Source organism: Tenrec ecaudatus, chromosome 10, assembly GCF_050624435.1.
Source record: "Tenrec ecaudatus isolate mTenEca1 chromosome 10, mTenEca1.hap1, whole genome shotgun sequence".
In the NCBI taxonomy this organism is placed as follows: domain Eukaryota; kingdom Metazoa; phylum Chordata; class Mammalia; order Afrosoricida; family Tenrecidae; genus Tenrec; species Tenrec ecaudatus.
The window spans coordinates 111,502,629-111,563,576 of record NC_134539.1 but is presented as its reverse complement, the minus strand read 5'-3'; the positions used below and the strand labels follow the sequence as shown (position 1 = coordinate 111,563,576).

The 60,948-nt window shown below is 43.0% G+C and overlaps 1 protein-coding gene across 2 annotated transcripts; it reads left to right on the top strand.

The window, feature by feature from the left end:
* The first annotated feature begins 8,441 nt into the window (after positions 1 to 8,441).
* GOSR1 (golgi SNAP receptor complex member 1) lies at positions 8,442 to 52,557 on the top strand. 2 transcript variants are annotated; one of them, XM_075561259.1, is made up of 9 exons: positions 8,442 to 8,552; positions 11,427 to 11,541; positions 15,742 to 15,829; positions 18,505 to 18,612; positions 23,291 to 23,382; positions 29,966 to 30,040; positions 41,064 to 41,093; positions 47,802 to 47,884; positions 50,637 to 52,557. In XM_075561259.1, exons 1-9 carry the CDS (start codon positions 8,522 to 8,524, stop codon positions 50,759 to 50,761), a joined length of 747 nt encoding a protein of 248 aa, XP_075417374.1. In that variant the 5' UTR covers positions 8,442 to 8,521; the 3' UTR covers positions 50,762 to 52,557. The 2 variants fall into 2 exon arrangements, with proteins under 2 accessions (XP_075417374.1, XP_075417373.1); XM_075561258.1 differs by having other exon boundaries at positions 11,427 to 11,547.
* Positions 52,558 to 60,948: the final 8,391 nt, after the last annotated feature.

Here is a 60,948-nt window from a genome sequence, read left to right as displayed (position 1 = left end):
TTTAACACTGAAAAGGGGAACCAGACAAGGATGTCCCTTGTCCCCAGTCTTATTTAACATCATACTGGAGGTTTTAGCTAACAGCATAAGGCAAAGAAAAGACATAAAAGGTATTTGTTTGGGGAAGGAAGAAGTGAAGGTATCGCAGATTATATGTATTTGCAGATGATATGATTTTATATGTGGAAATTCCAAAAGTTCCACAAGGGGAGAACTGGAAGCAATAGAGGAGTTTGGCAGAGTGACAGGATACAATGTCAACAAACAGAAGTCCATCGGACTGTTATACACACTGGATAAGACCACAGAAGAGGAGATAAAAAACGTGGTACCCTTCACAATAGCCAAATACAAATTGAAATATCTAGGGATATACCTGACTAAAAAACCCCAAAAGATCTATACGGGGAAAACTACAGAACACTATTGTAAGAAACCAAGAGTCACCTCAACAAATGGAAGAATATCCCATGCTCATGGATTGGAAGACTCAATATAGTAAAGATGTCAGTTCTGCCAAAGGCACTATATAAATTTAATCCAATCCCGATACAATTACCCTCATCTTTCTTCAAAGAAATGGAAAACTGATTACCAACTTCATATGGAGAGGAAAGAATCCCAGAATTAGCAGATAACTCCTCAAGAAGAAGGACACCATGGGAGGGCTTGCTTTACCTGACTTTGGCACATACTATGCAGCCACAGCTGTCAAAACTGCATGGTATTGGTATAATGACATACTCAGACCAATGGAAAAGAACTGAAAACCCAGAAATAAAATCATCAGCATACAGACAACTGATCTTTGATAAGGGCCCCAAAAATATCAAATGGGAAGCAGATGCCCTCTCTAACAAGTGGTGTTGGAAAACTGGATATTTACCTGCAGTAAAATGAAGCAAGTTCCTTATCTCACTCCATGCACAAGAATAAACTGAAGGTGGATCACAGACCTTGAAATAGAACCCCAAACTATTAGGGCCATCAATGAGGGAATTGGGACCAACCTGAGAACTTTGGCAGAGGGAATGCATAGGCTATCGGAAATAGGCAAGGACACAAACACAGAGGAGGAACAAATTGACAAATGGGATGTACTGAAGATAAACACCTGTGTACATAGACAAAGGCCTTATTACTAAAATCTACAATACTCTGCTAGCTTCCAAAAAGAAAAGAAAACGAATTTCCCACTGAAGAAGTGGGTAAAGGACCTGAAGAAAAGATAATTTTCACAGGGACAGAAATCCTAATGGCCAACAAACACATGAGAAAATGGTCCCGATCTTTAGCCATAACAGAAATGCAAATTAAAACAACAATGAGATATCACCTAACACCCTAAAAGATAGCTCAATTCAAAATATCAGAAAGCAACAAGTGTTAGAAGTGCTGAGGGGAGAACGGAACTCTCATCCACTGCTGATGGACCTGTAGGTATGTACAGCCACTATGGAAATAGATCTGGTGATATCTAAAACAGATGGAAATCAAGCTACCACACAACCCAGCAATCCCCTCTACTGGGCATATACCCAAGAGGCAAAAAACAAACCACAGCCAGACATCTGTGCTCCAATGTTCATTGTGGCACAGTTTGCAACTGCAAGGAGTTGGAAACAACCCAAATTTTCATCAACTGGCTAGTGGATTAAAAAAACTGTAGTACATACATACATTGGAGTACTACACATTGCTAAAAAGAAGTGATGAACATATGAAGCACATCATTGCATGGAAGAACTGGAGGAAATCATGCTAAGCGAAGTTAGCCAAGCACAAAAGGACAAGAACAACATGAGTCCACCGAGGTAAGCTTTAAAAAAAAAAACAGCAAAAGGGGCATATGGAAAAAGATACTGAATACAAACATTCCTGGAATGAGGAGACCAGGTAGTATGGCAGGGGCTAGACCAAATCTAGGGATACATATGGTAGTAAACTAAAAAGGAAAATAATTAAAAAGAAGAAATGGGTAGCTGGGGAACAGGACACTAACTCACCCAAGGGAAGGGTATTGTTTATATCTCCACAGGGAAAGAGGGACCAGAGTTCAACCGGGTGCTCCAAGAGGTGAATGTAACATGCCAGCATGAAGTAGAGAACCAGTGGAGAGGTCTGAGGGGCTGGCCACAACCCCAACTATGTGGACATCTGCCTCACCCCCAGAAGAATTTATTTCAGAGGACAGCACTGCAGCTCAGGGAGAGGGACATGTCTGATCAGAGCACATGGGAGAAAATGAAGGGGGATGAAGAGAGAGTGGAGCACATTCTGGCCATCCAAGTCTTGATGACGATTTACCCACTCACAACAGTCAGTCCACAGAGAAGACCACATGGCTGGCCCCACTATGCGACACAACATCCCTCACTGACCCATAGCCTTACAGGGAAGAACACTGGAAACACAGTGTGGGAATTCTGCCCGATCTGATCCCACCACACCAAGGCAAAACACTAAGGGCATGCAAGAGAACAGCAAGGGAAACAGAGCAAGGAAGTCCCCAGGAAATACCAAAAATAGACTTTGGGCCAGGGCTTGGCACACCATCAGACTTGAGCAGAAAACACTCCCAAAGGGCCAAGAAATAGTCCCTGAACTAACTACAAGCTTTTCTTTTTTGTTGTTGTGTTGTGGGGTTTTTTTTGTCATTGGCTTTTTGTTGTGGATATTGTTTTGTTTTCTTTTGTTGATTCGTTTTGCTCTGTCTTGTTTTATGCATATTATTATCTCAGCAGGTATGTCTAAATAAGATAGGCTGGATGAACAATCTGGAGTAGAAAACAATGGGACCGATGGTTAGGGAGGGACATGGGAGAGGGAGAGGTGGGGGGAAATGAAGTGGTGTCAACAATCCCAGGGACAAGGGAACAACAAGTGATCCAAATCAGCGGTGAAGAGGGAGTAGGAGGCCTGGTAAGGCGTGATCAAGGGCAATGTAACAGAGGAATTACTGAAACCCAAATGAAGGCCGAGTATGATAGTGGGACAAGAGGAAAGTAAAAGGAAATAGAGGAAAGAGCTAGGAGGCAAAGGGAATTTATAGAGGTCTAAATAAAGGCATGTACATATATAAATATATATGAGGATGGAGAAATAGATCTCTCTGCATATATTTATAGGTTTAGTATTAAGGTAGCAGATGGCCATTGGGCCTCCACTCAAGTACTCTCTCAATGCAAGAATACTTAGTCTTATTAAACTGGCATTCCATGATGCTCACTTTCCAGACCCAATCACTGAAGACAAAGTGGGTGCATAAGCAAATGTGGTGAAGAAAGCTGATGGAGCCCGGCTATCAAAAGATACAGTGTCTGGTGTCTTAAAGACTTGAAGGTAAACAAGTGGCCATCTAGCTCAAAAACAACACCAGATGCACGAGATGCCAAAGGTATCAGTTATCAGGCATCAAAGAACAAAAAATCATACCATTGTGAATGAAGGGGAATGCGGAGTGGGAACTCAAAGCCCATCTGTAGGCAACTGGACATCCCTTTATGGAAGGTGGTCGGGAGGAGACAAGCCAGTCAGGGTACAGTGTAGCAACAATGAAACATACAACTTTCCTGTAGTTCTTAAATGCTTCCTCCCCCAATATCATGATCCCAATTCTACCTTACAAATTTGGCTAGATCAGAGGATCTACACTGGTACAGATAGGAACTGGAAACAGAGGGAATCCAGGACAGATGATCCCTTCAGGACCAGTTCTGATGGCGGTGATACTAGAAGGGTGGAGGGAGGGTAGTGTAGAAAGGGGGAGCCTATTACAAGGATCTACATATAACCTCCTCCCTGGAGAACGGACAACAGAAAAGTGGGTGAAGGGAGACATCAGACAGTGTAATATATGACAAAATAATAATTTATAAATTTAAAGGGTTCATGAGGGAGGGGGAGCAGGAAGGGAGGGGAAAAATGAGAAGGTGATGCCAGGGGCTTAAGTGGAGAGCAAATGTTTTGAGAATGATGAGGGCAATGAATGTACAAATGTGCTTTACACATGAATGGATGTATGGATTGCGATGAGTTGTATGAGCCCCAATAAAGTGATTTTTAAAAAAAGGAAAGAGAAAGTGATGGCAGGGCATGAGGCAAAAGGAAACAGAGGCAAGCTCTGGGAAGCAAAGGCATAGATAGGGAGATTAACAGAGGCGTGCACTTATGTAACTGCATTAATCCATAACAATAGTGGTACTGGCATATGTACATATATTTATAAGACAATATACTGAACCTGCAGAAGGGCCTTGGGCCTAGGCTCATACCTTCCCTCAAAACAAGAACACTTTGTTCTAACAAATTGGCATTCTATAATGCTCACAACTCCACCCCCCTATAGGATTACTGAAGACAAATTTAGTGAATAAGCAGATGTGGTGAAGACAGAGGATGGTGCCCGTCTATTAAAAGATATAAGGTCTGGGGTCTTAAAGGCTTGAAGTTAAACATGCGGCCATCCAACAGTGAAGCAACAAGGCCACATCGTAGAAGCACACCAGCTGGTGCAATCATGAGGTGTTGAGACCAGGTAACAGGAATCAGAAAACTCACAACAAACAGTAAACAAATAAAACTGCATTGGTGAGAATGGAGGAGGGTTGAAGTGTAGACTGAAAGCCCATCTATGGACAGTAGAACATCCCCCACAGAGTGGTCGCAGGGAGGGGTTGAGTCAATCAGGGTGCAGTAGAGCAAAAATGGGTTATGCAATATACCTCTGATCCCCTGAAGTCTCCTCACCACCACCACCCCTCCTTTGGCTATCATGATCCAGTGCCACTTCCCAATCTAGACTAGATGGGAGCATGTACATAAGTATAGGCAAGAGATAAAACTCAAAACATATGGAACCCAGGAACAGGAGTCAGAATAGAGGTAAGAAAAGGATAAGGGGAAGAGGTGGAGAAGGAAGGGGCCAGCGATCACAATGAATCGCACATAACCACATACCCCTATCCTGGGGCAAAAACTGCAGAAACCAGATGGGGAGGGAGACAGTGGTTGGTGTGAGATTTTAAAATAATTAACAATCTATAATCTATCAAGGAGCCACCAGGGGTGGGGGACGGGGAGGAGGGAGGGCATAAAAAAGGAGCTGATCCCAAGGGCTCAATGGAAAGTAAATGTCTAGAAAAGAATGACCGAATATATGTACAAATATGTCAGATACAATTGATGTATGGATTGTAACAAGAGTTATGAGTCCCCAATACGATTATTTAAAAAAAAGAAAAAAAAATCAAAGTGGAATGTGGCCACAGTTAAAAGAGAATTCTGAAAAACAGACTCTCATCCACCTTCTTGGCTGACCTACAAGCAGTTGTTTTCCAAACTAACACTGAAAACCACACTCTGGGTCTCCGAATTTAGCCAACGGGCTATAAGGTCACTGCCTGTGTTTTCCCTGGTCACATTCTATGTTATGACAGTTAATTAATTGGACAACAGTCTCAAAACATTGCAGCACAAAGTAACACAATGTGTGAGTCTGGGTATATTAGAGAAACAAATCCACAGAAACTCATATCTGTATAAGAGAGAGTTTTATATAAAGGGTTAAGTGTACATTCAGAAAGCATCCCAACCTAGTGCTGTCCAAGCCTGCAAATCCAACATTAGCCCGTACGTCTAACACCAATCTACAAAGTCCTCCTCAATCTCACAAAATACATGCAATGATGCTGACTGCAGGAGGAAAGCCGAGTCAGTGAGCATGTAAGCATCTCAGTGCGGGCAGGGGTCTCCACATGGCTGCTCCAGCACCCAGGGCTGCATCAGAATAGGTCCATGTGGCTTCTCCTCAGGGATGTCTTGCAGGAAGTGAGCCTTGCCAGGTGAAGTAGGGAACTGGCTAAGGCACATGCACTCAACCATCAGAAAGCAAGAGACCAGAGTACTAGAAAGGTGAGGCTCACCGAGCCATTTCTCTCTCTGCCCCCATGTGTTTATCAGCCAGTTTGGCACAATAAACCTTAACTATCTCACACATGTAAGCTGTTCCACTTGGGTCATCCCCTCCTAAAATGACCAAAAATGGTTTCAAAGACCACTGATTTTCTAAAAAAATTTTGCCACTCAAATGCCAGTGTCTATTGCTTGAGTAGACTAGAGGTCTAAATCTGATCTTTAAAAGAGGCATTCCATCTTACTAGGGGACAACTCATGTTTAAAATGGAAGGGGAACTGCAGAACTACTTCCCCCAGCTACCTCCCCCACCCCCAACCCATGATCCACCCCCAAAACTCGTGCAACTTCAGGCTGCAACACCAGCAGTGAATCAGTGTGTTTTCAGCACCCCATCCCCCCTTTATGTGCAAACAAAATGACATAGAGCTCCCCGAAAATAGAAATGAGCTCCATTAAACATGGAAATGAAGCCCTGTTTTCCAGACATTCTCTGAGCCACAAAAAACCTAGGCATACAAACCAGAAACAGACCAAACTGCAAGAGGACAGTCAAAAGTGTTTGCAAACATCACAGAGAGAAAATGGACAAAGTTCTAAATATTCCTAGGCAAGAAAACACCCAATAAGAATTGATAAGACTTTATAAAGTTTCTGAAAGCACAGAAATATATGTTTAAAAAATTTCAGGGGCCCATGGGAATTCACGGTTAAAATCACCCCTTTCTCTTTCCTTGACACACACACCACCCTGCCCAGAGAGGTCCCTCCAGGAAAGACAGTGTTGGATCCTGCTGCCTGCACCCAAACCCACTGGCATCGAGTTGATTCCAACTCACAGTGACCCTGTAGGATCAAGTAGAACTGCCCCTTTGGGTTTCTGAGACTTGAAATTTTTCACAGAAACAGACAGCCTCCTCTCTGTCCCTGAGAGCAGCTGGTAAGTTCAAATCACTGACCCTGTGGTTAGCAGTTCAAAGTGCAGTCACTATGTCTTCGAAAACCCAAACTCACTGCCATCAAATTCATGTCAAATCCTATAGTGACCTTATAGGAAAGGCCGGAACTGCCCCTGTGAGTTTCCGAGACTGTCACTCTATGGCAATAGAAAGCCTCATCTTTCTCCTCCGGTTGCTGGTGGTTTCAAACTACTGACCTTGTGGTTAGCAGCCCAGTATGTAGCCCAGTATGCTACCAGAGATCCTTCTGGTGATCAAAGAAACCTCAAATTCAAATATAGTTAGTACAGACACATGTATTAAGTCTTAAACAGGACAAAAACCATTTGTGTGGAAGAGGGTGGAAATCATCAGGAGGTCACCATGGTGCCTGAGGAGTCACGGAGACCTGGAGAATGATGTGGAGAACAAAGGCAACTGGGAAAATCATGAGGGGTGTCAGGACAATACAGCACAGTTGCCAAAGGGGGAAAGAGGCCTTGAGGGGAAAGGTACACTAACCAGTGCAGAGAAAAAAGCTTACAAGATTGATTCAGGACCCTCCGACCAAGGCAGTCAGGGGGTGTGACTGCTGACTATGTGTCCCAAGAATGTGTGCCTGGGGTGTGCCTATAAAAAGGTACTAAGCAGGCTTGGGCCCAGAAACGCGCGCACACACACACACACATCAATCAAAACGAAAACACCAACTCACGGCCTGATCAAGTAAATTCCAACTCATAGCAACTCTGTAGGACAACGTAGAAAACTGCCCCCTTGGACCTTCCAAGAAGGTAACCCTTTATGAGAACAGAAAGTCTCATTTTTCTCCCACAGAGCAGCTTGTAGTTTTGAACTGCTAACCTTGCGGTCAGCAGCCCAACTCATAACCACTGGACCACTAACATGCCTTGTGTCAATCAAGGACTGAGTCAAGGAACTTCAGGTACCAATAGCTGCTCTGGAAAGATCACATCTTTGAAAACCCTGCGGGAGCCGTTAGCCTACTGCGCACCCAAATGGTTCGAATCGACTAGTTCGAATCTCACCAACAGCAACCACAACAGGACTGCACACGAGGTCAAGCATCGTCTGATACGGTGCCAGGGCATGAGGCTCCTTCCCAATGGGCTCAAGCACAGAACTGTGAGGATGGCGCAGGGCCGCTCGGGGTTTCCTTCTGTCCTTCCTGTTGGGTGAGTGAAGGGAAAGCGGCCTGGCGCAATCGGGAGAGAAAGGGAAACCGGCCGACCACAGTAGGGAGGCGGGCACCGGCTTCTGGCACCGAGGATGGAGTCCAGAGGGAGGTCCTCCTTATTAGAGAAGGCCAGCGAAGTTTGAAGACGTTCCACCTACGAATAACGCTCCTCTCAGTCACCTCAGTATCTTCTGGGAAAGACGACTAGCTGCGTTAACGTCGAGGATCAGGGCTTGCGCGCCAATGAGAGGCACGAGCAAGACCAAACGCACCCGTGGCTAACGCTCGGGTTCCACGCCTCCCGGCTGGTCCAAAGCGGCAGGAGAACAGCTTGCCCGCCAGGGGGCGGTGTCTGGGAAACTCGCCTATCCCATCAGCCCCGGCACCCGGGGCGGAAGCACGCGTGGAGGCGCCTCTCTGGGGTCCGCCTCGTCTCGACTCTCCTCTCCCGACTGACGTTGGACAACAAAGATGGCGGCGGGAAGCAGCAATTACTGGGAAGGTGAGCGGGAGGCCTCGGAGGGGGTCCCGCCGAGGGGCCGAGAGGTTGGAGCGGGGACGGGTCTCGGAGGAGGTGCCCGAGAAAGAGCTGGGTCTCCGAGCGGCGTGCGGGGCGGGTCTCGGGGCGCGCCGGGGGCCTGGGAGTGGGGGGACGTGAAGGTTCTGGGGCAGCGGGCTGGCCTCCGCGGCAGGTCCTGGCCCGGCCGCCTCAGCGCGACCGGAGGCTGGCTTTGGGCGGGGAACGCGGAGAGAGGGCGAAAAGGAAGCGCTCTCTGAAAGGCTGAAGGAGAACTGGGCTGAGGGATCAGCGGGACTACTGAGGAAACGGGTGCTGGGCGCGAGTGGGTGCCCGGCGCTGAGACTGGTGCCTCGGGGAGAGAGAAGTCGCCGCTGGAAAACTGCGGGGGAAAGAGCACAACGCCGGGAAGGGGCCACCGTCAGCCCGCACCGCACCGTGAGAGGAGTCCGAGCGTCGTGGCTCTGATTGGGCCCCTCGGCTGCTTCGGGCTGGGGCTTCGAGGCTTGGGTGTCGAACCGTGTTTGAAGGCAGAGGAAATGCATTTCCCGTCTGCCCTGGAGTCTAGACTCGGATTTCTTTTTTTCAGAGAGAGAGGAAGTTGGGACAACCCGTGTGATTTAACGAGGGCGTTTAATGCCCAAGAGTGGGCTCGTGGAAACTCCTCCTGGGCCTCAGTGCTGAGGAGAGTTTTCAGCTTTTGCATGCCACTCTCCTGGCAACATGAAAATCCCTCCCCGAATCATTTTCCCATTTGGGCCTATTGCTCCCCGGTGACACCCTGGGAAAACACCACGGGTGTGTGTGTACTTGTGTGTACCTGTGCCTACATAATGAGGGGCCTGCACACAGTTCTGGGAAATGGAATGCAAAGGTAATGCGTTTTTCCACAAGTTTTTGGAAGCCCCTGTGTATTTTCACTGGATGATCTCCACCCGAGAGGACAGTAAGGGAAGCATGTTTAGAATTCATTTAAAACACATATTGAAATGCACTTTTGAAAAGTATCAGCTACACAACACTTTGGAATTAGTCATTTCAGATTGGATAGAAGTGGCTCCTAGATTCTTTAATCAGTAGAAGATGGTGTTTTGAAGCAGCCTTCTGAAATTACCCACTGCCTTCCATTTTAACTCATAGTAATCTCAGAGGACAGAGTGGTCATGCTCCCGGGAGCAGCGGTTCTCAACCTGTGGGTCGCAACCCCTTTGGGGGGTGAATGACCCTTTCACAGTGGTGGCCCGAATCACAATAGCAAAATGACAGTTATGAAGTATGGATTGTGGTAAGAGTTGTATGAGCCCCCAATAAAATGATTTAAAAAAAAGAAAAGAATGTTATGGTTGGGGGTCACCACAACAGGAGGAACTTGTATTAAAGGGTCACGGCACCGCTGAGGTTTTGAGACTATAACATCTTTAAAGGGGCAGACGGCCTCGTGCTTGTCCCACGGAGTGGCTGGTGGCTTTGAAACACTGGCATTCCTTATTGAAAGCCTAATTGTGACCGCTGCTGTCATGATTAAGGCTGTTAGGTTCCATTGAGTCAGTTCTGACCCATAGCAACCCAGTTCCTAATGATCCGTGGGGAAACCCCTGGAGGTTTGGGTTTAAAGGCAAAGCTGAGGATCATAGGTTAGAAACTCACTGCCATTGTCAATGTTGGCTCATCGCAACCCCTTGTGGGTTTCTAAGACTAACTGTTTCACGAGTAGAAAGTCCTCTCTTTCTCCCATGAGCTGCTGGTGGCTTTGGACGGCAGACCATGTCCAATGCTTTATACACCACCAGGGTAGATTACAGATACACCTCAGCTAGCTGAACTGGGATTTGATCTGTGGATAAAAATGTGCCCCTGCGTTTTACTTGTAGTGGTAAAAAAACCAAACCCACTGCCATCGGATAGATTCTAACTCATAGCGACCCTAAAGGGTGTCCGAGGCTGTTAAGTCTTTATGGGAGCAGACAGGCCTGAGTGGGTTGGAACCTCTGCCACCTCCAAGACTCCTTTTCCAACGTACTGAAATACTCTTTGTATTCCATGTTTCTCAAGATAAGATCTTTACTGCCATTCTGCCATGTAGTCAGTCCTTTTTGGTTTAGCCATGAATGGAAGCAGTCGTATCTAGATGTGCGTTTCCTCGCACTCAAGCCCTTAGAAGTCAAACTAGGTATCAATTTCTCCCCCTGCTTTGCTTCCCTTCTTAAAAGGGTATATGTGCTTATTCCCATCATATCACATTTGACCTGATCAGTAGCACAGTATTTATTGTTTCAGCTTCTCCTTTAGTAATTATGTTGAAAGGGAATTTAAAAGTCTTTTTCATGGATCATTTTTAAAAATTTTATGCTCAATCAGTAAGTCCTTTTACTGTTAACAGATTCATTAGCCTAATAAATCTTTGGAATGTAGATAGAAAAACCTTATCAAACAGTGATGCTTTCTTAGCTGGTGAATTGATGTCGTACTAGCTAGACTGGAAACTATGTTCAGTTCCTTTGTCATTTGTACTTAGGGTTTCCCCTCAATTACAGAATTGTCTTTATTGCTGTAGAAGTAATTATAGGAATGCTGGGATAGCATCTCATTACTGTAAAGCTAGCTGTTTTTTAAATAGAGCTGAAATCGATCTCCCACAGTTTATTCCCCCCCCCTACCCCCCAGTCTGAAGTTTAAATAAAGGGCTTGCTTGCTTCCCTGGATATTTGCTTTCTTCCTTTTTAACACTTTTATTTATGGAAGAATTAGATCAATAGCTGATCATTTTTATAGTTTGTTTTCTACAGAGTATTGTGATGTTACATGTGTACTGGTGGAGTTTTTGTGTTTAATCATTTGCTTTTATACTTTTTATTAAAGATCTCAGGAAACAGGCCCGACAGTTGGAAAATGAACTTGACCTGAAACTAGTTTCCTTTAGTAAATTGTGTACAAGTTACAGTCACTCCGGTTCCCGAGATGGAAGACGCGACAGGTATAGGTACTACCAGATTCTCTCTTTTGCCTTAAATGATAATAGTGTTTTTAAAGCATTCAAAAATAAGATAGAATTTATGACCCCTGTAATTTGGTCTGTTTGGTGAATTTGGTGTTTCTTTTGTAATCATTGATTTTTTTAAAGTGACCTATTAAAATCTTAATTTTGGGGGGTTAGCATTTATTCAGGATCCCTGGGCAAGAATTATGACATTGCCAACAGAATAATGCTAGGTGTGAACAGTGAGTTTGTATCAGAAATAAGAGTTTCTAGTGAGCCAGTGTAAGAAAATTTGGCCCCATTGTATTCTTAGGGAAAATCCCATTCTGTTTCAGATTGAGAAATGGAAATGAGGAACTACTCAAATGCAGTGTATGTGTAACTACTATTCTGTGCTTTAGACTAAATGTAAGGCCACATATATGCCCGCTACTAGTAACAAAGTTACTTTTTATTCTGGTGTTCTTTTGAGAAACAAGCTTATTACTATACTGGACATGTAGAAAATGCATTCTTTTTGAATGGCATTCTTTAGGTCATCCACTTGTTTACAAAAAATAAATGCTTGAAAAGATAGAATAGGGAGGGAGAGTGGGGGCGGGGGAAATAAGCTGATACCAAGAGCTCAAGAAGAAAGAATATGTTTTGAAAATGATGGTGGCAACATATGTACAAATATGCTTGACACAATGGGTGTATGTATGGTTTGTGATAAGAGCTGTATGAGCCCCAATAAAATGATTTTAAAAGGGATGAAAAGATAGAATAATATAATGAACCCTATGTAAGTAACATCCTCCCTTATTACCGCTTCATTTGACGGCCTGGTATGTCCCTCTGGTAGCTTCTCCCTTCTTGTCTCCCTATATTCACTTTATTTTTACTACATGTATACTACATGTAGTACTATACTATATGTGTGTGTATACTATATGTGTGTGTATACTATACTATGTGTGTGTATACTATATGTGTGTATTCCTAACTAACTTTTTATATGCTACTATAGTTATTTTTTCAACTTGCTTTTTGTTCAGCACTATCTGGAAGTCAGCTATGGGTATGCTTAACTTTGATATATTCATTTGCTGCTTATCCCCCTCACTACCATAGTGATCCTGTACGGTGGAGTAGAACTGCCCGTTTTCAAAGGCTATGAGTTCTTTATGGGAGCAGACCACCTCATCTTATTCCTGCAGAACAGCTGGTGGGTTCGAACTGCTGACCTCTCAGTTAGCAGCCCAATGTGTAACCACTATGCCACATTCTATGACTCTATCAGAATTTGCCCATTCTGTAGATGGGCATTCCTTCTAATTTTTTGCTTATCACCCATCAGGCACTAAGAGCTTACATGTGTGGTCCTGGCACATTTTTTCACAGAATGTTTCTATCAGGAGTAGAATGGCTAGTAAAGTGTTTTTAGTTTTTGTCCACTCTTTTATTTTCGATATTTTTTCAAGGATTGATGGTATTCTACAGCTAATAGTAAAAATAACATCTGCACTTGAATTTGAACTAAGGCCCATACTGTGAAACTTAGTATATTGTGCATATTCCAGCAGAGGCTCTGATGGTTTTGACCTCTTGGGTTGTAAGTCGGATGCTTTACCCACTGCACCACCAGCACCCCTTGGACTCTAGCCCCCAAACCAAACCAAACCACTGCCATCGAGTCCATTGTAACACGTAGCCCAAATAGGATTTCTGAGACCATCGATCTTTATTGGAGCAGGCAGCCTCATCTTTCCCATGGAGTGGCTGGTGGGTTTGAACTGTTGGCCTGCCAATTAAGCAGCCCAATGCCAAACCCACACCACCACCAGGGGCTTTAAAATTTTTTTTTAAACTCTTATTATTCCTTTTTTTTTTTCTTAAAATTTTTTTTTAAAAAAATCATTTTATTGGGGCTCATACAACTCTTATCACAATCCATACATACATCAATCGAGTAAAGCACCCTTATACATTCGTTGCCCTTGTCATTCTCAAAATTCGCCTTCCACTTGGGTTCCTGGAATCAGCTGTTTCCTTTTTTTCCCCTCCCCCTCCCCTATGAACCCTTATAGTTTATAAATTATTATTTTATCTTAACTCTATTATTCCTGTTAATAACAGCAAAATAGTTGTTGTAAAGGTCCGAGGGCCAACATATTGCTAAAGTGGCCTGAAGAAAGTTATTGGCATGCCGGGTGGATATGACTGTGGTGTCGTCCTTTGAGCTCATCTTTACTTAGCAAGTAAAGCAAAAGAGGAATGGTTTTGACTTTGTTTTTATTTTTCTATCAATAAGCATATTTTATGATTAGAAATAATTTTTCCTGAATCTTAAGCCTCCCACTTGGCTACTGCCAATGAGTGTACAATATTTGCTCCACTTTTTTTAGTTTCTATATTTCAAGAACTTCAAAGTCTTGGAATCACCACACACATTTAATAAAATGAATTAAATTGAACTGAAAACTAGTATTATGGAGAGCGACTTTTTGGCCATTTCCCTGGCTTCATATATTCTTATGGGGTGTCTGGTGAATGTGGGAATAACTAGCAGTAGAAATGATGACTCATTCACTCATTCAGCAGTTACTTAATGTGCATTTGTTTTCGGTGACCAAGACACTGCCATCCCTCCTTACAGATCTGATAGACTGTTGGCGCATTGTTATTTCTCATGTGTCTCGGAGAGGAATTTGTTGTAGTCATAGAGGGGGCATTTTTACCTGCTCATTTTGGAAGAGAACCAGAGAGCCAATATTAAAGATCGACATATTTGCATACCAAGTTTTAAGGAAAATAAATTAGAATGATTCAAAAAGAAATAAGGATTTGGCTCTATTAGAGCTAAAAATTAAAATCCTTTTTGGTTATTATGCTACTTGTTACTATTGTGTGGGAATGTTTGTGAAGAAAGGAACTGAAGCAGGGCTCTTTTTTCCATAATGAACTGATGGTTTACTCTATTTTATCTACCGCACGCAAGGATCGCAGAGGACAGTACACAGTCCCCTATGAGCCTGGAGAGCACTTAGAGCCTGGGCACTTAGCTGTGCCCTGAATAGTGCGGGTCAGCACTGAGCTGCTTGTTTGATCATAGGAGTGGGGTGCAGAAAGTTCATGGAAAAATTTCCATTATCTTTCTATTCCATTTTTCAACGAATTTTCTCAAGTTTCCTTGTTTGAGTATGGTCACCTGGAGAGGGATAAAGGTCATCCCCACCTGAAGAGTGATGAAGGATAGTGGGGGCTTTTTTTGGTTGTTTTGTTTTCAGAAAAAGGCAAAAGAAATCTTCAGGACATACAGTTTTAGAATTTGAATCTGACACAAAATGTCACTTGTATCCAGTTAGGATTTTATTACTTAGATTTTAAAAGACAGTTGAACACATTTTTGCAAAACAAGACAGTCATAGTTTCGGTGGACATGTAGAGGGCTGCTACTAAGATGTTCCTGGTAGGCAGGCCTGGACGTTTACATTAGACTTAAAGCCAGCTATTGATTTTTCAGTTACTACTTTTCCAAACTAGGTATCAGCTGCACCTCAGCTTGCTTGCTTTTTTAAAAAAAAAAGTCTTTTCTCAGAGTCAAACAAGTATGGAGTCAATTTCAGGTATAAGGAACCATGCTTGCTTTGGAGGGAATTTTTTTAAATCTCATTATTCACAAACTCCATAACCTAATACACTTATGGCTCCCTTATATATTCTGCTTCATAGTTCTGTAGTTTTCATTCACAGTTTATTTTTTTAAGTCGTCAATTGCGCACTGCCATAACTTCCATTATTTTCTATCATTTTGTAAACAATCCAAGCACTTTTAATTTCTGTATGTTACTGAGATCAGATGTACTTTGACCTTGGGAAGAATCTTATATTTGGTTATATTTTATACTGTGTAATACAGATTTAAAGAACTTATAAGGAAAATTTCTTACAGGAAAATTTCTATAAAACTTAAAAATTAAATGATTAGGGCAAAGAATGTACAGATGTGCTTTATACAATTGATGTATGTATATGTGTGGACTGTGATAAGAGTTGTATGAGCCCCTAATAAATTGTTTTAAAAAAAACTTAAAAATTATAAAGAAAGAGAATGACTATTCCACTTGACTTCTTCAAGAAGTGTTGCCTTATTTAAATATGTGTTAAAGGATTTGAATTAACTAATATATTCCTTTTACATGAACTTCTTTTCAGTTCTGACACAACACCCCTTTTAAATGGATCAAGTCAAGATAGAATGTTTGAAACAATGGCGATTGAGATTGAACAACTCTTGGCAAGGGTGAGCACTCTCTTACATGACCATTTTGTTGTGACTGCTTGTTAGAGGCCCTGTGACGTGGTAGTGGCACATTGTGCTGCAACGTGCACGTCCGAAAGCCCCAGCCACTCCTCAGGAGAAAGAGGAGACTTTCTGCTCCTGCAAACACGCAGTCTTGCAGACCCAGGGGCAGTTCGACCCTGTCCTACAGGGTTGCTGTGAGTCAGAATGGACTTCATGGCAGTGAGTTTGCTTTTTGTTCTAATACTGTCAGAGTCCTAGTAGTAGTACAGTGATGATGCATGGGCTGCTGACTGCAAAGTTAGCAGTTTGAAGCCACCACCCACTCTGAGGGAGAAAGATGAGGCTTTCTACTCCCATAAAGAGTTACTGTCTTAGAAACACAATGGAGCAGTTCTCTTTTGTCCTATATAGTCACTGTGAGTCAGAATCAACTTGATGGCAGTGAGTTTGTTTGTTTTTGGTATACTTACTAAAGAGTATAACATTGGACTATATTGATATTAATTCTCAGCTCACTGCCATCAAGTTGATTTTAACTCAGGGATCCTATAGGATAGACTAGAAATTCCTCTCTGAGTTTCCAAGACTTTACGTCTTAATGGGAACAGACAGCCTCATCTTTTTCCCTTGGAGCAACTGGTGGGTTTGAATCACTGACTTTTCAGTAGCAGCTCAGTGTGTAGTCTACTACACCTCCAGAGCTCCTCAAACATGGTTATTGAAATCATCTGTTTATTAATGTTGTATAATAATAGTCATTTTTGAAGACAGGTCTCAGCTGCGCTTCTGTTCTCAGACACACAAGGGAAAAGGAATACCAGTCCACTTTTCAGGATTAGCCACGGAAACTTCAGGAATAGCAGTGGACGTGTGTGACACCGCGCTGGCAGAGGCGCCTCAGTTTATATGGATGACGTTAATGAAAACAAGACTCTGCGGGGAGATGGGGGAACTGACACCAAGAGCTCGAGCAGAAAGAAAATGTTTGGGAAATGATGATGGCAACACATGTACAACTGTGCTTGACACAATGGATGAATGCATGGATTCTGATACCTGTTAGAGCCCCAAATAAAATGATTTTTTTTTTTAAAGAAAAAAGGCTCCAGGAATTGACAGAATACCAGTTGAATTGTTTCAGCCACACTGGCAGCATTGTCTGTGTCAGGAGATTTGGAAGACTGCTGCCTGGCCAATGTACTGGAGGAAATCTCTGTTTGTGTCCATTCCAAAGAACAGTGACCCAACAGATGTGGAAATCATCGAGAAATATTAAAATCACTTAGAAGGAAAATTTTGAAGATTATTCAAAATCAGTTGTAGCATTACACTGCCCAAACTCAGCTAGATTCAGAAGAGGGTGTGGCACAGTTCTGATGTCAGATGGATCTTGGCTGAAAGCAGAGGACACCAGAAGGATATTTGTGTTCTATTGGTTATACAAAGGCATTTGACTGTTTGCATCATAACACTAGATAATGCTACCAAAAAAATGGGAGTTCCAGGACACTTCATCGTGCTCTTGTAGACCACTACAGAGGCAGTAGTTTCAATGGAGCAAGGGGGTACTGCACGGTTAAAAATCAATAGAAGTTGTATTCTTTCACCACACTTAGTGTGTATGCTGAGCAAATCGCAGAACTGGGCTATGTGAAGAAGAATGAGCCATCAGGATTGGGGAGGGCTCATTAACAGCCTGCAGTACGCAGGTGACACACCATTGTTTGCTGGAAACGAGAGCCTGAGGCACTTGCTGATGAAGATCACAGACTCCAGCCTTCTGTATGGATTATAACTCAGTATAAAGCAAGCAAGATTCATCAGGTAGACCATGTGGTTTCTCCAGTTAGAAGAGAGGCGCTGTCAAGGGTTTCATTTTACGTTGTCTTCTATCAACACTCTTGGGACTAAGAGTCACGAAAGGAAATGATGCCTTGCAACGGGCAAATTTGGTAGACCAGACCTCTTTATTTTATTATTATCATTTTCCCACAGTTTTATTGGCACATAGTTTACATGTTATGCAATTTATTAGTCCAAGAAGACCTCTTTAAAGTGTTGAGAAGGAACGATGTCACTTTGAAGCCTAAGGTGTAGCTGACCCAAGCCAAGGTATTTTCAGTGGCCTTATGCCGGTGAAAGCTGGGCAAGCCCACAGAAGAAATGATGCATTCGAATGGGTTGTAGGCAAAGACCTGAGAATACCAGGGACTGGGAGAAGACGAACACATCTGCCTTGAAGAATGGACAGCCTTAAGAGCAGGGATGACAGGAGGCCTCCTGTCAGGTACTTGGCTCATGCTCTCAGGAGGGCTCAGTCTCTGGGAAGGGCTCTCGGTGGTGAAGTAGGGTCAGCAGAGCAAGACGCAGACCCTTCATGAGATGGATTGACACAGTGCCTGCAACAATAAGCTCAGAGGTAACAGGTGTGAGGCTGGTGCAGGGCTGGGCAGCATTTTGTTGAGTTGTCCATAGGCCACCATGAGGCAGAACCACCTCCACGGCCCCTCGCAGCAGCAGCCAGAGGGATATTTAAGCCTTTATGGATAATTTGGGAGACATGATGAATCCTTTCCGGTTCTCTCTCTGCTTGGGATCTTTTATGCTTCCAGCAAAAGGCAAATAATTTGCTTTTAACTACTATGCTTCCTAATTTTTTAAACTTTTTTTAGCTTACAGGAGTAAATGATAAAATGGCAGAGTATACCAACAGTGCAGGTGTCCCCTCTTTGAATGCTGCACTAATGCATACCTTACAGCGACATAGAGACATACTGCAGGTATGTATTGGGTTTAAGATGTTTACATTGTCACAGGAGAGCTGGCTTGTTTATTTAGTTGCTTGTTCTGGTGGTGTAGTGGTGATCCACATGGGCGGCAGGGGGAAACCACCAGCAGCTCCATGGGGGAAAGACTGGGCTTTCCACTCCAGTAAACAATTACAGTCTCGGAAACCCGCAGGAGGTCACTATGAGTCAGCATTGAATTTGGTTTCTTTTTATTTTGCTTATTGTGTACCCACCCTTAGAACTGGGACAGAAACTACTTAGAAATGGTAAAAGTATGGTAAACTATGTTTCTATGAGGAAAGAAAATCAGGCATGAGCTATCCAAATTCACGTATTTAGAGGAAATTCTATAAATGTTAGTTTTCTTTTTCCTGACCCATCCCAGGCACTTTTTCTCTCACCTTACCCAGGTTTTTCCACCTTCCTGACTCTTTATTCCCCACAGCCTGGGCAGAATCCCGACCCTTTCCACCTGCTCTGTCCCCATACCCGGGCATTCTTGTGATTCTTCCCACCCCCTTACTTCCCATATAGGACATCTTGTCTCTTCCTCATCACCCCCTACACCTGGGGTTATGCTGATTCCTCCCATGTTTGACCAATAACCATCCTTTCTCCTCCCCTCTATCTTCCACTTCCTCACTTCTCAGACCTGCCTCAGGAGTTGTTAAAAATCCTCAGATAGGATGTGTGCTACAGGTGATGTTATAGAAATTTGTCTTGTGTTATTTTTTTTTGGTATTATAAAATTCTAAATATGTATAAAAGCTCTTGCTTTTCTCTGATAAAGTGGAGTAATACTCGCCACCAGATAAATATAGAGGCATACCTCTGAGATATTGCTGGTTTGGTTCTCGACCACTGCAATAGAGCAGATGTCACAATAAAGCGAGTCACACACTCATTTTGACTTCCCACTGTCTGTACAAGTTAGGCGTACACTGTAGTCTGTTCTGAGTTGGAATTGACTCAGCAGCAGTGTGTAGTAACATCATGAGAAAGTATGAAATATTGCAAGAATTACTAAAACACGACAGACATGAAGTGTGCACATGGTGTTGGAAATGGACTTTGTAAGATCTGCTCAATGCAGATTTGCCACACACCATGAGTCTGGTTTTTGTTTTTAAACTGCAATGTCTGAGGAGAAGCAATAACGTGACATGCAGTAAATAAGGCATTCTTGTGCACTCCTGATTTAAGAGACCTAGCTAGATAGCTGGCTCAGGCACAGAAAATATGATGGTTTAGAGCACTGGTTCTCAACCTTCCCAATGCCACACCCTTTAATACAATTCATCATGGTGTGGCGACCCCTCAACCGTAAAATTATTTTTGTTGCTACTTCATAACTGTAATTTTGCTACCGTTAGGAATCAGGCGACCTTGTGAAAGGGTCATTTGACCCCCAAAGGCATCACGACCCACAGGTTGGAACCGTTGGTTTAGAGTATACTTCTATCAGGCTTTGAAGAGAACATATAGAACATTTACTGTACTTAATACATTGTTGGGGGAAATGGTAAAAGTATACCAAAAAAGCCTAAGTCACTTAAAAATTTATTTTGGGATGGGGAGTGGGCATCGGGTTAGGGAGAATAAAATATGGTAGTACAAATAAGCCAATACTTTTAGCATTGAAAAAAAATTAAACAACCACTCCTAATTTTAAAAAATCACGTTAAAAATAGGAATAGATAGGTACTTATTGACCTAATACAGATATATATATTCACTCCTCACCCCAAAATTAGATCATTATGCAAAAATAAGTATTGTGCACCAATGGAGGATGGCTGTCACTACATACTAACTGCCAGGTGATGTGTATTGTTTAATTAGTGCTCTCTACTTGATCTCTAGGTTCTAATATCTATCCAAAGACTACACAGAACTCACAGACAAAACTCACTATTAAAAAGTTTGTTAGGGAAATTAGCAAGTTGTATAATGCTAGTGAAAAATGCTCAGAGTTGACTTATGAAGACATGTTTCAAAGTCGGCCCCGGAATGCCCAAAGGGCATACCACTGTGCTGTAAGCATCATTTCAAAAGCATTCAGCTTAAGCTCTGGGGGCAGCATACCCAGCTCCCTGAATTCAGTGCCTAGAGGCACTCAGCTCCACTGCCATGGGTCAGCAAGTTCACGTTCCCCAGGTAAGTGCTCAGAGGCACTCCGCGCTGTAATCCAACCTGCCACACCAAAGCACTTGGCTTAATTTGCTCCGTGGGTTGGGAAATCCATCATTTTGTGCCTTGCTCTGACTCCTGGTTCTGCTGCTGCTCCTCTGATGGTACAGCCGTCTTCTGGATCCAGGAGGTTCATTGTGCAGTAGTCTTGGGTCCAGAGGATATATTCCATTCCTGGTTATAGCTGGTAATGAGATCCCTCCTCTTGCTTCTCAGAGGGTTCCTTTTACACACAGCAGGATGGCACTGTTCACAATTATTCACAAATGAATCCTATCAGTATGTATCTTCCCTCACCTTCTTACCAGACCCCTGCAGGGAAAGGTCAGGTGGTGGGAGTGAGAGACTTTGACTAGAAAAGCCACATTCAATAAACAATGCACTGCCTCTGCGACATCATCAATAACTGCCAAACCACAGAGAATATTGGCCTGGCCAGGTTGAGACAACCTTTACCAGTAAAGCCAATGTTACTTTTGCCTTGCACCTCTGTGTTCGTTACTTCCAGATGTGCATCATAAATGTACAAAATCAAGAATATATAAATAAAAAATGAGTGGATTTTTCAACAGATTGGCAGAAATTACAGTGTTTGTTACTTATTAGCAGGAAGGATAGGTAAATGTTGGTGGGAGGAACATTCGTGCAGTCCTTAGAGAAGACAGGTTCCCAAAAAACCAAACCCACTGCCATCGAGTGATGCTGACTCAGAGTGACCCTACCAACCAAGGCAGAACTGTCCGTGTGAGTTTCCAAGATTAGCTGTGAACTGGAGTAGAAAGCCCTGTCTTTCTCCCGAGGAGCAGCTGGGGGTTTCAAACTCCTGACCTTGTGATCGCAGCCCAGTGCAGAATCACTACAGATTAGCACTATCCGAATTAAAATGTATGATTCTTTGAGCCAGTTATTATTCTCTTAAACACCCCCAAAATATGTTCTCAGTTCTATGTACATTTTACCTTTTTTGTAAAACAAAAGTGAAAGCAATTAAAACTGTGTAGCAGTGGAGAATTTATTAAATTCTGATACCTTTGTAAGATAGACTATCTGCAGCTAACCTGAAGGTTGCTGGTTTGAACCCCCAGGCAGTACTGCGGTTGATAGGCCTGGCTAGTTGCGTAAAGATCACAGCTGGAGCAGTTTTACTCTAACCCAGCGGTTCTCAACCTTCTGATGCCCGGCCCTTTCATACAGCTCCTCCTGTGGTGGGGACCCCCCAACCATAACATTCTTTTTGTTGCTACTTCATCACTGTCATTTTGCTACTGTGATGACCCCTGTGAAAGGGTTGTTTGTTTGCCCCCAGAGGGGTAGTGACCCAACGGTTGAGAACCGCTACCCCTCTGGGGGCTCTGGGAATCTGAACTGGCTAGATGGCAACTGGCAACATTAAAAAGAATGCTGTTGATTTCTGTTTGTTGAGATGGAAAGGTTGCTTAGTGTTTTATGAATTACAGAAAACGCACATCAGTTTTTCGTTAGCATAAATTAAAGCAGTGTTAGATAAACACATAAACGCAAACACACTTTGTGAAAGGAAATCAGAGGTGATGGCAGTAACTAGGAGCTGGAGAGTAGAATCTTTTCCTCTGTGGGGGAGGGAGGGCTGAGGGCTGAGGCTGTATGCTCGTGTCTTGGTGCTGTCTCGGGTCAGGGCTCCTCTAGGGTGTGGGGTTGTGTTTGTCTTCCCACACTTCTCAGATGGGGCAGGAAGTGCAGTGCAGGAATCAAATGTGCACAAGCACTGAAAAGATCAAATTTGGAAGTAGGCTTTATTGGACACGTTAGTAAGCAGAAAGAGCAGCTCAAGCTTTAGCTGAGCTCTTTGAAAAAACCTTAGAATTTTTTTCCCTTTATAATTTTGCCTCAAGATACTCAAGTTCCGAGCTCATTGTCCCAACTCATAGTGACCCTTTGCAGGCAGAGTAGAGCTACTCCTTTGGGTTTCCAAGGCTGTCAGTCTTTTGGGGAGCAGGAAGAAACCTCGTCTTTCTCCCTCACAACACCTGTGGGTTCAAACGATGACCTTACAGTTAACAGCCCAAGTAGTAACCCTCTACCCCAGCAGGTCTCCTCAGGGCAAGCTGCTAGGGCAGCCGTTCTCAACCTGGGCTGGAAAGACCCTTTCACAGGAATCCCCCAAGTCATCACAGTAGCACAACGACCGTTATGAAGGAGCAACGGAAATAATGTATGGGGTGGGGGTCACCACAGCTGTATTAAAGGAAGGCTGAGAACCACTGTACTGGAAGATAGGTATTTTGTGGCAATGTTACCCTAACACCAAATTGTTTTCATTGGAAGAAGTTTGTCATGGTTCAGGAAAATAATTATAAAGTTATTTTTGCTATTTGGCAATTCGATCTCTTAAATGGCAGTTTGTTTTTTAGAGAAGTTGCAGTCTGATGACAGTAAATATTTGATTCAATAAGATGAGGGTATATAATTTTTGTTGAGATTTAATGTTGATTTATTGCAGGACTATACACATGAATTTCATAAAACCAAAGCAAACTTTATGGCCATACGGGAAAGGGAGAACCTAATGGGATCAGTCCGAAAGGATATTGAGTAAGTGACATTTTCTTAACATCAAACTGAATAGCAGAAGATGAGATTTTAGGGCTTTTAATTCTCATTTTACTATTCTGGTCTCATTATCTGCTTCCCCTACTTTAATCCTTGGCTCCTGCCAAACTTTGACTTTCCTGCCGTAAGTCCAGCTTGTGTGTGTGTGTGTGTGTGTGTGTGTGTTCAACACTTAATTTTTCAAATTTTTCTCTAATCATTTTATTGGAAGCTCTTACAGATAAAAAAATCCATAATTCAGTTATAATAATTCATAATTGTACAATTACTGCCACCATCATTTTCAAAACATTTTCTTCTTGAACTCTTTGCTATTGGCTCTCCTTTGTCTCTTCCGCCCCCCCCCCCAGGAACCCTTTTTCTTATAGTTAATTTTGTTTTTTTAAACTTTTTTGCCATATTTTATACTGTCCGCTGTCTCTGTTCCCCTCGAGTGTGGTTATACAGTCAACTTTGCTATCAGTCTCCCTCCCCCCTTCCTGTACCCCCAGGGAATCATTGTTCCCGTCACTATTTCTGACAGGTTTATCTATCTTGGATTTCATGCATGAAACAATCTTCATTATGCAAATGAATCGCAGGTCTAACAAGCTTAATGAGGTAAAGCTGTGACTGTAATCGTAAGGGGAGGAAATGTAGGTATGTGTTTCATTAGCACTGTACTGCTTTCTGGAAAGATCTTCCCTCCTGTATGGCCCTTCTGTGAAGGAACTGCCTAATTATAAGTGGGTTTTGGGTCTCCACGTGTCTCCACTCCTTCATGTCAATTGATTGCTTGTTTTTGAACTTCTGATACTTAGTCCTGTTGATACCTCATGATCACATAGGCTGGTGTGCTTCCATGTGGGCTTTGTTGCTTCCATTCTAGATGGCTGCTTGCATAACTTCGAGCCTTTAAGACCCCAGACGCTATATCTTTTGATAGCCGGCACCATCAGCTTTCTTCACCACATTTGCTTATGCACCCATTTTGCCTTCAGCAATCCTATCCGGAAAGTAAGTATTTTACATTGCCACATTATTAGAACAAACTGTTCTTGTACTGAGGTAAGTTTTAAGTCGAGGCCCAAAGTCTGTCTGCTTCCTTATTGCATTTGTATATAAATATAGGTGTGTTAATATATATATATATAATATGTAGTGTATATTAACATACCTATCTTTATATCTACCATACATATGATTATTACTTTGTAGTTCTTTCCTCTTTCTCTTTTCTTTCCTCCTGCCCCACTATGATACTTAACTATCATTCACCTCTCAGTTATTCCTCTTGAATACATTTCAATTGATCAGAAACTGTCTGGAATGCTACACCGTTCTCCCCTTGTTCTTCCCCTGTCCCTGTCATTATTGCTTCATCACACACACACACACACACACACACACACACACACACACACACACACACACTTCCTCCTCTCCCATGCCCCGCCCCCCTTCAGTCCCACTGTGGTCTTCTTGGAGTTGCTTATCTTGCCTGTCTTATATAGAGAGACACCAAAAGAGAAAAGAATTAAAAGAGACCACACAAGTAGTTCCAAGTCTAGCTGTTGTCCTGACCCACAGTTGATGAGGATCTCTCTGTTAAATTGCGAACAGACCCTGTTACAATCCATCGGTCCAATCCCCGTTTCTTTCAGCGGTCCCTTTCCCAAGACCCACTAACCTAACACCCCTTATACCCTTTAGTCCTCCGCATTCATGCAACTTGTACAAGATCTCATCGCTCTCCTTGCAGTCAAGGATGGAACAGTCTAAGTGTCCCGCCCCGCCCCGCCCTGTCACACTTTAGACTTTCTACGAGGCCCTCTTGTGGATCTCTCCCAACTTCAGATGAGGTGCCAAGTGCTGCCCCCCGATTCAGAAGACCATAATCTTTGTAATCAAGCTTCTTCAGGGTTTCATGGCTTTGCTCCCATTGTGGTCTGTTACACTCTGGGTTTGCCCCCTTGTGGGTGGGTCAGGCTGGCTGGCACTCCTGGCACTGTGTTTTGTGCTGTCTTCTGTAGCCCTGTTGTCTAGGGAGGGGACATCATGTCTCGAGCTAAGGCCAGCCCTTTCCTTGATTGAGATGCTTTGAGCAGGAATGGAGTACTACACATTCCTAAAAAACATGATGTCCAATCCACAACGGTTGACACACCGGAATAAAATCTCTTCTCTCTCTCCCTTTCCTGGGGAGACATAAACAATATCCTCCCCTTGGGTGAATTAGTACCCTGTTCCCCCATTGCCATGTTTTTTATTCCCCCACCCCTCTGTGGGCCGTAAAAGCATAGTGGGGGTAGGGGGTGGGCATGTCTTTTTGCACAGGTGCTATCTTTTCAAGATTTTTCTTTTTTGATGATCTATGCATCATTGTATTTGGTCTGGCTCTTGCCAGAGTATCTGGTTCTCAGCCTGGGAACTGTGTGATAGGTACATTTTCCCCTGTGCCTGCTATGTTGTTTAAACTTACCTCGGTGACTCATGTTGTACTTGTCCTTTTGTGCTTGGCTAACTTAACTCAGCATAATATCCTCCAACTCTTTCCACGAGACAAGGTGCTTCATTGATTCTTCACTGTTTTTTAGGGACTCCATTGGGTCTATATACCAGAGGGTTTTTTTTTTAATCCATTCATCTAATGATGGAAGTTTAGGCTGTTTCCAGTTCTTTGTAATTGTAAACTACATGGTGATGAACATCGGAGTGCAGATGTCTGGTTGTGGTTTATTTCTTCTGGGTGTATGCTCAGTGGTGAAGTCACTGGGTTGTTAGGTATATCGATGTCCATCTGTTTTAGCTATTGCAAATCACTTTCCACAGTGGCTGTAAGTATCACAAGACCACCAGCAGTGAGTGAGAGTTCCGACCTCAACACACCCTCCAATATACGTGGTGCCTTTCTGGTTTTTCTTTTTTTTTTTTAATTGGGCTGTCCTTGTGGGTGTGAGGTGGTATGTTATGGTTGTTTTGATTTGTATTCCCTGGATGACTAATGATCAGGAGGATTTCCTCAGATGGTTATTGGCCATTCAGGTTTCCTCCTTTGTGAATCTTCTCTTCAAGTCTTTGCCCACCTCCTCAGTAGGCAATTAGTTTTTTTCTTATTGTAAGGTTGCAGGGTTCTGTAGATTTTAGTAATAACACCTTCGTCTGATATGTCATTACTAAATACCTTTTCTCAGTGTGATTTTCTCATTACTCAAGATGAAATCTTTCGATGAACATGAGTGTTTTCTCTTTAGTATTCTTCATTATTGCTGATAGCCCAGGTATTCCTGAAGTTTGTCCTAATTTTTTCATTGATGATCCTGATAGTTTTTGGGTTTACCTTGAGATCTGTGATCCACCTTGAATTTGTCTTTGTGTATGGGGTGAGGTAAGGGTCTTGGTTAATTCTTCTGCAGGTTGATATCAGTATAAACCAATGCATCTTTCCTGCTAGGCAAGCATTGAGCAACTCACTCTGAGTTAGTGTGCACAGTGGTGTTGCCTGGGAAGGTTCTCTGTGGTCACAGTGAATTTTTTCATAAAAGCAGTTTCACTTGAACCTCATTTTTTGTGATGGCCAATTTAAGAGAACAGTGTGCAGCTGTGAAATTTTGTTTCTTGCTCAGGAAAAATGCAGAAACAGTTGTAGTGGTGAACAGCTTATAAGGACAGCATTATGGGAAAAAATTGTACAAGTGGTTTTCTTGTTTCAAAAAAAAGTGAAATGTCGATCGATGACAAACCTTGTTCTGGATGGCAGTTAACTTTCCAAATAGATGAAAATGTTGACTCGTGGTGCATTTGGATTTGATTCCACCAAGTCAGACTGTTCATCAAGTTTTCTGGCAGCTAGGGAACTGGTTTTGCTACCAAGACAATGGACCTGCTCACACAGCCATCTCAGTGCTCCAATTTTTGCCAAAAAACAGCATGCCCCGTGCACCTTATTCACCTGACCTCGCTCCAGTGGCTTCTTTTTGTTTCTGCAAATGAAGAGCATGAAAGGACACTGATTTGATGACGTAGAAAAGGTGAAGAAAAGAACAAGGGAGGTGCTGTCAGCCATCCAAACAGATAGAGTTTGAAAAATGTTTCTAAGAATGGAATCGCAGATAAGACAAATGTATTACGTATAATGGAGAGTACTTTGAAGGTGATAAGGTTGTTTTATTTATAAGGTTGTTTGTAAAAAATGTTAAATACATAGCTTTGAAAATAAAATTATGTTTTTTTTGGGGGGTAGTCTTCAGGTAGTACACTTGTTTTTGCTGTACTTTGCCTAATTATTCCTCCACATGAACATAAAATCACTGCCCCCTAAGCTTCTTATTTAAGCTTTTGAAATGCTGTTGTCAGTTTTATCCCTTACCGATAGTTCTTTAAAAGAACACAATGTCCAAGGGAGACATTCTTTTCAAACCAAGCTAGACTTTCATGTGGCTTAAAGAAGACATCAGGAGATAGTTTGAGTGTAAAGTTCAATGATTATCTCAGGGCGGTGGTTTGGGGGGGTTCATCCAGTCTCTGTGGCTCTAGAAAGTAGATTCCACGATAATTTGAAGTTCTTTTATGCATTTTATCCCTCCTTTGATCAGGATTCTTCTATAGGATCTTTGCTCAAAAAGATCAACTTGGCTCTGTACAGATTTATGATCTAGGTGCCAGATGGGAGTGTCAGAGACTCAATACAGTGCAGAATGTGCTGCGTGAAACAGGAGTGATGCTTGATATTTTCTCTTTAAAGGGTTTGGGTTTGTTTTGCATGTTACATATTACTTTTCTGTGCTTGATCTCTTTTTGGTGTTATAGCAATCTTTTGGTATTGGTACCCGTTATGAGTCCCATCTTATGAAACTAGATGTTGGGGGGCTTATACAGTGGCCTGGCTACATGTAAATCCAGGTGTTCAGTCTTCAAGCCTAAGCTATCCATTGGTTGTCAGTCGTGCTGCTTTTCCTGGTGTTCTTTCCATTGTGCTTTGCATTGCCTCCCAACTAGCACGACCCTCTTCTTTTTTTTTAATTCCCTCTTAGAGTAATGTGCAGTAATTTGAATTAACATTTTATTCTTGATACTTAGCCACACATTCCCATATCCTCTTTTATATTCCTGACTCTGCTGCTTCCTCTGTTACTCCAGGTGAATGGAGACCCAGTAGTTATGCTACTAACGATTTTGTTTGTTTGCTGTTTTCTTCGTTTAAGAATGTGGGGCTACTTTAAAAACAACATATGAAACTCTTAGCGTTACATTAGGGAGGCAGTCGTATTTATCTAAAGAAGATACTACTTTTTAAGGAAGCTAACAGGATGCAAACATTTTAATTGTACATTCAAAACAATGAAAAGGCTCCGTGTGTTCACTTTGGCTATCAGTAGGGTCAGTCATTTAATCCGTTTTTGTGGTTTCTTCCAAAATATTCTTACATGGGGCTTCCCACTGCCCCTACTGTGGGTCCTAGCAGCTTGAGGGGTGGGCAGAGCGGCAGTGGCCAGCAACCCAGCTTCAAGCAAGCTCTCAGTGCCCTGAGGGCCGAAGGCATCCAGCAGGCACCCTCCCCACAGCCAAGGTGCCCCAAAGGAAGGCCAGCTCCACCGCAGGGGAGGTGCAGGAGGAGCCCAAGAAGAAACCGGTGAAGCCTGTGCTGCAGGAGTGCAGACGAAGCCCAAAGGGAAAGGACAAAATTTCAGACAAGGAAGTGCAAGCCAAGGGGAGACGGGGAGCAAAGGGAAAACAGGAAAGGAGATTCACCTGCCGAAAATGGAGAAGGAAAAACCAGGAGAGTCCAATCTCTGACGAAGCAGGAGAAAAAGAAACCAAGTCTAATGAATGTTCATCGGTAGATCATGTCTGATCAGTGGACCCTGGGCTCTCCATTCTTGTATAATCCAGAGGAATATTTTTATCAGCTATTTGTAAATGCAAGTTTTTCAGTAGCCCCAGAAACATTTAAGTGTAAGTAAAATCATTTACTGGCTGTTTATTTTTGGTGCAACCAAATTGAAGTGTGAGATATGGTGTCAACATATCATTCCATGGAATGGTGGAGTTTTGGTATCACTATACAAAACAATGGCAATTTGGAGTCACTGTCCTGAATTTGTACAACTTGAACATATAAAATTTTGTTTTAGTAGTGTGTATTTTCAGTAGAACTCTGTCTGAAAATCATTCCGTCATCATGGTGGTTTTGTCAGAACTGTGTACGTAATGTAACACCTTTGGTCGTGGTGGGCCAGTTTTCCTGATCACTTTATTATATCCTGTGAAGGGTTGAACATTTGAGTGTGTAGTGTGTGTGAAATTAAATTGTGAACTAGTGGGACTTTTAAGAAGTAATAGCTTATCAACATTTGAAGATAACGGTACTTGATAAACTCTTTAAAAATAGCTTCCAGATTTAAAGCTGGAAATTCACTGGACTTTAGAAAAGAATTGTATTTACCTGTCATTTTGGGATTTGCGTACGTGCATTATGAATTGTGTACAAATTGTTCATAAAGTCTGTACTGATCTCAAAACAACCAATAAAATGCCAGTTACAAAAGAAAAAATTGTTCTTAAACATTCCCTTGTTTTGTCTTAGGTCATACAAAAGTGGGTCTGGGGTAAATAATAGGAGAACGGAACTGTTTTTGAAGGAGCATGACCACCTTCGAAAGTAAGTATTGCTGAATGTGTGCATGCTATGGAGATTCTGTGTTTCCCTATTCGACAGACATTGAAGTGATATTTTAGATAGGAAGTGCCTTGTTGGTGTTAATTCCATTAATGACCCTATTGACCCTACTTAATAGAAAAGAAACAACAATAATTCTTAGCATAATTAGGAGAGATGCTACCTGTGAATTAGCCAAAACTTACATTCACATCACTTAATTGTTAACCTTGTATGTTTTTATTATCTTTATATGTTCTTTAAGTCGAGTGCTTTTATATGTTACCATAGTAGTAAAAATAGTGTTAATGACTTCCTGTTTGAATGGCCCAGTTCCATATATGTGTAGTGCCGGGAAGCCTTATAGATCACCTCTCAAAATCATGTGGAACTGACATCTGACCTCCTCTAGCTCTGCACGGGAGAAGGAGAATCCGACTCCACATCAGCAACGTCCGGAGCCAGTCTCTGTGAGGCTTGAAGTCAGACGTGCCTCTGCCCGCTCCTTCTTAGCCCTGTTCTGACATCAGCCATTCCTCCCACAGCAGTCACGTTCCCTGCACTCTGCACTTTCACCGTTTGAAACTGTATCGCAGTGACCACACAGCACTCACGACAGATCCACAATTAGAGGATTTATTAGGGAAGTTAGGGTATGGTGTGTAGGACAAACTCTCAGGAGACAGTTGTTCAGTTAGAATAGTTTGTTCTATGCAGTGCCTCCAGGCAGGCCTCTCTCTGACCCTCAGCCTCTTGGCCTAGTCTCTGCCCTGCTCACGCAGTGTTGCAAGCTCTTTTACTAGAGTTGCCAACAAATGCCCAAAGGACTTGCCACTGTGCCAAAGGCCTCAGCCCGAAGGCACTTAGCACCAGCTCAGTGGTCAGCAAATCCCACTCCCCAATTAAGTGCCCAGAGGCAACCGGACTCCACAAGCCAGCTTCCTTTCCCAAAGCACTCAGCTTTGCTTTGTGGGCTGGGAAGAGTCCACCCCTCTGGCTGCTGCTCTGGCTCCTGATTCTATTGCTCCTCTACCACTCTAGTGTCACAGCTGTCTCCTAGATTACAGAGGTTCGCTGCTCAGAGCTCTCCTTGGCCTTCTCTCCTGCTCGTCCCACTTCTGAGAAGGCTCACTGTATACCCAAGACGGCAGTCACAGGGAATCCTGTTAACAGTCTCAGCTGAATCAATAATCCAATCAGTTTATTTCCATACTGCACCCTCCTCTTACCCAGACCCATCGAAAAAAGGTCATTTGGTGGGAGTAACAAAACAGTACTTACGTAATTCACTGCATTTACACATCTAAAGAAAATACCAGATTTTTCCAGAAAACAGAATAAAATGTGTAAAAATAGGAATGGGCTATTTATATAAAAGGGATTTTAAAAGTTTGTAGGAAAATTTCATTACCTTTTAATTCTGTTTTCCATAAATTAAAAAAAAAGACTTTGTGTGTGTATGGATATATGTGTATATGTAAAGTAAGACACCATATTCAGTGCCTCCTTGATCAGTTTTTCAGTTATGGGCTAATTTGGTTTTGAAAGAATCAGGTGTCTTTAATATTGACCCTGTATTTTGTAACAGGATAAGAACAGAAAATTACTGTGAACTCAGCCTCTAAGTTCTTGAGCAACTAAGCATCTATGATAATTAAGTGCTAGAAATTTTAACTGATAATTACTGCTGTCAAATTAATCATGCCCATATGAGCCTGATAAGGCTGTTTGATTAATTTTTTTTCTAAAGGTCAGAACAATGAAAGATCAAGACCTCTTTAGAAATCTTAGGTGTTTCTAATAGTGGAAATAATGGTTAGTCTTTCTTAATCTGGTGAGTAATATTGGTTGACACAAGGGGGCAGTGTCTCCTAGGATGTTTCCTTTGTATCCTTGAAGCGCTTTGGTAGTTCTTTTTGTATTTGATCAAATCAACCGTTAAAAAAATGTTTGAATTACCTTAAAAATAGTGATGGTATTAAGGATAACATAGTCAAGGAGAACAGTTAGAGATTGTGTTTTTTATTGGCTACTTTGTTGAAAATCAGTTGACTATATATGTACATGTAGATTTTACCATTAGATTGTAAAAGGACCTGTTGGAAGTTTAAGTAGAATTACGTTGTTTATCCCCCAAATCCTTGGGGAGAATTGCCAACAATTTTTAATAATGAGTCTTCGAATCCAGAGGAATAGCAGGTTTCTCTATTTAGGTCTTTAATTTCTCCCAGTAACATTTGCTAGTTCTTACTATACACATCTTATACAGGTAACATTTGCTAGTTCTTAGCATACACATTTTATGCAAGTAGCATTTGCTAGTTCTTAGCAGACACATCTTATACAAAGTGTGTTAAATTTAAGTACTATCTGTTTGGGGATACAGTTTAAAATTTTTAAAATATATTTTTTTTCTTTTTTTTTAATTTTGTTTTTCATGTGTTTCGCCAATCTAGAAATAAACTGACCTATTATTCATTAACTTTTTATCTTGTGACCTTAAATTTACTCACTAGTTGTAGGCACTTTTAGGTAAAATCTTTCAGATTTCATTTCTTCCTTTTTGTATGAGTCGGCTGTAGTAACAAAGCACTACAAAGTAGTGAGTAGCTCACAGTGACAAAACGCAGTGTTTCACAGTTCTGGAGTTTAAAGTCCAAATTGAAGTGGTCATCGGGGCTCTTGTCTCTGCCAGCTTCTGGCAGCCCTATGTGTTTCTTGTACAGTGCCAGAGGGGGAGTTTTCTCTCCCCAGGTGAATCTGCTTGCACAGTAAGCCCTATTACCCCTCTCTTCTCTGTGGAAACATCAAGGATTATTGCAGTGTTAGCCCCGATTGATATTATCTTAATCTAACCAGTTTCTGTTACTCGTTTATCAAGCATTTAATGAGTGTCTCCTGTGTGCTAGGTATTGTATTAGACTCCAGGGAATCAGAGATGAGTCAGACGCAGTCACTAGCCCCTGGGAATTCATTCCAGTTAGAGAAATAGTAAACAAAAAATTAGATCCTGTGAAGTATTATATAAAAAAATTAAATGAGCTAGTGTGTGATCTTAAGATGTTATGTGCTCTTTACAGATTTAAGACATCCTTCCTCTCCACCACTCTCTCTCCCCTCCCCGCCTCCCCCCCCCTCCCCCGCCCCCTCCAGTGCATAGCACAATACCTGACAGACTGGTTCTTGAATGAATTGCGGAAGAGCAAGGAGTTGTGACAGCGTAATGTTGTGGCACAATGAGGATTATTCTGCCTAGATTGACAGGCGCAGTGGGGAGGTATCTGAGGAGCTGGCTTTTGAGGTGGGCTTCAAAATAGAAATCATGTATTAGGCTTCCAATCAAGACAAGGCATTCCAGAGGGGGTGGATAGAAGGCATAAAAGTGCCTTGATTCCCATCAGCTATATCTCCATAAGGAACACTGCTGCACTTCTGTCAGAGGTGGGTTATATAATGGGCTGGTAGCCGCGTGCACACGGACAATTCAAACCCACCAGGTGCTCCTCGGGAGAAAGGTGACGCTTTTTGTGCTCATAGGGACGCAGAGCTTTAGGGACCTGGAGAGCAGTTCTGCTCGCCCTACAGGGCTGCTGTGAGTTGGAACAGACCTGATGGCAGCGGGTTTGGATTGGGGTTTATAGATCTAAAGCTTATATCATTTACAAGACACTTTAGTTTACATTGTCTCTTCTGCTCCCTATAACTATCCTCTGAGGGAAGTTCACACACCAGAGTCCAGATTCCAGGGCGTAGGAGGGAACAATTAACCAAATGACTATTTGGTAGTGGTAGTAGTAGTAATTTTGAGACTGTCCAGATTGGTAATAGGGACTTTTTACAGATGTATGTGGTTTATAGGTAGAAAACAAACACAGTGAGCAGAGCAGGGCAGGGCAGGGCAGAGCAGCTTAAAATATTGGCGTACAAGTTATTTTATTAGTGGTTTCAAAAACAAAAATCCTTAATACGTTATAGATTGTTCATGATTTGGGTAGTTTTCCAGAATCTTTAGTCGTTTTCAACCATGAATAGCAAAACAGAACCATGTTCTCTAAAGATATTTCTGTTATAGTTGAATAAATTGTCAATTTTGAGGCAGGGTAGTCACCAAAATGCTTGTTTAAAATACTTAAAGGAAGAAACAAAAATGCCTTTCACATTTATAGTTGACTTCCTGTTGTGTGTATTTAAGTTGGGTGTTCCTATTAGAAATAATTGATGTCATAGGAAACCCATTCGTCAGTGCTGATTCCATCTCAGAAGGAAATTAATTTTACTGGGAAAACAGGCAAAATTTTACAAAGCACCCAGCCCTACTCTGGTCTGCTCTTGACTCAATGATCTGCAAATATTTTAATTCTTAAATCACCCTCTTAATTAACTATTAATTATTTGATTTTTAGACTTTAATTTAAAAGAGACAGGCATAGTTGCAGTTGCAGGTTTTTAGATCTTAGAACTGAAAGAAGCCTCAGGAGGGTTGCTAAGGGTCCTTGAATAGGATGATGTGTGCGGAACGCTGACTTTCCATGATCGCAGTGTAAGAATTCTAGCCTTAGTCTCCTCTCTCCTTGACCTGGGTAGAATTCTGGGTCTGTCAGATTCCATCAGAGAACTACGTGTGCTTATTAAAACCAGAACGCCTGTGCTAAGTCATGAAAAAAGAGCAAGTAAAGATACTCCTGGTCGACCCAGACTGGGGAAGGCGCCCTGATGGCACGAATGGCTTATGCACTTGAGTATTAACCACAAGGCTATGGTTTGAACTCACCTTGCCACTCCTGGGGGAAAGAGCAGGTATTCAACCTCTGTAAAAGTAACAACCCCCAAATCCTATGGTAGTTCTACTCTGCCAGAGAAGGTTGCTGTGGCTTAGAGCTGGCACCGACGGCAGTTCAGGCTGAAAGGAAGTGGGCCATGCCATCCATGTGAACGGGGACGAGGCCATGGGTGATCCCTCTTTTCATCCCTGTGTTCTCGGTGTTGTCTGCAGTGGAACCCCTGGCAGTGAAACAGCAGATGTGTATCCTGCTGCAGCTTGATTCTGTTCCCGTCACATGTTCTGAGAGAGGTTTACCTAGCTATTTCTATGGAGGAGCCCGACTGCAGAGGTGTCTGGTTAATTATAGTCAGGACTACTTGGTTTTTATCGGGGGAAATGAATTTTTTAAATAAAATTATTTAAATAGAGCTTCTGTGGTCCTTCATCCAAGAACTGGTGGTGAAAGTTAGTTCATTGTTTTCAGCTAGTTTAAATTGAAACACTTACACTCAAGTCCATAAGAGCTACGACTTTCAGAGCCCTGGTGGTGCGGTGGCTGAAGTGTCCTGCTGCCAGCAGGAAGGTTGGAGGCATGACCTCTCTGGGTGGTGTGGCGGTCTGTTTCCATAACGACTGACAGCCCAGAAGTCCGTGGGGCAGCTCTCCTGTGTTCTGTAGGGTCGCTGTGAATAGGCATCAACTTGATGACAGTGGGCTGTCAGGTTCTAGATGACATGATGGAACGTCTAAGGCTATTAGGAAATACTTGTTTAAGGATAATTCCCTTTGACTATACCCTAAAGGAGACAGCGAATCCTGTTTTACTAGCTGTACTAAATTCATGTTTTACTAAGTTATTCCATTTTTATGGAATTGTATACCAGTTATACCAGTACTGTCCAGGCTGCATTTTAATCTGCTGAGTGCTAATTCACTGGAGACTTTGGCAATTTCAGAAGAAGAAAAAAATCCCCAAAACACTAGCTTTCTCTTTATACCAGTAGTTCTCAACCTTCATAATGCTGCGACCCTTTAATACCTTCCTAGTGCTGTGACCTCATGTGGTGGTGACCCCCCCAACAATAACATTTTTGTTGCTACTTCATACCTGTAATTTTGCTATTGCTATGAATCAGACAATCCCTGTGAAAGGGTCGTTCAACCCCCCACGCCCCACAGGTTGAGAACCGCTGCTCTATACCATTATAGAAACTAAAGATGGTAGAGGGAAATTTGATAGAATACCTTCCCTTAGAATTCAGGGCGGATGATCCCTTTAGGACCAGTGATATGAGTGTCGATACTGGGAGGGTGGAGGGAGGGTGGGTTGGAAAGGGGGAACCGATTACAAGGATCTACCTGTAACTTCCTCCCTGGGGGAGGGACAACAGAAAAGTGGGTGAAGGGAGACGTCGGACAGGGAAAGATATGACGAAATAATAATTTGTAAATTATCAAGGGTTCATGAGGGAGGGGAAAAATGAGGACCTGATGCCAGGGGCTTAGGTGGAGAGCAAATGTTTTGAGAATGATGAGGGCAATGAATGTACAGATATGCTTTACACAATTGATGTATGTATAGATTGTGATAAGAGTTGTATGAGCCCCTAATGAAACGACTTAAAAAAAATACCTTCCCCTGTGGTGTTTAACTCTCTAAGGTACAAATGCATGGTTAAGCTAGTATCCAATTAAAATTAAGATACATATGTGGAGTATGATTCCAAAGTTATATTTTTCAAGAAGTGTCCTGTAAGGCTTAGCACTTGCAATAAATGAACGGTGGCTAATGCATAAGGCCACTTACAAGGACCTTGTAAAGAGAGTAGGATATTTGGGATTACAGTTTTAGTGTTATGGGGCTTCTTTTTTTTTTTTTTTTTGAGTAAGTTTTTTAAATGTTTTGAATTACATGAAAATGTACAGAACAGATTGGTTTTCCATTTGGTAGTTCATTTTAGTTCATGTTATTCATTACAGTCCCCTGAATATATTATCACTTATCCAACTTCCTCCCATGTTCCCTGTTTCCATTCTTCTGCCCTTGGGTAAATGCTGCCCCTTTGATCTCAAATGATTGATTATGCTAAGGAGTCTGTGCCTCCCTGGTGTTATTGTTCTGCTTAAAAGCCTGGTTGCTGAGCATTGAGTTATGGAGGTAAACTCAGCTTCAGGACTGAAGGGTGGCGAAGAGCCATTGCCTTGAAGGCTCAACCGGTCTCTGATTTTGACTATTGCCCCACATTTTCCTCCTGCTCTACCAAAGATCTGCAAATCTGATCCCTTTCCGGGAGATTAGTAGTAATAGCCAAGCACCATCTAGTTCTTCTTGTCTCAGAGAGGTTTCCTTTAAGATTATTAGATTGGTTTCCTATTCAGGTGAATCCAATTCTGTTTTTTTGGTTTTTATTTTTGTTTGTAGTTCAAATGCATTAGAATGATCATAGTATGAAGATAAATTCTCAATCAAATACAATGACTGTTTTAATGATAGTATATCCCTTTTAATAAAAAAAAGTCTCCCTTCTGGAAAGCCTAATAGAAGAAAATTTAATTTTATGCAAATTATTAAAAAATAAATGGAGGCATGAATGTTTGCTGTATAATATTTTTAATTTGGTTTCTATGAGAAGGGGCTTTGTGGAAAATAGAATTAAAATACGATAGAAAATTTCCATGAACTTTTTAAAATACTCTCATATATCGAAAATGATTTTATTATATTTAAAATGATTAAATTATCTAAAATATCATTTTCAGAGAGCATACCTTTAAGGAAAGTACTCTGCATAAAGCAGGGGTTCTATCTAGTTGTTTCTAGTAGTAGTTTCAACCCCACTTCTTTAGCAACAAGGAGCCCTGGTAGCGCAATGGTTTATGCATTGGACTGCTAACTGCAAGGGCAGCAGTTCAAAACCACAAGCCGTTCCATGGGAGAAGGATGAGGCTTTCTATTTCTGTAAAGATTTTCCGTCTCAGAAATCCACAGAAGACAAATAGGGCAGTCTGCTTCCATAGAGATGACAGCCCTGGAAACCCTACAGGGCAGTTCTGGGAGCGCTCTGAGTTAGAAGCCCGTGGGCAGCAGTGGGTTTCCTTGTTTGGGGTTGTATCCTCTGGTAAAGTACCTCTGTGTCTCTTTTACCCATGTTCTAATTCGAGTACTTTTATGAGTTTTGAGAGGTCTTCATACATTCTGTATAACCACTGGCCCATTGTCAGACATGTGGGTTTGCAAATATTTTCTCCCAAGGGGAAGCTTTTTTCCCCATCCCTTTAACAGGGTCTTTCCCAGAGCAAATGTTTTTTTAATTTTGATAAAAGTACAACTTATTGGTGTTTCCTTGTATAGGTCATGTTTTGGGCATCAAGTCTAAGAACTCTAGCCCTACATGTCCAAGACTTTTAGATCTTTCTCTAAAAGTTTTCTACTTTGACCTAATGCCCATCTGTAGACAACTGGACATCCCCTTACAGGGTTGCAGGAAGGATGGATACAAGCCAGTCAGGGTGCAGGATAGCACCGATGAAATACACAACTTTCCTCTAGTTCTTTAATGCTTCTCCCCATACACTATCATGACTCCAGTTCTACCTTACAAGCCTGGCTAGACCAGAGCACGTACAGGGGTACAGATTAGAGCTGGGAATCCAGGGCAGATAAACCCCTCAAGACCAATATTGAGAGTAGCCATACCAGGAGGGGAAGGGAAATCGATCACAACCATCTACCTATAACCCCCTCCCAGGGGGATGGACACCAGAAGAGTGGGTGAAGGGCAACATTAGTCAGTGTAAGACATGAAAAAATAATTTATAAGTTATCAAGGGTTTATGGGGAAGAGTGGGAGAGGGAGGGGGGAAATTGAGAAGTTGATACCAAGGCTAAAGTAGAAATAAAATGTTTTGAAAATGATGGTGGCATCAAATGTTCTTGACACGATGGATGTGTGGATTGTGATAAAAGTTGATTTTTTAAATTTAAATAAATATTTTTATTTTAAAAATTTAAATATTTACATTTGAAAAACAAAAATGTTTTCTACTTTTACATTTAAATCTATGATCCACTTTGAATAAATATTTTATTTGAGGTATGAAACTTATAAAACAAGGTAGTTTTAAACTTATGTGCATCAAGTCTAGCTTTGTCCAGCCTCGTGGCCATATGTTTGTGGGAACCAGTTTCGGGTTCTCGGTGTATTCCGTGGATCCGTGCTATCGTCTCCTTTGCCAGGTCCACACAGTCTTATTGCTGTAGCTAAGGGACAAGTTGTGAAACTGGATAAACTAGTTATTTTCAGTTCTTTTTCTCTACTCCCCCCCAAATTGTTTTAGGTGTTCAGATTCCTTGATATTTCTATATCCTTTTTCCATGTTTTAATTGGATTGTCTAATTACATAAGAGCTGTATATCATAATAGATATTTGAAGGAATTATTGTTTCTGGGGATCCCTGGCGTAGGCTTCACATTGGACTGCCAACCTCTCGGTCAGCAGTTCAAAATAACCAGCTGCTCCGAGGGAGAACAATGAGGCTTTCTGTTCCCATAAAGAAACCCAAAGGGGCCGGTTCTACTTTTTCTCCTGTACGGTCATTGTGAGTCAGAATCAACTAATTGGCAATGACATTCCTTATGGAACACTGGGTTTCCTTGGGGAAATTTCATTGATAAGGGTAGGGTTTTACAGCTGGTGATTATCCTTGCCGTCATTAAATTGTACAACTGTAAAAAGTCTAATTTGACAAAAGTTGCATGATCTATATGAAGGGTTACCTCCAAAACTGGATGTGATATAAGGGGAATAGTGCATTTGGAGTTTGTTCCACCAGGACAGACTGTTAATCAAGCTTTCTATTTAGAGGTTCTGAAAAGATTGTGTAACAGTGTGCAACAAAAAAGGCCTGATTTGTGGCAGACGGGGGACTGGTTTTGCCACCACAACAATGCACCTGCTTGTATTCAGAACAACAGCAGAAGAAGGAGAATTACTGGGGCTGTTTAGGTACAACCAAATGCCCTACAGGATTTGGTTCCCTGGTGTGGGGGCTTAGGGTCATGGTTTCATGGACGGTCTCACGTAATTGGCCTAGTATTTAATGCTTTGGTCTACCTCCTAATCCACTGCATAGTGCCTTTGTCTTAGAAGTGTCCGTCCACGGTACAACAGTTGATCTCTGCTTTTCAGCAACAGAGGCAGATGCAAAGACAGGAATAAGAGGAAGAACTAGAGTGTGTGGCTCCATGAAAAATGGCCCCTGCCGCCAAGAGACCAGAACCGGATGATGCCTGGCCACCATTACTCAGCATTTTTAGTCAGATCGTCTGTAGAAGAATTCTGGTCCTAAGGGGTGGGGAGCTGTAGACTAGAATTTTTCAGCGAATCTTCATGCTTTCTAGAACCATGGAAACTTGATGGCCACCTACAGTTTGAGATCATTTTAAGCCTCAAACCAAAAGTAGCCCCTGAAGTCTTCCATTTTCCTCCAGCTTCATGCTGCTGCTTACTGGTGCACCTGAAGTCATCTTAAAGCCAAACTGCTAGTGGTTTAGCTTAACTCGTAAAGGACATCTACCCTGAGCGTTATATTATGTAAAGGTCTAAGGTCCATTCAGCATACTTTAGGTTCTTGGATTTTTAAATGTGTTAAGCAGAGATTTGGTTTAGCTTTACAGAAAGCTGTGAATAGGAGCCTTGAAAGTAAATAATTGTTTTTAGGCATCAGAGGAGTCTTGGTGGCAAAGTGGATTAAGCATTGCACTGCTAGCTTCAAGGTTGACAGTTTAAACCCACTAGCCATTTCACAGGAGAAAGATGAGGTGAACTGGTTCCTTAGAGATGTACAGCCTAGGAAACCCTACAGAGCAATCTATTTTGTCCTATAGAGTCACTATGAATTTCATTTTTTTAGACACCTGAAGTTAGTTGTAATTCTTAAGTTTTGAATAGATGATAGGGACAACTCTGGGTGAAATAAGTGAAAGAAAAGGTTTGAATTCTTTGTTGTTTTTATAACTGCTCTTATTTTAATCAAGTACCTCAGGTGGTGGGGGGAAGTGGATAAAGAGCAAGTAATACTTTAGACAAAGATTATATATGAATAAATTTTGTTTTCTAGATTTTTTGAAAGTCTGTCTTCTGTGTACATAAATGACTATAAAAAGTTTAAAGTTTTGGGTCTATATATGCAGAACAATTAAATACAAGTTTTTAAATATGTATAATAACTTCAGGATTTGAATTTTGTTTTGTTTTTTGTAGCTCAGATCGTCTGATAGAAGAGACAATAAGGTAGGGTTGTTGTTTTTTTTACTTTATTATTTGGACATAAAGATTGTGAACTAATTAGGGTTAAAGTCAATTTCCAGTGAACTCAATATTTTCAACCTCAGCTTCTTTCTTCACGCTTTTTAATGGAAAACTCTTAGCTGTGTGGCTTGCCATCGTCCATCATTTTTGGAGACTGGTGTCTGGCGCAGAGCTGTGCAAAATCGACTCAAGTTACATTGAAAATTACTTGTAATAGTGGAGAAGTAGTTTGTTTTCTTAAGTAAGAAACAGTCACTTACTGGTTTGAACTGCTTAATTCTCTGATACATTGTTAAATATCTTGTTTTACGATAGTAAACAGTTAAGTTCTGCTCTGTAAAATGCCATCAATGTATAATGTGGGGTTTTTCAGGAAAGGCAGAGTGAAGTGTGTGGAAGTAGTGTAGTAAGCGGGGAACTCGGATGTGCTCACTGTGGGCCTCAGTGCTGAAGCGCTTTACATGTAGTAGTGTATCATCTTCTCAGTGATCTAGGAGACAGGTCTTCATCAGAAAGAAAGTTAACACAAATAACCTGCCAAGGTGACCCCACTGATGAGGAAGGAGTATTGATGACTCCGACGCTCACCCCCAAGGCTGTCCAATCTAGAATCAGCTAGCGAAGCCACTAGCATGTATACCCCTTGTAAACCAACCTTCACGCTTTGTGGTTTGAGATTGTCTGTTGACAGATAAGTGTACTCTTACCTTTGGAGCTTTCGTTTTCTCCATGGTCCAAAAGCCTAGGAATGATGTAAGATTGCATGAGGATTAAAGTAAGACTGTTTTTCACTATTTCAAAATAATTTCAAACCTCAGAAAACATTCCAAAGAATAGCACACAAAAAATCTCATGCACCCTTTACCCAGATTCTCCAAATACTAACATTTTGCCACATTATTTTTTCACAATTCTCTTTCTGAACTATTTGAAAATAAGTTGCAGACATAACGCGCCCTTTTACCTCTAAATATGCCAGTGATTAATTTCTGAATATTTGTTTATGTCCATAAGGACTCACACATTCTTATTTTGTTTATAATATATTCCTGTCCTTTAAAAATAGACATCTCAATGGGGTATATTCTTCTGTGATCACATGTAGTTATCCTATATTGGAATACTTGGTTACTTGCATGTACTGACTTGTCCCTCTGAACAAAGTTTTCCCAGAATTGCCTAATTGTTGGCTGAAATCACTCCCATGTGATTTGCTTCCCTTTCTTCAGCTCAGGAGGCCTGACCACATGTTGCCAGGGATTCTTTACCTAAAACTCCCTGAAAACTTTTCCTTTCTTCCTTTTGTTTCCTTTTCCATTCTGTCTGATCCTCGAGGACCAGGCTGTCTTCGTTACGCGTTTTAGTTCAGATCTGGCCTGTTTAAGTGTAGGGCACCCTGGTGGTCCAGGGAAAGCCCTTCGTTAACTGCAGGGTTGGCAGTTTTAAACCACCAGCTCCTCTGAGGGAGTGATGTGGCACTCTGCTCGCATAAAGATCCAAATCTGGAAACCCCTATGGCTTCAAAATGTGGGTATGGATGGGGCAGCCCTGCTCTGTCCTGTAGGGTGGAATCAGCTCAATAGCAAGGGGTTAATTTTTGTTTTGTTCTGTTTAATACTGAGCATAACAGTTGTCTCATCATAGGATAGGAAAATTCAAGACCTTTGAATTACCACTATGGTTTTGCTGCTTAAATAAAAAACAATTGGAAGGTCGTTTGTTTCAATATTTTTCTTGGTTTCAACTGACCTTTCATTGAGTATAAAGTATGATTACTTTCATAACTAAATATGAAATTTGAGTGTCAAGTCATAATTCATTTTACATAGTCCATACGTGAAAAATTATGCTTCTGAAGCTGCATTTTAAAAGTACGTACATAGCTGAATTTAGACTGTGGCATTGACTTACTGAAAATTATATTTTTGGTACTTATAAATTAATTCCAAAATTCTAAATGTGTAATCAGTATTATCTGTTGTTTAAAAAATAATTGAGTTTATTTCATAGAATAGGTACAGAAGTTGAAGTTCCAGTAAGCACATCAATGATTTATCATTTAAAAGCATTATATATTATTTGGAACTTACATTTGCCTCTGAGTATTTGACCCTTGAAATAACAGCCTTGTTTGATTCAGCTTGACTCCAAATGATGGAATGAGATGGGAAAGTATGTCTAGATATACTTTATGTGGTACTGGAAATCATGCATATTCAACAAGCTAACAACATAATGTATGATGATAGTATCCATTCCCCAAGGAATACAGAGTGCTTTGCAGAAATTATTTTTTAATCATCTTTATCTACTTATGAGTAGAGTGTACAGAAGATGGTGATAGCCCCAATTTAAAAAACAGAGGCATATATGACTCAGAAGTTGACCTCAGACTTCTCAGTCTAGGTTTGGCTTGGGTTACTTTATATTAAACCAGCGTACCCATTTTTAAATGCCTTGCAAGTTAAACATTGGGCTGCTAACTGCAAGGTTGGCAATTCAAACCCACCAGCCAGTCCAAGGGAGAAAGATGAGACTATCTGCTTCTATAAAGTTTGACAATCTTGGAGACCCTCTAAAAGGGTTGTTAGAATCAACTCATTGGCAGCAGGTTGGTTAGTTGATTGGAAAATGAATTTATTTTTAAGCCAATAATATTTAAATGCATCACAGTGTATCAGAGAGATGTACTTAACCTGAAAAAAATATAAATATAAACTAATGACACAAAGTACTCTCTGTGTTTTGTACATCTAAAATCCAGTGTATTGGGAAGGTGATACTGTGTAACTTCAGGGTTCCTGAGTAAGCTTTGCTTTTTCTTTTTTTCCCCACTTAATTTTTGTTTTCGTAATACAGTATGCCCTTAGAACAACAGATATGTGCAGATTAGCCCTATGTTTCTCCTTCCCCACTCTTCGTTCTCTTTACCAGAGGCAGGCTTTAATTTGTTCAACTAATTCTTACCCAGTGTCCCCTGTGTACGAGAAGCTGGGGGTTAGCAAAGAGCTGGCTGTCAGGGAGCTTACACCCCAGTCACACACAGTTCCTTGACTCTTACCCAGTCCCTCAGAGTGCTTTCTGGTGACTCTCCTTCAAATCACACCCAGAATCCTTCTGCCTCGCCCAGCTCCAGTTTTGAAACCTGACTGTGTTACCTACTTGATCTGTTCTTGGATACGTGACTTTGACTTCTTCGAGCCTTCATTTTTAAAATACAGGCTGGATGGTAAGCGTGCAAGCCTGTTAAGCAGATCAAAGCCAATGTGAATAAGCTGTCTAGTAGTGTCTGGCTGGTAGTAGCTAATCTGGAATCTTGTTGCCGTCTCTGTCTGAATCATTTATTGTCTTCATTCCTTTGTTCAGATACCACATTTTGAAGGGAAGCTTTCCCTGACCCTGTGTTTAAAAAGTGCAGCGCCTTCACCATCCCAGGCTCCCCTCGTCTCATAAGCTGCTGTTTTCCTTCATAGTACCTGCCACCATCTGCTACACTGGTATTTTACTTGTTGATGGCAGTGAGTGAGACGCTCCATAGAAGGAGCCCTGGTGGCACTGTCTAGTAAGCATTCGACTGTTTTAACTACACGGTTAGGTGTTCAAAGCCACCAGCTTCTTCTCAGAAAAAACATTAAGTCTATCTGCCTCCATAAAGATTTATAGCCTTGGAAACCCGTTTTATCGACTGATGGCAGTGGGTCTTTAAAGCTACAGAGGATGCTATCTACTATGAGGTTTCCTAACAGGGTCCCCCCTCCTCCCATGCCCTGGAATTAATAATAGCTCCTTGTTTTTATGTACCTGTCACTAACATATTCCCAACTCTCCTCAGTACGGTCAGATAATTATCCAATCTATATTAATTTTCTTGATTTACCTCTAGACTCCTCCTCCTGCTGTCATCTCAACTCATCCCGATGGGTTGTCACTAGGCCTGCGCCCTGTTCTGGCCCCGGGACGCCCTGGCACCATTATTCTGCAGCACTCGCCTAGACCGGATCACTGACTGTCTTTTAGGCTCATTGTCTTGCGTGCTAAGTTTATTCCCTCGTTATGGTGGCCCACATCTATTACTAGCATTCCAAGAAAAGAACGGGAGGTCATTTTTTGGACTTTTCCATGTCTAAGAAGTTTTTATCCATATTCTTGATCGACATTTAGCTAGATATAGCAGTCTATGTTGGAAATAATTAACCATTTTAAACCCAATGTTGCTTTTTTAAGTCCAGTGCCAATTAAAATTTCTGATACCTTGCTTTTTCTCTCTGGAAACATTTGGGATCATCCCTTCCCTCCCATTTTCGTTTTAAGCCCCCTCTCCCGCCCTTTTTAAAATTTGTTGAGGGAAAGTTTACAGAGCAAATTGACTTTCCAGTCAGCGATGCATACACGTTTTGTTTTGTGACAGTGATTGCAGTTCCCGTAATGAGACAGGACTCTTTCCACTTCCTCCCTGTGTTTCCCATTTCAGTTTGACCTTCCCAGTATCTTCCTGCCATTCGAAGCGTATCCTTGAGCAAATGCTGCCGCTTTGGCCGTATGTTCGCTTGTTCTGAGGAGCGCATCCCTCTCCTATGTGCCTGCTCATGGATGTGATGAGGGGATTCACAAACATCGTGTAGTCTTCTATTGTGTGCATGTGCCATCATTTGTTTATCCAGTCGTCTGCTGATAAACACTTGGGTCGTCCCCATGTCTCTGCTGTTGTAAATCATGCAACAATGAACGTGGGTGTACGTAAATCTCTTCATGCCCTGACTCTTATTTCTTTGGATACAAGAAGTAGAATTTGCGGATCAAATGCTCTTTCTTTTTTTTGGTCAAATGTTATTTCTATTTCCAACTTTTTAAGGCAGCACCATCCTGTGTATAGTCCACCAGCAGTAGATGAGAATTCCAATCACTCCATACCCTCGCCGGCATTTTCAGTTGTCTCTCCTGGAACTTTGTCTGTTATTGCTGAGGTGATGTGACATCTCATTGCTGTTTTGGTTGCATCTCTAATGGCTAATGATCAGGAGTATCTCTTCATGGGTTAGGTGACTGGAATGTCTTCTTTGAGGAAGTGTCTGTTCATGTCCTTACCCCAATTTTTTAATTGGCTTGTCTTTTTGTTGTTGAGTGTTGACGTTTTCTGTACATTTTAGAGATGAGTCTCTTGTCAGCTATGTACTTGCCAGATATCTTTGCCTAGTGTTGTATAGGTTCCCAGTTCGGACTCTTCTATTAATTTTTATTTCTGCCTTGAAATAAAAATTTTAATACGAGCTCTTTCTTAAGGGGTGTAGGTGAGTGGATGGATGTGCATGCACATGCACCAACGTACATTACACACATTTCCTGCATGTGCTCTCTGTGTCTCCTGAAGACATTAAGTGCTGCTTGATTTTAGCTTCTGACTTTGCCCGTTTCCTTAGATGCTCTGTTTGTTTGGGCCTCTGCCGTGCTTGTTACAGGCTCTCAAATATGGGATGACCCTGCCCTGCGCTCACATTGAAGGAGGAATCGCAGTCTTGTTGCTTGCTGGGCCCACAGTGGGGGGCTGGGCAGGCTGCTTCAGTAGAGACAGTAAATTGTAGTTGTCCGTTCCAGCCGGAGGAGCTGCGGACAGTTCAGGAAATGGCTGTCTACAGACGGTGCATACGTAGTCTCCCATCGTTTGGGCTCCTTAGGAAGTAGTGAAAGCAGGTCGGAAAGAATGTAGTCTTCTTCCCTGCCCTGTGTGATCGCTTTAAGAGCATAGCCCTCACCTGGCTTTCTTCCCTGCGGGTCTCACGAACACTTGGAGCTTCCGACAGCCACTCCCAGCCTGCTGCCCTTTGCTCTCGAGTACTCTCTGGAAGTACGCCAGAGATGATCAGGAGTCTGTGCCTCCCGCCCCATCCTTCCAGGAGTGCTTCACCCCAATGGCCTTGGGTTTGGTTGGGTTTGGTTTCAGTGTTTCACGTGTTTTCAGGATTGCTGAACAGTTGTTTTTCTACAGTATTCCATGTGCATTACATATCCAGTGGTCACTGACTTGCCTATTGGCTTTTTGATGTCCAGATGCCCCTATGGAAAAGTAGGTTTTTTAAGACATGGTCGCTAAAGGAGATTAACTCAGGTTCTTCTAAATGAACGGCAACACAGTCACGTGTAAGAGATTGTCCTCAGCAAAGAATGGTTCCCTTCTCTCTGCCACACTTCATGCACCTAGGACCTTGGTCAGCTGCCTTGGAGGCCCAGCATGTGTGTCCCAAAGTCTGCCTAACTGGTTCCCAAATAGAAGTTTGAGAATACAGTATAGTCTTTTCATAAATGGAGGGCTGCTTAGACTTGTAGTTGGTTCTCTTGTTATGAGTGTAATTTCCTGTCTCAATTGTCCTTCCTGAATAAGGATATTTTAGTAGCTCATCCCTTTTAAAGCCACGTTAAGCTTTGTCTGTTAATTTGTTGTTTGGAAAACAAACAAAAAGACCTGATAGAAATTATACGCTAAATTTACACTAAAGCATCAGCAGTCAGATGGAGTGAACCTTACAGGATTAACCAAAAAAAGAGAATGGGCCGGTGTCTTGGGGAGTGATTTTTTTGTTGTTGCATTTTTATGTTGCTCACCTAAGCTGTCTGTTCGCATGTGTTGACATTATAGAGCCATACAGGAGAATTCCAAATGCCATTGCATTCATTTCCTCTTTTCCTTCCTTGCAGCATTGCCATGGCAACAAAAGAAAACATGACTTCTCAGCGAGGAATGTTAAAGTCCATTCAGAGCAAAATGAACACTCTGGCCAGTATCCTTTCTGAAAGGTGGAAGCTGAGGGTCTTTGGGGAGAAGAAAACTCTGCTTGCTTTTCAGCAGGCGCCACCAGTAGCCACGTACGATGAAGCTGCCCTCTGCTCCTGCTTTGTGGAAGTTTGTATTGTTTCAAACCTTTCCTCAAAGTTGGCACACCAGACATGTGTTACAGAGTGGTGGATTTAGGAAAACTAAATGTGAATTTTAAGATTATTCTTAAAGTTTTGTACATTCTGAAAACTCTTGGATCCATCTTAGAACTCATGGTATGGATTACTTTTATTTAAACATCCTAACTTATGTGCCTTCTCGTGTTTATTTTTTCACCTTAGTCACTAAGTCAGTAGCAGGCGCTTGGAAGGGGAAGGAAGGAGCCATTAGCGACAGACGAGAGCGTTTCTGTGTAGCGGGCTCTGCACCAGCTTCTCAGATCCGCTCCTACCCCACTGTTCTAATTCCTCCGGTTCCCAATTTAGATGAGAGTAAAATCCCTCTCTGTTCTCTGAGAAGTTGTCAAGGCCCCTACGGGAGAAAGGGCTACCTTCCCTAGCTACTTACAGGGAAAGGGGCTATGCTTTCCAAAAGCTAAGTATCTCTGGTTTTATGTAATTTCCAGTCACTTGTTTGAGGCGGAAAGACGGGGCGCTCCACTTGCGTACGGCGTTGCAGACTGGGAAACTCACAGGGCTGTTCGGTGCTGTACTGGCCGGCCACTATGAGCTGACATCCTCTTGGTGGCGGTGCGTTTGGTGGTGGTGGTTTCGTTTCATGCCTTAAGGAGCGAATATCCTGAGATTGTTGGTATCTGCCAGATTGCTGTGGGTTTTGTTATTGCCAGATCATCCTAAATATAAAACCACACACAAAAGTCATAATTATTTTATATAGAACTACTAAGCCTACTTTTATGTACTTTATTTCATTTTATCACTGTCAGAAGGGAAGGGATGAAGAAATTTTTGTACAAATTGAAGACTTGGGCTCAGAAAAGCAGCTTTCGGAGATTTTTTGTTGCTGTCTTTCTTAAGTGTGAATTTGGTTACAAGCAAGAGCAGAAACGACTTGTGTGCCATCACGTCTATTTTGACTTAACGTCACCGTGCAGGCCAAGTAGAACTGTCCCTAGGGGTCCCCCGGCTCTACCATTGACAGAAGCGACGGCTGGGTGGGAACCACTGTGCTTTGATCTCTCCGCTATTGGGCCACCATCGCTCCTCAGACACTACTTAGTAAGGAAACAGACTTGTATGTACCTAAAACTTGAAGTGGAGGGGAGAGATAGATGGCTAGAAGATTTAAACACCGAGTAAAGTCTTTTCCGTTTGCTAGTTTGAATTTGTTACCACTCCTCTTTGTGGTGTCTGCTCTGCTCATATTTCTACCAGGTCACTTAGTACTCTCTATCGTGTGTCTGGTCAAGTCGAGGAGCTCTGGTGTCGTAGGTGAGGCTTCGTACCCCTGTAAGCAGCGGATCCATATTGTCCTGGGGCTGCTGTGAGTTGGCATGGACTCAGCAGCAGTGAGGCCGTGCATTTTTGTCGAATCTCCGTGTGCTTTGTAGGGTCAAGCCACTCTCCCCGGCCAACCCTAAATTCCCTGAGGCAGAGCCTAGCAAAACACAGCATGCATACTGGCTTTGATAAGTGGCCCCTGTTTTTCTGCATTTTTAAAAATGGTTTCTGTGAATGGTTCTGTTTAACTCTTTCTTAATCAGCTTATTCAAGAAATGCATTAATGCCTACAGTGTGTAGGGCTCTATTCTAGACAGGGAAATTCAAGATCTGTAGAAGGCATGGTTTTAATCATACAATAAAGAGAATATAGAAGCACACAAATAATACAGTTGTGGTATAATTTTGTTTCAGGAAAATGTAAGTAGGCTTCATAGCAAGTAAGGATTACTCTAGTTCATCCTGAGTGGTTGTTTTTTTTTAATTGGGTTTCCTGACCTTGGCATACTGCCTCTCGACAAAAAGTACATACCTGCAGCAGGTGTGTTGTCAGAAACTGCTACAAGAAGTTCAGAGTCAGAGAGAGAACAGGCTTTAACATGCAAGCAAATAAGACTAGATACTGCAAATTACTACGTGAAAATACAGTTGTGACTGATGTTAAGACCCGACAATGAAAACTTCCCTATTCCTCCTCCTCTTTCATGTTCTATTTGTGTGTTTCTGTGCTTTTTGTTTGATGTTCCTTTAACCCCTTTGCTTCCATGTTCTGCCTAATGACTACAAAGCAAAATAAATACTTCAAATCATTCAGCAGGGGCCAATTGTATGGACTCGGGTTGGTTCCCACCACTTGCCTGGATCCAACAAGTGTCCCTGTGAGGAGAGGGCCCGGGGCTTCAGCACCCTACAGGCCGGACTCCCTGTCTCCCGGGCGAAGGGGCAGAGCAGAAAGGGGGCACGGGGTGATAATGGCTGCTGCCCACCGAAGCCTCGTAGCAAGCAGTCGACACCTGTTAGCTGTCATTGTTTTCTACTCCTTTTGTGCTACTTTGTTCTTTATATCTTTATTTGTGTAACGCGCACAAGACAGGAAACGTGATTGATTGGTGGTGGTGAGCAGTAGGGCAAACCAGTTGTCACTCTGTTGGTGACTGATGCGGTGTGGTTGTCTTCCTCTATTTCTTCTCATCACATACTGTTTCGGGATGCCACTGAATTCTGTTTTTGTGATTTCTGTGACTTCTCCCCAAAGAGACTTATTCCAAACATGACCTTAATAAAGTTTTCCCAAAGATCGTTTTCCTGCTGTGAACAGCCTGATCCAGCGGATCAACCTCAGGAAGCGGCGAGACTCCCTCATCCTGGGAGGTGTCATTGGTATCTGCACCATACTGCTGCTACTGTATGCTTTCCATTGACGGGGCATCTCCAGGACTCGCAGCAGCCGCCGCTTTCACACGGTGAAGATGGAGAAGTTGGCGGCCCTGTTGCGGCGGGTGGATCCAGACTGATGGGGATGGGCTCGGGGACGTGGGCAGGTGGAGCTGAAGCCACAGTTTTCCTGTGCTAGCTTTTCTAACACACATCAGCCGATTTTCTGTTTTAAAAGATCTATTTTCATTTCCTTTTGTATCCCCAGGCTGTAAGTAAACCAATCAGAAAGTAGCCTTTTCTGTGCGTCGTGAGAACATTGAAGCCAGGTGGCATGCTATATCCACAGGCTCTTTCGACCAACAAATTGGGTTATGAATACAGATGACTCTTGTCATTTTATTTTACACTCATGACAAGAAATCACAAGTTAACTTTGATAATCTCTATACTGTAGATTTCTACTCTGTTCCCAGCTCTTGTGGTATTCAAGGAAGATTTCAGTTTTCACAGATTCTTTGAGATGCTGTTTCAGAGTGGTGAATCAGGTCATTTAACAAAGGACAGACACTGCAAACAGCATTTTTCTTTTTTATTGTGAGCACACTGCGATTAATGAACTGTATCACCAAAAAACATCAGGAATGACAAACGTGCTTTATCAGTCATTACTTTGATTATTTCTTCCATGGAATTAACGTTTGCTACTGGGAGAAAATGAAATTTCCGTTCTCCCACGACAGAGAAACAAATAGCCCGTGCCTGTCAGTCAATACCCCCAGAGGCGTCAAGTCCGGATTGGCACTCAGTTTTCTGTCGACATCTGTTCCGGAAGCCAGAGCTCAAACTACCTTGAGAGGCTGCCTTCCAGATAGTTTCATTTGTAAATGCTCTACAATTTACGAGCAGAAGTTTTAAGAACTGCCACCCGATGTACCAGGAAGTCTGTGTCTTATGAACCCTGTTCATTCCACACCTGAGACTTCCAACCAGAAGAGAATGGTGTCGCTGGGAAAGGTACAAACGGCAGGATCTGTTTCCATCTGCACCTGGCTTCTAGGACCATCACTGGACAGTGACATTTTAAACCAGCCACCAGAATTTTTTCCCCCAGGTTTAACATTCTGTCAGATTTTGGAAATGTGTGACCTGTCTGGTCTAACTGAACTGTCACAAATGTTTGAAGACATCCAACATGTACTCACCTTTCCAAGAAAGAAGGTTGCTGTTTCCTGATGGAATATAGTCTGGTCTTTAGAGCCCTCAGACTGCCAGAGGGAATAAGAGCATATTTGCATGAAGTTCTTCAGGACATCTTGGTTTGGAGAGGCCCTTGACATATACAAGGGGCTTCAATGAGATTGGGGGCAAATATCTATCATCTTCTAAGTCAGTTTTTCCAGACTTTGTGGAGCCTCCTCTTACAGGCTGGTGGCCAGACTAGCACAGGTATGAAGACAGACTGCAGAGGGTTTCCATTCTGGTGTCAAATGTTTGTTACTTTCTGAGTCTGTAGGGCATTTGAGATATGTCTTTAAATCACGGGGTTTATTTTTCTAAAGATGGGTTGATCAGTTAGTTGATTGGGATGCCCATAGGAGAATGTCAAATTTTCCCAACTTGAACCTTAAAGGGACAGAGAGAAGTGTGTGAATTTATTAAATTCTCAGTTGAGAGATCAAAACTTCTCTCCCCTGACACTTTATTATCTTTGATTTTTCAAAGGGCCTTGATTGGTGGTTATGCCTCAGCTAGGACTGATAGTTATAAGGCTTCTGGTTGCTGTATAGTAGGCATCAGTAAAATCTGGAATATCATAAATAAAGTTATTTATTTAATTATACTACCAGTCTTTTTTACTGGTCTGATTCCTTGGTACATTCACTAAAGATGATTGTGTGGGAGTAACGCTAGGCCGCAAGCTGGCCTCGCTAACTGCCTCGGCGCTGACAGTTGTGATGGCCGGTGAGCCTCTCCACTGGGGCTAAATTTATATGAAGTAATAGAATTATGTTGTTTTGTTGTGGTTTTTTTTAATGAAATTAAGCCAATATTTCCAACGAAGTTGAGAAAACTTAGGGTGGATGTTGGTGTCAGGTAGGTCTGACTCTGACTCAGCTCCCTGGTCTGTCGCCCAGGCTGAGGTGACCCAGGGCCAAAAGTGGAGAGTGAGGAGCAGGCTCTTCCCTCCCTCTCCTGGCTCCCTTCTGGCCAAGAAACCCTGAGTGAGGGACTAGAGAGGCACCGTGAGCACTCTGTTCCATGCCACTTGTTTTTGTTTAGTTTTTTAAATCTTTGTTTCCTCCCTTATTTTGCTGTTCTCCGTACAGATGAGCTGCTGGGCTCTGGAGCCAACAGTAAGTAACTTGCTACTAGAGTCAGAACTTGCTACTGGAGGTCAGCAGGACCTCTCTATTCCTGGTCTCAAGGAAACTGTTGCCTTTTAGAGGGCATTCTTGTACGTCAGCTGTTGTCTTACTGTACGAATCTTTTCTTTGGGGACCTTCCTTGTGTTCACTCAAAACTTTCCATTTTGCTAAAAAAGAAAACAAACAAAAACAGCAACAAAAAGGACAAGAAAATTTCAAAAGGTGGTTTTTGTTTAATTATTTTTGCTTTGGCAATTTGGTTTGTGCTGATGACCATAGAAAGGTGTTTAATGAAAGCGTTACTCAAATTCAAGCCCCATATTCAGGTGCTGTAGTCTCCACCCAGGCCGTCTCCTGCTCTCCCTAACTCTCGATCATGCCACAGAACTCCTGGCAGCAGCATTGCTGTTGGTTTCTGTGGTGGTAAAACCGGGCTTTCCCTGCCTCGCACTTCCTCTCGCCTTCCTACCAAATTCACTTCCACAGAGGATGCCTTTTTCCACATGGCCTGCGGTTCCTATCAGACATGGGAATCCAACCATAAGACTGGAGGCGTATGGTGGAAGGAGACCCCCTAAAACCAGGTAATAGTGAGTGAGTTCATATTGGATGTGAAACACTTCTGAATGGGAAAATAATGCACTTGGGGAGCCTTTTGATGCAAATCGGTCAATGACATTTGGCCTCTAGGGAATAGACCCCCTGGGCTTGCATTCCACTGTTCGTTTTCTGTTTCTCTGTTAATGACCTCAGCCTGGTAAAAATGACTTTAAAGAGCTGGATTAGCCCTTGTGTTTTCTAATACCTTGTTTGATCATTAACCAGATTCGATTGGGGAGAGGTGAATTTTCTACCTGAAATACTATCCATTGGGGATAAGTGGCCATATTGATGCTACTCTGCGTTTTGTGGCAACTGTAACTGAAAATCAAGTGGTCTCCCCATTCGGGAAGCTCCTGTGCCCCACTCTCCTCTGGCTTAGAGGGTCCTTAGCCCTGTCGCCAGGAAGATGCATAGCCTCTCACCATGGCTTCGGTCCGTGAGCCTTACTGCTCCTTTACACGCCTGCACACCCTCCAGTTGGACGAGCAGTGAGCAACAGGGCATTGTCAAGGCTGACAAGCTGAGATGAAGCTGAGCCATGTTTTCAGGGATCTTTCCATTTTCTCGAACCTAAGACCTCACTTTGCCATCAGTCTATTTGCGTCCATCCCGTCCTGCTAGCTCTTTGAGGAGAGGGCCATCCTACTCACACCTGACCATGATGGGAGAGTTTTCCTCTCATGAAAATGCCAATATAGATTTTTTTAAATCTATTCCAAATGCACTTTCTAATTTTTTGCTTTTAAAATAGCTTCTGGAACCAATTTTATTGTATTTGTACTTAATTTTGTTCTCATCTAATGTGCATTTTTCTGACTGTATAGACAAAGCTTTGTTATGTAATTTAATAATAAATTAGAAATGTAAATGATTGTGCCTACGGCTGTTTGTGTTAAAATACTGATAAAGTAACCATTGAAGCAAGTTAGGGGTACTGACTCTTAAATCTTTGCTGAGAAAAAGTTTTCTAGGGACCCTAAAACTCAGCAGGGAACAGTAAGTGTGAAGGGGCTTCAGAACGTTTGTGGGTTAATGAAGTTTTTCATGAACATTTTGAAGCCCCCTCATCTAAGTGCCAAAAAACCATTACCTATGTTTGTAAACCACCAGACAAAGTCCATGAGTACATCAGCCCTAGAAGTGTTGGAGACTTCGAGACGTCTGAACCTGGAAGGCGCCAAGTTAGAGTGAAGGTGGCAGTTCAGCCAGTGAGGAAGGGAGCATTTTTGTGCAGTGGAGCAGGCACGGAAGGTTACAAGGTTATTATTGAGCGGCTGGTTATCTAAAAGTGAGTTTCGCAGGGGTGGGTGCAGAAGGGGGGTCTCATGACGGATTCAGTGGCAAATTGCAAGCGATGGACTCATCGCAGTAGATGGTTGCCAGGCAGTTGGAGGACTGGTTTCGGGGGGGTTGTTGAAATGGCTTTCTCCAGCGTGTTCTTTACTGGGGGATCTGTTGTAGAAATGTGTTGATAGGCCCTGTAGATAGAAGCTACTACATCTTACATCTTTGTCCGTGGTGGAACATCCCTCTGGAACTAGACATCATCACCATGTCCTGCCAACTGCCAGATCTCAGCAAAGAAGAGAGTCTCCTTTGGGGTAATTGGTTGGCTCAGCGTCAAGGTAAGATGAACTACTGTTAGAAAGGCAGCTTTTAAAATCCAACAGGTTGAGACCCTGACACAGAGCTCTTGACCAACCTTTAGACTGCTCTGCTTAGCACCAAACCAAGTTCACTGCCATTGAGTCAGTGCTGACTCACGGCGACCCCCTCACTTTGGGTTTCTGAGACTAACTGTTTAGGGGAGGAGAAAGCTCAGTTGGACCCGCGGCCTCTGATTTCCAACTCAGTAAAAGAACCTTGTATCCAGAGGACTTTCTAGAGGAATGATGGCAATCTAAAATGACAATTTAACAAGGACTTTTTCTATCCCCAGAGAGCTTGGAAAGACCTTACTGTTCATACATTTCCAATGTGCTTACTCATATTCTCTTCACCCCTTAAAAAATAATAGCACAATTGAGATATAATTGGCGTGCCATCAGTTCACCCTTATATAGTGTTGATTTCTAGGATGCTCACAGAGTTGTGCAGCTGTCACCACACTGCCCTTCATTTCTTGCCTCTCCCTACTTTCTCATCCATCTCACGTGGGGACCTGAGATTTGTGGGTGGGGTGTCCCTGCCTGACGTGCCTGGTCCTGTATGTGCGCACACACCCACACGGTCAGACATGCTATCCACCACTGAGGCAGCCTTCCCATCCTGCGGGTACAGACAAGCGGGAAGATACTGTAATCAGTTCACAATCGTAGAGTAAGTGGCAAAGCAAGGCTTGGTGTCCGAATCCCCAGGTAGTTCTTAGATACCCCAGTGGGCCTTAATGTAGATATAAGAATCACCTGGGGAGCTTGCAAACCCTAGGTTCTGATTCATTGTTCCTGAGGTGGAAGCAAAAACACAGCCTGAAAAATATTAAATAATACCTGACAAAACAATAAAACTATTATTTAAGATTAAAAAAAAAACAAAACCCAGCCTGGTGCCCAGCCAGAATGAACTCGCTTGAAACCCGGGTTAGCAGCCCCTCGCCTGGGTGCGTCTGGCCTCAGAGGCTCAATTGCTGGCGGCCGAACGGAGGCCGAAGGGCTTTCCCTGCCTGTGGGAGTAGGCTTTGCGGGCATGGCCATGCCCATCTGATCTAGGCTTTCACTCAGAAAGAAACCCTAGCAGCTAAGTGGATTAAGGGCTGGCCTGTGAAGTACGAGGTCCGTAAGATGAGCGGTTCAAGTCCACCAGCTGCTCCCCAAGTCCACCAGCTGCTGCTTTAAAACCCTGCACGACAGGTCATCTCTGCCCTGTAGGGTGGCGATGACGCAGAATCAACCTGCTGGCAGTAGATCTGGGGGGTTGGATTCATTATCAAATAGATCTGACACTGCCCACACATCCGTGTCTGATCTCAGCCACTAGCCAGTGACCAGAGCGTCACGGGAGCCGGGGTGTTTTGCTGCCCAGACAGTTTCTCTTCGTGGAGCAAATTGGGAGCAAGAACCCCGCCACTACCACTTCCTCCTGACCATCCCAGGCCAGAGCAGAGGAAGGCACTGTGACCCGTGACTTCCAGCTCAGTTTGCACAGAAATGTCTCATCACCACTCCTCTGGAGATGCTCAGAAGGTGGGGCCAGCTGCTGCTCAGAGAGTCCAGAGAACAACGTGGCTGAATCCACCTCGCCCTCCTGACGGTCTGTGGTATTCCATCCTCCCAACCCTCCCTATTAAACATTCTGACATAAGATGCTAGGGAACAACCCCTTTCACTTACATTTTATGTTTTTTTGCTTTGTTTGAAATGAACGTTTGTCACTAAAGACTTCAAGTCCGTTTCGATTTGGCTGCCCCCCTCTTTTTTAAAGTCACTCAAACCACTATTTCGGTGTGCGGGTTTCGGACTCTTGGGGGGGTGGTTTGCTTTGTTCTTTGTGTATAGAAATTATGCTACATATTTCATATGCTTTACATTTTGTACATTGCCGAGCACTTGCTAAGGTTCAGAGTGCTTTCCGCCTGAGATGTGGAGAGGCAAATAGGCCTTCATCGCTCCTGGAGCTCAGTCCCCAAAAGGTACGATTTGATCTTTTGGCTCCAAAGGGACAGGCCATCGCTCACTGTATGCGCTACTTAATTCTTGACACAATTCGCTTAGTGTGGGGAGTGTCCTGAGGATGTAGCATTGGGTGTTTTGCCCTGGCATGGTTCCTGGGCCCTCTCCTGTCCCTCCAGGTGAGAGCTCCTGCCCACGACCCGAGTGCCTGCAGCAGCTGTCTTCAGAGCTCGGTGCCCTGCCTCTCACTTTACCCCACTCAGCTCCCTGCACGTGGCTGCCTAGCCTATTGCCCTCCACAGGGCGTTCACCCATGACATGTCGTTCCAGTTACTTCTTGCACACACAGACATATATGTCCATCCCTGCACACACCCCTATAAGACCAGACCCATGACCCTTGAGTTGATGCCCACTCACTGTGACTATCGGGCTAAGCAGAACCGCTCCACATGGTTTCTAGGCTGCCACTCTTATCGGCGGAATAGACAACCTCATTTTCTCCCATGGCGCTGGTATGTTTGAAGTATGGATCTTGGGGGGCATGGCCCAGTGCTTAACCCACTGCGCCACCAGGCCTCCTCCAGTTCACTCAGGTAGTATTTTTTTTTACAGTTAAGGAAACAACCCAAGAGATAGATTTGCTCCCAATGGCGGGCCTCCTGGTAACAATCATCTGCCCTCTGCCTTACCCACTTGCTTTTTGAGTCATAGTGACCCTGTAGGACAGCTGCTCCTGGGGACTTTCATCTTTATGGGAGCAGACTGCCATATCTATCTTCTCTGGAGCGCTGGGCGATTTGAACTGCTGGCCTTTCGCTTGGCAGGCCAAGACTTTACTCAGGACACCACCAGTTTACTCAGGATACCCACCACCAGTCCTCCTTCCTTGGCCCTTGGGGGCCGAGACAGCAGGCTGTCTGGCGCTGGGGGACTCCTGGGGCCTGGGAGCAGCAGTCCTGCAGCCTGGAGCTGGCCCTGCCGCTTGCAGGAAAGCCAGGACCCTGTTGTGCTCATCTTTGTCATCGTGTGTGCAAGCTTTATGCAGAGACTGTCACTTGACTCTAAGTTCCATTACACTGACTCAGAGGCTCCATTCAACTGGGCTCGCAAAAAAAAAAATCAATCTTGATCATAATTGGATTTCCTTCTCTGCGTCTGGAGCTGTGCAAAGCTCCCAGGCGTGTTCTCAGCCCTGCCCGTCCACCCTGGGCCCCACTGAGAATCTCACTGTGCAAGTCACAGAAATCCATGCAGCCACCCTCCCGTCTCCTCCACCCTTGAGCGCAGGGAGCCTGTGAGCCTGGGGGTCTGCCTTCCTGGTGCCCCCCACTGCGATGATCCTGAGGTATTGCCACTCCCCAGAGCTCTGTGAAGAGTAGGGGGTGGGCAGGGAGGAAGGGCAGACTGATTCCCGTGGCGCCCATACCCACCCTTTCCCGACTCCGTAAACTCCACCCCTCTCGGCCCTTCCAGGACCAGCTACTAACCTCTGAGATGCAGGATGTAGGCATCTCCTCAGCGGTCATCAGCAAAGATCAAGCCGCTAAATCCCTCCATAGCGAACTCTTCCCACTACTATCGTCTCCTTAGTAGCGAGCATGTCACAGACGTGACGGTGTAGGACAGAGAGAAGAAAGGAATGAGGGGGAGCAAATGCCACACCTTTCTTAGCACCCCTGCACTCGTGTTTGTAAGCTGATGGCCTAAATCTCCATCCCAAAGGAGGTTCTGCCCCATGTTCTGTTCTCGCCCAACAGGCTGCCTCCCCCCTGATTCCTCAGAACTGTGACATCTGGGTCAGAGCCTTCCGGTGCCCTCAGCCAGGGTGGGGCCACTCCCGTGCCAGGGAATGTTTCGGGTTGTCACCCTGGGGTGCAGGGGTGGCTGCTACTGCCATTCAATAGATAGAAAACAGAGATGCTACTAAGCACCCGGCAATGCATCTCCCCCGGAACAGTCTCATCTAGCCCCAGATAGGCTGGGCCAAGGGTCTAGCAAACTTTTGAGATGAAAGAGCCCAATCCTGTCCCGTCCCTCACAACAATTTAAAAATTATTCAAGAGCCATAAATATATTTTTCCAAATCAATGAGATCACCACTATCTGAAAAAATGTCCTTTAATTTTTTTTCCAATTGTGCTTCAGAGCCACACGTGCAGACGGGACCTAAAGTGGGACTCTGGAGCCACCTGAGACCTTGAGCCAGAGGATTGAGAAAGCCTGCCTCAAAGTGAATTCCCGTTCCCGGTGACGAGCGCTCTCTGGGCAGGGGATGTTCAAATGGCCCCACATCCACTGGATCATCCTTAGCACCTTGACCAGCTTGTACTACCTACAGGGCCAGACTGGCCCGCCCGCCTGACCGTCACCATCCCTACCCTGCCTGTCCTCCCTGCTTCCCCCCACAACACACACACATCTGGGCCTGCCCAGGACTCGATGTCCCAATACCTTTGTAAATCCCTTTCTGGAATGGGCTTATTCGCAAGGCCGCCTATTAAATGCTTCACCGTGTATGAAACCCTGCCAACGGACCCCTTGCTCGGAGGAGGCTTCCCATGCCCACCTTGCTTTCCACTAAGTGCCACCCCACCCCCCTTGAGCAATAAGGGACTAGGTTGCTCTACTCGCTGGGTATTTGTGTGTCTCCCACCACCACCACCCATAGCACAGACAAGACTGACCAAGCTCCTTGAGAAAATCTCTCAGGACAACAAATAAAATGGATAAGAAATAGCGAGAGGGGTGGGTTGAGGCATAAAGGGTAATATCTAATTGCCCCGCACGAAGGCCCTGTGGATGCTGGGCTTGCCAATGGATGTTGTCGGATGCTACTGCCTCATGGTCTTCCAGCAGTGCTTCCAGTACCCTTAAGTAAGGTAGGGATGATGGTACCTGATTCTCCACAACTATTTCAAGACAAACCTCTTGCCAGAGAAAAGTGGACTCAGAAGTGGCTGCAAACCTGGGCTGCACGAGCATCTTAGGCGAGTTCTCGTGAAAACCCACCCACTGCCAATGACTCTGTTCTAGCTCACAGCGAGTGTATATAGGAGTTCTGAAGCTGTAAATCTTTACAGGAACAGACAGCTTCAACTTCCTCAGAATGGATTTGAACCGCTGACCTTGTGATTAACAGTCCAATGCTTACCCAACAGCGCCACTAGGGCTCCTCAGTTACTGTGAAGGAATTCCCCTTTTTTGTAGCACTCAGCCAACTGCTTGGCAGTTTCTTTAACCAGTGGCAGACTTAGCCCTTTCGTTTCAGAGCAGATTTGATTGGAGCCAGTGAAAGAAACAGCACAGGATCCTATCAGGCTCCGAAATGGACATACTCTTTGCACAACTCACAAGAATTTAGCTTGTAGATGCAAAAAGATGTATAAAGTGTCTTTACAAAATTCATAGAAAAGTTCCATTATCTTTTCATTTTTTTCCATGAATTTTTTCCAATCCCTATCAATGTGTGCACAGGAAAAAAACTAAATGTCCATCAGTAGGGGAATAGATTAGTAAGTGATGGTAAATATAATATGGAATACTATGTAGCTGTTGAAAATATAATCTACTATGTGCTGATAGGAAATTATCACAAAGTTATGTTGTGAAGTGGGAAAATGTCTTTGTTCCCATAAAAAACTGCCTCCTTTG

Coding starts and splice junctions, on each gene's coding strand:
- GOSR1 (XM_075561258.1), top strand. CDS start 8,522: ATGGCGGCGGGAAGCAGCAATTACTGGGAAG. Junction 15,830..18,504: donor TTGAACAACTCTTGGCAAGG/GTGAGCACTCTC, acceptor AACTTTTTTTAG/CTTACAGGAGTAAATGATAA. Junction 18,613..23,290: donor GACATAGAGACATACTGCAG/GTATGTATTGGG, acceptor GATTTATTGCAG/GACTATACACATGAATTTCA.